Source organism: Triticum urartu, chromosome 3A (genome assembly GCF_056163025.1).
Source record: "Triticum urartu cultivar PI428250 chromosome 3A, HENAU_Tu73, whole genome shotgun sequence".
In the NCBI taxonomy this organism is placed as follows: domain Eukaryota; kingdom Viridiplantae; phylum Streptophyta; class Magnoliopsida; order Poales; family Poaceae; genus Triticum; species Triticum urartu.
In genome coordinates, this window is record NC_141875.1 from 692681524 (window position 1) to 692753612 (window position 72089).

Consider the following 72089-nt stretch of genomic DNA (forward strand, 5'->3'; position numbering starts at 1 on the left):
ACTTGCACCGAGCTACAAGAGCTTTGTGATGCACTTCAATATGAAGGGGATGGAAAAGACCATTCCTGAGGTATATTCAATGCTGAAATCAGCAGAGGTAGAAGTCAAAAAGGAACATCAAGTGTTGATGGTGAATAAAACCACTAAGTTCAAGAAAGGCAAGGGTAAGAAGAACTTCAAGAAGGACGACAAGGGAGTTGCCGCGCCCGGTAAGCAAGCTGCCGGGAAGAAGCCAAAGAATGGACCCAAGCCCGAGACTGAGTGTTTTTATTGCAAGGGAAGTGGTCACTGGAAGCGGAACTGCCCCAAATACTTAGCGGACAAGAAGGCCGGCAACACGAAAGGTATATGTGATATACATGTAATTGATGTGTACCTTACCAGTACTCGTAGTAGCTCTTGGGTATTTGATACCGGTGCGGTTGCTCACATTTGTAACTTGAAGCAGGAGCTGCGGAATAAACGGAGACTGGCGAAGGACGAGGTGACGATGCACGTCGGGAATGGTTCCAAGGTCGATGTGATCGCCGTCGGCACGCTACCTCTACATTTACCTACGGGATTAGTTTTTAAACCTCAATAATTGTTATTTAGTGCTAGCTTTGAGCATGAACATTGTATCAGGATCTAGTTTAATTTGAGATGGCTACTCATTTAAATCCGAGAATAATGGTTGTTCTATTTATATGAGAGATATGTTTATGGTCATGCTCCTATGGTGAATGGTTTATTCTTAATGAATCTCGAGCGTAATGCTACACATATTCATAGTGTGAATATCAAAAGATGTAAGGTTGATAATGATTGTCCCGCATACTTGTGGCATTGCCGCCTTGGTCACATAGGTGTCAAACGCATGAAGAAGCTCCATGAAGATGGACTTTTAGAGTCTCTTGATTACGAATCATTTGACACGTGCGAACCATGCCTCATGGGTAAAATGACCAAGACTCCGTTCTCAGGAACAATGGAGCGAGCAACCAACTTATTGGAAATCATACATACTGATGTGTGCGGTCCAATTAGTGTTGAGGCTCGCGGTGGCTATCGTTATGTTCTCACCCTCACTGATGACTTGAGTAGATATGGGTATGTCTACTTAATGAAACACAAGTCCGAGACCTTTGAAAAGTTCAAGGAATTTCAGAGTGAGGTTGAGAATCAACGTGACAGGAAAATCAAGTTCTTGCGATCAGATCGTGGGGGAGAATACCTGAGTCACGAATTTGGCACACACTTAAGAAAATGTGGAATAGTTTCATAACTTACGCCGCCTGGAACACCTCAGCGTAATGGTGTGTCCGAACGTCGTAATCGCACTCTATTAGATATGGTGCGATCTATGATGTCTCTTACCGATTTACCGCTGTCATTTTGGGGCTATGCTTTAGAGACTGCCGCATTCACTTTAAATAGGGCTCCGTCGAAATCCGTTGAGACGACACCGTATGAATTATGGTTTGGGAAGAAACCTAAGATGTCGTTTCTAAAAGTTTGGGGATGCGATGCTTATGTCAAGAAACATCAACCTGAAAAGCTCGAACCCAAATCGGAAAAATGCGTCTTCATAGGATACCCTAAAGAAACTGTTGGGTATACCTTCTACCTCAGATCCGAAGGCAAGATCTTTGTTTCCAAGAATGGGTCCTTTCTAGAGAAAGAGTTTCTCTCGAAAGAAATAAGTGGGAGGAAAGTAGAACTTGATGAAGTATTGCCTCTTGAACCGGTAAGTGGCGCAGCTCAAGAAAATGTTCCTGAGGTGCCTGCACCGACTAGAGAGGAAGTTGATGATGATGATCATGAAACTTCAGATCAAGTTGCTACTGAACTTCGTAGGTCCACAAGGACACGTTCCACACCAGAGTGGTACGACAACCCTGTCTTGGAAATCATGTTGTTAGACAACGGTGAACCTTCGAACTATGAAGAAGCGATGGCGGGCCCGGATTCCGACAAATGGCTAGAAGCCATGAAATCTGAGATAGGATCCATGTATGAAAATGAAGTATGGACTTTGACTGACTTGCCCGAAGATCGGCGAGCCATAGAAAATAAATGGATCTTTAAGAAGAAGACAGACGCGGATGGTAATGTGACCATCTATAAAGCTCGACTTGTCGCTAAGGGTTATCGACAAGTTCAAGGGGTTGACTACGATGAGACTTTCTCACCCGTAGGGAAGCTGAAGTCCGTCCGAATCATGTTAGCAATTGCCGCATTCTATGATTATGAGATATGGCAAATGGACGTCAAAACGACATTCCTTAATGGTTTCCTTAAGGAAGAATTGTATATGATGCAGCCGGAAGGTTTTGTCGATCCTAAGAATGCTGACAAGGTTAGCAAGCTCCAACGCTCGATTTATGGGCTGGTGCAAGCATCTCGGAGTTGGAACATTCGTTTTGATGAGATGATCAAAGCGTTTGGGTTTATGCAAACTTATGGAGAAGCCTGCATTTACAAGAAAGTGAGTGGGAGCTCTGTAGCATTTCTCATATTGTATGTGGATGACATACTGTTGATGGGAAATGATATAGAATTCTTGGAAAGCATAAAGGCCTACTTGAACAAGTGTTTTTCAATGAAGGACCTTGGAGAAGCTGCTTATATATTAGGCATCAAGATCTATAGAGATAGATCGAGACGCCTCATTGGTCTTTCACAGAGTACGTACCTTGACAAGATATTGAAGAAGTTCAAAATGGATCAGTCAAAGAAGGGGTTCTTGCCTGTATTGCAAGGTACGAGATTGAGCACGGCTCAATGCCCGACCACGGCAGAAGATAGAGAAAAGATGAGTGTCGTCCCCTATGCCTCGGCCATAGGGTCTACCATGTATGCTATGCTGTGTACCAGACCTGATGTAAACCTTGCCGTAAGTTTGGTAGGAAGGTACCAAAGTAATCCCGGCATGGAACACTGGACAGCGGTCAAGAATATCCTGAAGTACCTGAAAAGGACCAAGGAAATGTTTCTCGTTTATGGAGGTGACGAAGAGCTCGTCGTAAAGGGTTACGTCGATGCTAGCTTCGACACAGATCTGGATGACTCTAAGTCACAAACCGGATACGTGTATATTTTGAATGGCGGGGCAGTAAGCTGGTGCAGTTCCAAGCAAAGCGTTGTGGCGGGATCTACATGTGAAGCGGAGTACATGGCAGCCTCAGAGGCAGCACAAGAAGCATTCTGGGTGAAGGAGTTCATTACCGACCTAGGAGTCATACCCAATGCGTCAGGCCCGATGACTCTCTTCTGTGACAACACTGGAGCTATTGCCCTTGCCAAGGAGCCCAGGTTTCACAGGAAGACCAGGCATATCAAGCGTCGCTTCAACTCCATTCGTGAAAGTGTTCAAAATGGAGATATAGAGATTTGTAAAGTACATACGGACCTGAATGTAGCAGATCCGTTGACTAAACCTCTCCCTAGAGCAAAACATGATCAACACCAGAACTGCATGGGTGTTCGATTCATCACAATGTAACTAGAATATTGACTCTAGTGCAAGTGGGAGACTGTTGGAAATATGCCCTAGAGGCAATAATAAAATGGTTATTATTATATTTCTTTGTTCATGATAATTGTCTATTGTTCATGCTATAATTGTGTTATCCGGAAATCGTAATACATGTGTGAATACATAGACCACAACACGTCCCTAGTGAGCCTCTAGTTGACTAGCTCGTTGATCAAAAGATAGTCATGTTTTCCTGACTATGGACATTGGATGTCATTGATAACGGGATCACATCATTAGGAGAATGATGTGATGGACAAGACCCAATCCTAAGCATAGCTCAAAGATCGTGTAGTTCGTTTGCTGTAGCTTTTCTGAATGTCAAGTATCATTTCCTTAGACCATGAGATTGTGCAACTACCGGACACCGTAGGAGTGCCTTGGGTGTGCCAAACGTCACAACGTAACTGGGTGACTATAAAGGTACATTACAGGTATCTCCGAAAGTGTCTGTTGGGTTGGCACGAATCGAGACTGGGATTTGTCACTCCGTATGACGGAGAGGTATCTCTGGGCCCACTCAGTAATGCATCATCATAATGAGCTCAATGTGATCAAGTGGTTGATCACGGGATCATGCATTACGGTATGAGTAAAGTGACTTGCCGGTAACGAGACTGAACAAGGTATTGGGATACCGACGATCGAGTCTCGGGCAAGTAACGTACCGATTGACAAAGGGAATTGTATACAGATTGATTGAATCCTCGACATCGTGGTTCATACGATGAGATCATCGTGGAGCATGTGGGAGCCAACATGGGTATCCAGATCCCGCTGTTGGTTATTGACCGGAGAGTCGTCTCGGTCATGTCTGCATGTCTCCCGAACCCGTAGGGTCTACACACTTAAGGTTCGGTGACGCTAGGGTTGATAGGAAGACTTGTATGTGATTACCGAATGTTGTTCGGAGTCCGGGATGAGATCCCGGACGTCATGAGGAGTTCCAGAATGGTCTGGAGGTGAAGATGTATATGTAGGAAGTTGTCATACGGTCATCGGAAAGGTTCGGGGCATATCGGTATTGTACCGGGGCCACCGGGGGGTTCCGGGGGTCCACCGGGAGGGGCCACCTCTTCTGGAGGGCCTTATGGGCTGTATGGAGAAGGGAACCAGCCCAAGTGGGCTGGGGCGCCACACCCCCCTAGGGCCCATGTGGCTAGGGTTTGGGGGAAACCCTAAGGGGGGCGCCCCCTTGCTTGGGTGGCAAGCCGCCCTCCCCTTGGCCGCCGCCCCCTCTCTAGATGTCATCTAGAGGGGGCCGGCCCCCTTCCCCCTTCCCCTATATATAGAGGGGTGAGGGGAGGGCTACATAAAACATCCAAGGCGCAGCCCCTCCCCTCCCCAACACCTCTCCTCCTCCATAAGAGCTTGGCGAAGCCCTGCCGGAGTACTACAACTTCACCACCACCACGCCGTCGTGCTGCTGTTGGAGCCCTCTTCCTCAACCTCTCCCTCCTCCTTGCTGGATCAAGGCATGGGAGACGTCCTCGCTCCGTACGTGTGTTGAACGCGGAGGTGCCGTCCGTTCAGCGCTAGGATCTTCGGTGATTTGGATCACGACGAGTACGGCCCCATCAACCCGTTCTCTTGAACGCTTCCGTTCGTGATCTACAAGGGTATGTAGATGCACTCCTCTCTCCCTCGTTGGTAGGTGACTTCTTAGATTGATCTTGGTGATGCGTAGAAAATTTTAAAATTCTGCTACGTTCCCCAACACGAATCTCACTCTGGTTTACCTACAAGGTTCGATAGTCACTTGATCTGAAGTTTACATGATCATCATCATTAGCTTCCTCACTAATTGGTGTATTAGTCACAGGAACAGATTTCTGTGATGAACTACTTTTGAATAAGGGAGCAGGTACAGTTACCTCATCAAGTTCTACTTTCCTCCCACTCACTTCTTTCGAGAGAAACTCCTTCTCTAGAAAGGATCCATTCCCAATAATGAATATCTTGCCTTCAGATCTGTGATAGAAGGTGTACCCAACATTTTCTTTTTGGGTATCCTATGAAGACTCACTTCTCCGATTTGGGTTTGAGCTTATCAGGTTGAAACATTTTCATATAAGCATTGCAACCTCAAACTTTAAGAAACTACAGCTTAGGTTTCTTGCTAAACCACAGTTCATACGGTGTCGTCTCAACAGATTTAGATGGTGCCCTTTTTAACGTGAATGCAGCTATCTCTAATGCATAACCCCAAAATGATAGTGGTAAATCGGTAAGAGGCATCATAGATTGCACTATATCAAATAAAGTACGGTTATGACGTTCGGACACACCATTACGCTGTGGTGTTCCAGGTGGAATGAGTTTGTGAAACTATTCCACATTGTTTTAATTAAAGGCAAAACTCATAACTCAAATATTCATCTCTGCAATCAGATCGTAGAAACTTTATTTTCTTATTACGATGATCTTCCACTTCACTCTGAAATTCGTTGAACTTTTCAAAAGATTCGGACTTAAGTTTCTTCAAGTAGATATACCCATATCTGCTCAAATCATCTGTGAAGGTCAGAAAAATAACGATACCCGCCACGAGCCTCAACACTCAACGGACTGCATACATCAGTATGTATTATTTCCAACAAGTCTGTTGCTCGCTCCATTGTTCCAGAGAACGGAGTCTTAGTCATCATACCATGAGGTATGTTTCGCAAGCCTCAACTGATTCATAATCAAGTGATTCCAAAAGCCCATCAACATGGATTTTCTTCATGCGCTTTACACCAATATGACCTAAACGGCAGTGCCACAAATAAGTTGCACTATCATTATTAACTTTGCATCTTTTGGCTTCAATATTATGAATATGTGTATCACTACGATCGAGATCCAACAAACCATGTTCATTGGGTGTATGACCATAGAAGGTTTTATTCATGTAAACAGAACAACAATTATTCTCTAACTTACATGAATAACCGTATTGCAATAAACATGATCCAATCATATTCATGCTCAACGCAAACACCAAATAACATTTATTTTAGGTTTAACACTAATCCTAAAAGTATAGGGAGTGTGCGATGATGATCATATCAATCTTGGAACCATTTCCAATACACATCGTCACTTCACCCTTAACTAGTCTTTGTTCATTCTGCAACTCCTGTTTCGAGTTACTATTCTTAGCAACTGAACTAGTATCAAATACTGAGGGGTTGCTATAAACACTAGTAACGTACATATCAATAACATGTATATCAAATATACTTATGTTCACTTTGCCATCCTTCTTATCCACCAATTACTTGGGGTAGTTTCGCTTCTAGTGACCAGTCCCTTTGCAGTAGAAGCACTTAGTCTCAGGATTAGGTCCAGACTTGGGCTTCTTCACTTGAGCAGCAACTTGCTTGCCGTTCTTCTTGAAGTTCCCCTTCTTTCCTTTGCCCCTTTTCTTGAAACTAGTGGTCTTGTCAACCATCAACACTTGATGTTTTTCTTGTTTTCTACCTTCATTGATTTCAGTATCACGAAGAGCTTGGGAATCATTTCCATTATTCCTTGCATATTATAGTTCATCATTAAGTTCTAGTAACTTGGTGATGGTGACTAGAGAATTCTGTCAATCACTATTTTATCTGGAAGATTAACTCCCACTTGATTCAAGCGATTGTAGTACCCAGACAATCTGAGCACCTGCTCACTGCTTGAGCTATTCTCCTCCATCTTTTAGCTATAGAACTTGTTGGAGACTTCATATCTCTCAACTCGGGTATTTGCTTGAAATATTAACTTCAACTCCTGGAACATCTCATATGATCCATGATGTTCAAAACGTCTTTGAAGTCCCGATTCTAAGCTGTTAAGCATGGTGCACTAAACTATCAAGTAGTCATCATATTGAGCTAGCAAAACGTTCATAACATCTGCATCTGCTCCTGCAATAGGTCTGTGACCTAGCGGTGCATCAAGGACATAATTCTTCTATGCAGAAATGAGGATAAACCTCAGATCACGGATCCAATCCGCATCATTGCTACTAACATTTTTCAACTTAGTTTTTCTCAAGGAACATATCAAACATAAAACAAGGGAGCTAAACGCGAGCTATTGATCTACAACATAGATATGCTAATACTACCAGGACTAAGTTCATGATAAATTTAAGTTCAATTAATCATATTGCTTAAGAACTCCCACTTAGAAAGACATCCCTCTAATCTTCTAAGTGATCACGTGATCCAAATCAACTAAACCATAACCGATCATCACGTGAAATGGAGTAGTTTTCAATGGTGAACATCACTATGTTGATCATATCTACTATATGATTCACACCCGACCTTTCGGCCTCAGTGTTCCGAGGCCATATCTGCATATGCTAGGCTCGTCAAGTTTAACCTGAGTATTCTGCGTGTGCAAAACTAGCTTGTACCCATTGTAGATGGACGTAGAGCTTATCACACCCGATCATCACGTGGTGTCTGGGCACGACGAACTTTGGCAACGGTGCATACTCAGGGAGAACACTTTTTATCTTGAAATTTAGTGAAAGATCATTTTATAATGCTACCGTCATAACTAAGCAAAGATGTATAAAAGATAAACATCACATGCAATCAAAATATGTGACATGATATGGCCATCATCATCTTGTGCCTTTGATCTCCATCTCCAAAGCATCGTCATGATTTCCATCGTCACCGGCATGACACCATGATCTCCATCATCTTGATCTATATCAAGGTGTCGTCACATGGTCGTCTCGCCAACTATTGCTCTTGCAACTATTGGTATCGCATAGCGATAAAGTAAAGCAATTATTTGGCGCTTGCATCTTATGCAATAAAGAGACAACCATAAGGCTTCTGCCAGTTGCCGATAACTTCAACCAAACATGATCATCTTATACAACAACTTATATCTCATCACGTCTTGACCATATCACATCACACCATGCCCTGCAAAAACAAGTTAGACGTCCTCTACTTTGTTGTTGCAAGTTTTACGTGGATGCTACGGGCTTAGCAAGAACCATTCTTACCTACGCATCAAAACCACAATGATAGTTTGTCAAGTTGGTGCTGTTTTAACCTTCGCAAGGACCGGGCGTAGCCACACTCGGTTCAACTAAAGTTGCAGAAACTGACACCCGCCAGCCACCTGTGTGCAAAGCACGTCGGTAGAACCAGTCTCGCGTAAGCGTACGCGTAATGTCGGTCCGGGCCGCTTCATCCAACAATACCGCCGAACCAAAGTATGACATGCTGGTAAGAAGTATGACTTATATCACCCACAACTAACTTGTGTTCTACTCGTGCATATGACATCAATGCATAAAACCTGGCTCGGATGCCACTGTTGGGGAACGTAGTAATTTCAAAAAAATTCCTACGCACATGCAGGATCATGGTGATGCATAGGAACGAGAGGGGAGAGTGTTGTCTACGTACCCTCGTAGACCGTTCGCGGAAGCGTTATATCAACGCGGTTGATGTAGTCGTAGGTCTTCACGATCCGACCGATCCAAGTACCGAAAGCACGGCACCTCTGAGTTCTACACACGTTCTGCTCGGTGACGTCCTCGCCTTCTCGATCCAGCAAGAGGGGCGAACTAGTAGATGAGTTCCGGCAGCACGTCGGTGTGGTGACGGTGTTGGTGAAGAATAATCTTCGTAGGGCTTCGCCTAAGAACTACGAAAACTATGACAGAAGATAAACTAGAGGGGACGGGGTTGCTGGCACACGGCTTGGTGTTTCTTGACGTGTCTTTGGTGCTAGCCCTGCCCGTCTATTTATATGTTGAGCCCTGGGGTCGAAACTTCGAGCAAAAGCCTCCTCAAAGTCGGTTTTGCCCGAAAGGCAAGAGTCCCACTCGGACTCCAGGACCAAACGCCACAATCCTTGGCATCTGGCCCAGGGCCAGATGCCAGGGTCTCCGGCGTTTGGCCCCCTGGCCTCCGCAAAACTCCTTTTGCACCGACTTATAGCCCCATGGGCCTGACCCCTTAGCCAAACCATATCATCTAATATATGAATATTTACCTCCGGACCATTCCAGAGCTCCCCGTCATGTCCGTGAGCTCATCTGGGACTCCGAACAACATTCGGTCACCAACATACATAACTCATAGTACTATATCGTCAACGAACGTTAAGCGTGCGGACCCTACGGGTTCGAGAACTATGTAGACATGACCGAGACACCTCTCTGGTCAATAACCAATAGCGGGACCTGGATGCCCATATCGGCTCCTACATATTCTATGAAGATCTTTATCAGTCAGACTGCATAACAACATATGTTGTTCCCTTTGTCATCGGTATGTTACTTGCCCGAGATTCGATCGTTGGTATCTCAATACCTAGTTTAATCTCGTTACCGGCAAGTCTCTTTACTAGTTCCGTAATACATCATCCCGCAACTAACTCATTAGTTGCAATGCTTGCAAGGCTTATAGTGATGTGCATTAACGAGTGGGCCCAGAGATACCTCTCCGACAATCGGAGTGACAAATTCTAATCTCGAAATATGCCAACCCAACAAGTACCTTCGGAGACACCTGTAGAGCACCTTTATAATCACCCAGTTACGTTGTGACATTTGGAGGCACACAAAGTGTTTCTCCGGTAAATGGGAGTTGCATAATCTCATAGTCATAGGAACATGTATAAGTCATGAAGAAAGGAATAGCAACAAACTAAACGATTAAGTGCTATGCTAACGGAATGGGTCTAGTCAATCGCATCATTCTCCTAATGATGTGATCCCGTTAATCAAATGATAACTCATGTCTATGGTTAGGAAACATAACCATCTTTGATCAACGAGCTAGTCAAGTAGAGGCATACTAGTGACACTCTGTTTGTCTATGTATTCACACATGTATTATGTTTTCGGTTAATACAATTCTAGCATGAATAATAAACATTTATCATGATATAAGGAAATAAATAATAACTTTATTATTTCCTCTAGGGAATATTTCCTTCACTTATGTAGGTACAACCACGTGAAGAGATGTGGGCTCGACACACGTCCGAGTCCGTGACAGCCCACGATCCGACTTCTCAGATCGTGGCCCAGCTGTCAGAAACTCTTCGTTAGTGACTGGCAAAAATAAGTGCGTAGGTGTGAGCTCGGCTCGGCTCATTCCCACAACCTGCAGCGCGACGAGGCATGGCGGCGGAGGAGGAGTGCGCGAGGGCCTCTTCTATTCTCAAGCTCCAATAACAAGGTGGTTAATCACCTGCAGAGGCAGAGAGCAGCTCCAAGTCGACCCTTGTGGTCAGCAAGCCCCTGCAGAAAGGTTTCCTTTCAGTTACAATCAATCAATGAATAGTTGACAAGAAAAAGAAGCCATATTATAGGCTTTGATTTAAGTTTCAAGGTGCACCTATGTTTCCAAAGAGTAGAGACCATAAAAGTATTCTTTTTTATGGATTACAAAGAGCTGACAGTGTGTACAGTCCACCATATACTCTTGGATCACATTTTAATGTCATAAATATGATATTTGAAATATTTCAATATGATCAGGTAGAGAAGATGTAGGATTTGCTCCTCCATGGATAACCATATATATATACCACATTGTTCGGAGGTTATTTTCTCTCCTTTCCATGGGCCCCTCGATATCCAAACTTAACCAAATCCCACACTGACATCCAGCACTCAAACATGGCATTCTGTCTTGTAGCTTCTCCCAGCGCCATGTTGAGCTGGCAGCCCAGCTGGGGGTACTGTTGGCCCGTCCGTTGCCATTTCAGGGCGAACGAGGAGTAGCGGGTTCACGCGGTACTTATACGAGCGAGGAGGAGCTGAGAGAGATCAAAGCTTTTTCTTTGGCGGTGGCATTATGGTCATAAATAAGTTCAACTCCAGAATCCTGTATACATGGAGCTGGGTTTCCCTAGCTTCAGAAAATTGCACTATAGCCTAAGATGCCATCGTGGATTTTAGCATCCTTGAGTTGAGGCGTTCGGGCTGGTTTCTCGCTGAGAATTTGTGAAGCTCGAGTTTGAGGACATCAGAACAAGCCATATGTCACAAAATTTAAGGATTTCGACACCTAAAATTTATCCAGAAGCAATACATGCATAAGCAGTTAACCACATACAAAAGTTATCTCCAATTTCTATGAGGGCCAAATCCATGCCATAAACACAAAAAGATAAAACAATTTTCAGATACTCTATAGGTGAAGTATTAAAATTTGAGTAAATGGATAAAAACTATACAGAAAAGTATGACATGGATATGTGACTATACAGACAAATAGGACAAAGACAAGGGTCCAATATATGGATGAAGATCCATGGGGTCAAACGACTCAAACAACAATGAACATATTTTAGGTTACACTAATTCAACAAGGTCTACAACAAGCTAATTTAGCAAGGTCTACAACAACAAACTCTACTCATTAACCACACACATGCAGATCCATGGGGTCAAACGACTCAAACAACAATTTGTGAAAATGAAATGAGATCCAAGAGGTCAGAGGAAGACGAAGCAATCCATGGGATGACGCTGGCTCCGGTCGCACGCGTTCATATTATCAGCCAACACGGCCTATAAAGGGTGCGGCGCGAAGCTTCGATTCCTTATTGGTGTCATTGGACATGTCTAAGTCAAGATTACTAAGGCATTGATAGAGATGGAGAAAGTCATGGCAGTTGCGGTTGGATGTTGAAGCTTTGGTGGAAGGGTTGTTGGGGAACATAGTAATTTCAAAATTTTCCTACCCACACGCAAGATCATGGTGATGCATAGCAACGAGAGAGGAGAGTGTTGTCCACGTACTCTCGTAGACCGAAAGCGGAAGCGTTAGCACAACGCAGTTGATGTAGTCCTACGTCTTCATGATCCGACCGATCCACGTACCGAACGCACGGCAACTCCGAGTTCAGCACACGTTCACCTCGATGACGTCCCGCGAACTCCAATCCAGTAGAGCTTCACGGGAGAGTTCTGTCAGCACGACGGCGTGGTGACAATGATGATGTTCTACCGTCGCAGGGCTTCGCCTAAGCACCGCTACGATATGATCAAGGTGGATTATGGTGGAAGGGGGCACCGCACACGGCTAAGAGATCTAGAGATCAATTGTTGTGTCTTTGGGGTGCCCCCTGCCCCCGTATATAAAGGAGTGGAGGAGGGGAGGGCCGGCCCTCTCTAGGGCGCGCCCTAGGGGAGTCCTACTCCCACCGGGAGTAGGATTCCCCCTTTCCTAGTAGAACTAGGAGCCCTTCCAAGTAGCAGGAGTAGGAGGGAAGGGAAGGGAAGGGAAAAGGAGAAGGAAGGAAGGGGGCGCCCCCCCTCCCTAGTCCAATTCGGACTAGCCCATGGGGAGGGGTGTGGCCACCCTATGAGGCCTTTCTCTCCTTTCCCGTATGGTCAATTAAGGTCCAATACGAATTCTCGTAACTCCCCGGTACTCCTGAAAATACCCGAATCACTCGCAACCTTTCCGATGTCCGAATATAGTCGTCCAATATATCGATCTTTACGTCTTGACCATTTCGAGACTCCTTGTCATGTCCGCGATCTCATCCGGGATTCCGAACTCCCTCGGTACATCAAAACACATAAACTCATAATATAATCGTCATCGAACTTTAAGCGTGCGGACCCTACGGGTTCGAGAACTATGTAGACATGACCGAGACACGTCTTTGGTCAATAACCAATAGCGGAACCTGGATGCTCATATTGGCTGCTACATATTCTATGAATATCTTTATCGGTCAAACCGCATAACAACATACGTTGTTCCCTTTGTCATCGGTATTTTACTTGCCTGAGGTTCGATCGTCGGTATCGCAATACCTAGTTCAATATCGTTACCGGCAAGTCTATTTACTCGTTCCGTAATACATCATCCCGCAACTAACTCATTAGTTGCAATGCTTGCAAGGCTTAAGTGATGTGCATTACCGAGAGGGCCCAGAGATACTTCTCTCACAATCGGAGTGACAAATCCTAATCTCGAAATACGCCAACCCAGCAAGTACCTTCGGAGACACCTGTAGAGCACCTTTATAATCACCCAGTTACGTTGTGACGTTTGGTGGCACACAAAGTGTTCCTCCGGTAAACGGGAGTTGCATAATCTCATAGTCATTGGAACATGTATAAGTCATGAAGAAAGCAATAGCAACAAACTAAACGATCAAGTGCTAAGCTAACGGAATGGGTCAAGTCAATCACATCATTCGCCTAATGATGTGATCCCATTAATCAAATGACAACTCATGTCTATGGTTAGGAAACATAACCATCTTTGATCAACGAGCTAGTCAAGTAGAGGCATACTAGTGACACTCTGTTTGTCTATGTATTCACACATGTATTATGTTTCCGGTTAATACAATTCTAGCATGAATAATAAACATTTATCATGATAATAAATAATAACTTTATTATTGCCTCTAGGGCATATTTCCTTCAGTCTCCCACTTGCACTAGAGTTAATAATCTAGTTCACATCGCCATGTGTTTTAATACCAATAGTTCACATCACCATGTGATTAACACCCATAGTTCACATCGACATGTGACCAACACCCAAAGGGTTTACTAGAGTCAATAATCTAGTTCACATCGCTATGTGATTAACACCCAAAGAGTACTAAGGTGTGATCATGTTTTGCTTGTGAGAGAAGTTTAGTCAACGGGTCTGCCACATTCAGATCCGTATGTATTTTGCAAATTTCTATGTCAACAATGCTCTGCACGGAGCTACTCTAGCTAATTGCTCCCACTTTCAATATGTATCCAGATTGAGACTTTGAGTCATCTGGATCAGTGTCAAAACTTGCATCGACGTAACCCTTTATGACGAACCTTTTGTCACCTCCATAATCGAGAAACATATCCTTATTCCACTAAGGATAATTTTGACCAATGTCCAGTGATCTACTCCTAGATCACTATTGTACTCCCTTGCCAAACACAGGGCAGGGTATACAATAGGTCTGGTACACAACATGGCATACTTTATAGAACCTATGGCTGAGGCATAGGGAATGACTTTCATTCTCTCTCTATCTTCTACCGTGGTCGGGTTTTGAGTCTTACTCAGTTTCACACCTTGTAACACAGGCAAGAACTCTTTCTTTGACTGTTCCATTTTGAACTATTTCAAAATCTTGTCAAGGTATGTACTCATTGAAAAAACTTATCAAGCGTCTTGATCTATCTCTATAGATCTTGATGCTCAATATGTAAGCAGCTTCACCGAGGTCTTTCTTTGAAAAACTCCTTTCAAACATTCCTTTATGCTTTGCAGAATAATTCTATATTATCTCCGATCAACAATATGTCATTCACATATACTTATCAGAAATTCTGTAGTGCTCCCACTCACTTTCTTGTAAATACAGGCTTCACCGCTAGTCTGTATAAAACTATATGCATTGATCAACTTATCAAAGCGTATATTCCAACTCCGAGATGCTTGCACCAGTCCATAGATGGATCGCTAGAGCTTGCATATTTTGTTAGTACCTTTAGGATTGAGAAAACCTTCTGGTTGCATCATATACAACTCTTCTTTAATAAATCCATTAAAGAATGCAGTTTTGTTTATCCATTTGCCAGGCTTCATAAAACGCGGCAATTGCTAACATGATTCAGATAGACTTAAGCATAGATATGAGTGAGAAACTCTCATCGTAGTCAACACCTTGAACTTGTCGAAAACCTTTTTGCGACAACTCTAGCTTTGTAGATAGTAACACTACTATCAGTGTCCGTCTTCCTCTTGAAGATCCATTTAATCTCAATGGCTTGCCGATCATTGGGCAAGTCAATCAAAGTCCACACTTTGTTCTCATACATGGATCCCATCTCAGATTTTATGGCCTCAAGCCATTTCGCAGAATCTTGGCTCATCATCACTTCCTCATAGTTCATAGGCTCATCATGGTCAAGTAACATGACCTCCAGAACATGATTACCGTACCACTCTGGTGCGGATCTCACTCTGGTTTACCTACAAGGTTCGGTAGTCACTTGATCTGAAGTTTACATGATCATCATCATTAGCTTCCTCACTAATTGGTGTAGTAGTCACAGGAACAGATTTCTGTGATGAACTACTTTCCAATAAGGGAGCAGGTATAGTTACCTCATCAAGTTCTACTTTCCTCCCACTAACTTCTTTCGAGAGAAACTCCTTCTCTAGAAAGGATCCATTCTCAGCAATGAATATCTTGCCTTAGGATCTGTGATGGAAGGTGTACCCAACATTTTCTATTGGGTATCCTATGAAGATGCACTACTCCGATTTGGGTTTGAGCTTATCAGGTTGAAACTTTTTCACATAAGCATTGCAACCTCAAACTTTAAGAAACGACAGCTTAGGTTTCTTGCCAAACCATAGTTCATACGGTGTCGTCTCAACGGATTTAGATGGTGCCCTTTTTAATGTGAATGTAGCTGTCTCTAATGCACAACCCCAAAACGATAGTGGTAAATCGGTAAGAGACATCATAGAACGCACCATATCTAATAAAGTACGGTTACGATATTCGGACACACCATTACACTGTAATGGTGTTCCAGGTGGCGTGAGTAGTGAAACTTTTTCACATTGTTTTAACTGAAGGCCAAACTCGTAACTCAAATATTTTACTTCTGCGATCATATCGTAGATACTTTTATTTTTGTTACAATGATTCTCCACTTCACTCTGAAATTCTTTGAACTTTTCAAATGTTTCAGATTTGTGTTTCATCAAGTAGATATACTCATATCTGCTCAAATCATCTGTGAAGATTAGAAAATAATGATACCTGCCGCGAGCCTCAATATTCATCGAACCATATACATCAGTATGCATGATTTCCAACAAATCTGTTGCTCGGTCCATTGTTCCGTAGAAGGGAGTCTTAGTTATCTTGCCCATGAGGCATGGTTCACAAGCATCAACTGATTCATAATCAAGTGATTCCAAAAGCCCATCAGCATGGATTTTCTTCATGCGCTTTACACCAATATAACCTAACTGGCAGTGCCACAAATAAGTTACACTATCATTATTAACTTTGCATCTTTTGACTTCAATATTATAAAAATGTGTATCACCACGATCGAGATCCAACAAACCATTTTCATTGGGTGTATGACCATAGAAGGTTTTATTCATGTAAACAGAACAACAATTATTCTCTAACTTACATGAATAACCGTATTGCAATAAACATGATCAAATCATATTCATGCTCAACGCAAACATCAAATAACACTTATTTAGGTTCAACACTAATCCCGAAAGTATAGGGAGTGTGCGATGATGATCATATCAATCTTGGAACTACTTCCAACACACATCGTCACTTCACCCTTAACTAGTCTCTGTTCATTCTGCAACTCCCGTCTCGAGTTACTACTCTTAGCAACTGAACCAGTATCAAATACCGAGGGGTTGCTACGAACACTAGTAATATACACATCAATAATCTGTATATCAAATATACCTTTGTTCACTTTGCCATCCTTCTTATCCGCCAATTACTTGGGGTAGTTCCGCTTCCAGTGACCAGTCCCTTTGCAGTAGAAGCACTAAGTTTCAGGCTTACGTCCAGACTTGGGTTTTTTCACTTGAGCAGCAACTTGCTTGCTATTCTTCTTGAAGTTCCCCTTTCTTCCCTTTGTCCCTTTACTTGAAACTAGTGATTTTGTTTACCATCAACACTTGATGCTTTTCTTGATTTCTACCTTCGTCAATTTCAGCATCACGAAGAGCTTGGGAATCATTTTCGTTATCCCTTGTATATTATAGTTCATCACGAAGTTCTACTAACTTGGTGATGGTGACTAGAGAATTCTGTCAATCATTATTTTATCTGGAAGATTAACTCCCACTTGATTCAAGCGATTGTAGTATCCAGACAATATGAACACATGCTCACTGCTTGAGCTATTCTCCTCCATCTTTTAGCTATAGAACTTGTTGGAGACTTCATATCTCTCAACTTGGGTATTTGCTTGAAATATTAACTTCAACTCCTGTCCATATGATCCATGACGTTCAAAACGTCTTTGTAATCCCGATTCTAAGCTGTTAAGCATGGTGCACTAAACTATCAAGTAGTCGTCATATTGAGCTAGCCAAACGTTCATGACGTCTGCATTTGCTCCTGCAATAGGTCTGTCACCTAGCGGTGCATTAAGGACATAATTCTTCTGTGCAGCAATGAGGATAAACCTCAGATCACGGATCCAATCCGCATCATTGCTACTAACATCTTTCAACTTAGTTTTCTCTAGGAAAATATCAAAAATAAAACATGGGAGCTTAACGCGAGCTATTGATCTACAACATAGATATGCTAATACTACCAGGACTAAGTTCATGATAAATTTAAGTTCAATTAATCATATTACTTAAGAACTCCCACTTAGAAAGACATCCCTCTAATCTTCTAAGTGATCACGTGATCCAAATCAACTAAACCATAACCGATCATCACGTGAAATGGAGTAGTTTTCAATGGTGAACATCACTATGTTGATCATATCTACTATATGATTCACGCTCGACCTTTCGGTCTCAGCGTTCTGAGGCCATATCGGCATATGCTAGGCTCGTCAAGTTTAACCTGAGTATTCTGCGTGTGCAAAAACTGGCTTGCACCCGTTGTAGATGGACGCAGAGCTTATCACACCCGATCATCACGTGGTGTCTGGGCATGACGAACTTTGGCAACGGTGCATACTCAGGGAGAACACTTTTATCTTGAAATTTAGTGAGAGATCATCTTATAATGCTACCGTCAATCAAAGCAAGATAAGATGCATAAAAGATAAACATCACATGCAATCAATATAAGTGATATGATATGGCCATCATCATCTTGTGCTTGTGATCTCCATCTCCGAAGTACCTTCATGATCACCATCGTCACCGGCGCGACACCTTGATCTCCATCGTAGTATCGTTGTCGTCTCGCCAATCTTATGCTTCCAAGACTATCGCTACCGCTTAGTGATAAAGTAAAGCATTACAGGGCGATTGCATTGCATACAATAAAGCGACAACCATATGGCTCCTGCCAGTTGCCGATAACTTGGTTACAAAACATGATCATCTCATACAATAAAATTTAGCATCATGTCTTGACCATATCACATCACAACATGCCCTGCAAAAACAAGTTAGACGTCCTATACTTTGTTGTTGCAAGTTTTACGTGGCTGCTACGGGCTTAGCAAAAACCGTTCTTACCTACGCATCAAAACCACAACGATAGTTTGTCAAGTTGATGATGTTTTAACCTTCACAAGGACCGGGCGTAGCCACACTTGGTTCAACTAAAGTTGGAGAAACTGACACCCGCCAGCCACCTGTGTGCAAAGCACGTCGGTAGAATCAGTCTCGCGTAAGCGTACGCGTAATGTCTGTCCGGGCCACTTCATCCAACAATACCGCCGAACCAAAATATGACATGCTGGTAAGCAGTATGACTTATATCACCCACAACTCACTTGTGTTCTACTCGTGCATATAACATCAACGCATAAAACCTAGGCTCGGATACCACTGTTGGGGAACGTAGTAATTTCAAAATTTTCCTACGCACACGCAAGATCATGGTGATGCATAGCAATGAGAGAGGAGAGTGTTGTCCACGTACCCTCGTAGACCGAAAGCGGAAGCGTTAGCACAACGCGGTTGATGTAGTCGTACGTCTTCACGATCCGACCGATCCAAGTACCGAACGCACGGCACCTCCGAGTTCAGCACACGTTCAGCTCGATGACGTCCCGCGAACTCCAATCCAGTAGAGCTTCATGGGAGAGTTCCTTTAGCACGACGGCATGGTGATGATGATGATGTTCTACCGTTGCAGGGCTTCGCCTAAGCACCGCTACGATATGATCGAGGTGGATTATGGTGGAAGGGGGCACCGCACACGGCTAAGAGATCTAGAGATCAATTGTTGTGTCTTTGGGGTGCCCCTTGCCCCCGTATATAAAGGAGTGGAGGAGAGGAGGGCCGGCCCTCTCTATGGCGTACCCTAGGGGAGTCCTACTCCCACCGGGAGTAGGATTCCCCCTTTCCTAGAACTAGGAGCCCTTCCAAGTAGTAGGAGTAGGAGGGAAGGAAAGGGAAGGGAAAAGGAGAAGGAAGGATGGGGGCGCCCCCCTCCCTAGTCCAATTCGGACCAGCCCATGGGGAGGGGTGCGGCCACCCTTTGAGGCCTTTCTCTCCTTTCCCGTATGGCCCATTAAGGCCCAATACGAATTCCCGTAACTCCCCGGTACTCCCGAAAATACCCGAATCACTCGGAACCTTTCCCATGTCCGAATATAGTCGTCCAATATATCGATCTTTACGTATCGACCATTTTGAGACTCCTCGTCATGTCCCCGATCTCATCCGGGAGTCCGAACTCCTTCGGTACATCAAAACACATAAACTCATAATATAACCGTCATCGAACTTTAAGCGTGCGGACCCTACGGGTTCGAGAACTATGTAGACATGACCGAGACACGTCTCCGGTCAATAACCAATAGCAAAACCTGGATGCTCATATTGGCTCCTACATATTCTACGAAGATCTTTATCGGTCAAACCGCATAACAACATACGTGGTTCCCTTTGTCATCGGTATTTTACTTGCCCGAGATTCGATCGTCGGTATCGCAATACCTAGTTCAATCTCGTTACCGGCAAGTCTCTTTACTCGTTCCGTAATACATCATCCCGCAACTAACTCATTAGTTGCAATGCTTGCAAGGCTTAAGTGATGTGCATTACCGAGAGGGCCCAGGGATACCTCTCCGACGATCGGAGTGACAAATCCTAATCTCGAAATACGCCAACCCAATAGGTACCTTCGGAGACACCTGTAGAGCACCTTTATAATCACCCAGTTACGTTGTGACGTTTGGTGGCACACAAAGTGTTCCTCCGGTAAACGGGAGTTGCATAATCTCATAGTCATAGGAACATGTATAAGTCATGAAGAAAGGAATAGCAACAAACTAAACGATCAAGTGCTATGCTAACAGAATGGGTCAAGTCAATCACATCATTCTCCTAATGATGTGATCCCGTTAATCAAATGACAACTCATGTCTATGGTTAGGAAACATAACCATCTTTGATCAACGATCTTGTCAAGTAGAGGCATACTAGTGACACTCTGTTTGTCTATGTATTCACATATGTATTATGTTTCCGGTTAATACAATTCTAGCATGAATAATAAACATTTATCATGATATAAGGAAATAAATAATAACTTTATTATTGCCTCTAGGGCATATATCCTTCAAGGGTATTTTGAAAGCGATGAAGACTGTGTGCCAGGTGTTTGGTGACTTGCAACAGCGGCATCGGCAAGCGGGGGCGGCAGCACTGGAGGACTGCATTTTCAGTGGTGCTCCTCGAGTACCGAGTCCCGATTCCCAGGGTGAAAACCCAAGGTCCGGCTTTTATTGGTTGTACCTGGCAATGGCCTTGTTGAAGGAATTGTTTTCGGATGAAATATAAGGTTGTCTTCAAAAATCGTATACCTTCTATATTTGTCATATGTTTACCTGGCGTTACTAATTAGCCGCCGGGCCTAGACCTCCTTACTAGAAAATCTGGACAATGCCGGCCCTAGGCCTCCTTTCTAGAACAATTACATTTCTGTTCCAAATATACATAACATAAATTTATCGATTATTGAGCCCTCTATGAAATATGAGACTCATTTGGCTCAGGATAGTTTACTAAGTGTGGTATGCGAGAAACTTCTCGTACATGTTTTTATATGTCCCCTTTCATTTGTTTATATCTAACTATAAATTAGAAAATGACAGGTTGGATATTTTTGGATCTATATGTTTGAAAGAGGAACTCTCCCAAGATATTTAAATAAACACACATCTATAGACACACACACACACACATTTCATGAGAGTATCACAAATTAATCTGTGAAACCATGTGATTCTACGTTTTGCTTAGTTTCTAAAGTGTATGGGAGTAGTGTGTGAATACTTGTAATGTGAAATTCATTAAAAAGAAATAAACTAATGTAATTTTGAGTGTGTGCACAACTTCAAGTGAGACATTACAAATGCATCATGACAACGCTATTATAAGTATTTAACAACATTAATCATCATATTTAATTTATGAAAAGAATATTAAATTTCATTTCTGATTGATAAAGATGAGTTATAAATAAGTATAAAAGTTTAATATAAATATAATCCAGTTGAAAATATATTCTATTGTAACACCCACGATGCGGCTATATCTCCCACGTGTCGGAGCACGACTTAGAGGCATAACAAGATATGATAGTAATGATATCCCAACAATAATCATGTTCCAACAAGGAACAAACTCCATCTTCACCTGCAACTAGCAACACTATAAGAGGGGCTGAGCAAAGTGGTACATAGCCAAACAACGGTTTGCTAGGACAAGGTGGGTTAGAGGCTTGACATGGCAATATGGGAGGCATGATATAGCAAGTGGTAGGTTTTGCGGCATAGCAAAAGAACGAGAAACTAGCAAGCAAAGATAGAAGTGATTTCGAGGGTATGGTCATCTTGCCTGCAAATGTCTCCGAATTGATGAAAGCTTGATCCTCATAAGCGTACTCAATGGGCTCCTCGATCACGTACTCGTATCCCGGCTCTACCCAAGGCAAGAACATAAGCAAAGGAAACAACAATCAACCACGGTGCAATGCGCAAGCAACATGATGCAAAACATGGCATGATATGCGGGATGTGATATGCAATGCATATGCATGTTCCGGAAGGAAAAGATTGAACCAGGCCTCAACTTGGCAAACCAAGAGTGCCGCTGGAAAGATGAGTTGATTTCGGTTGAAATCGATATAAAGATCACCGGAAACGGATGCACTGTTTGCAAATGGCAAGCAAAACAATAATGGCACAAATCTGTGATTAACAGCACGATGTCATCTAGAATGCAACAAGAAACTAAGCTACTGCACTTCAACATAGCAACAAAGCACATGGCAGGGATCTACTCAAGATGCTTGACAAAAGATGAACACCGAGTTATGGCTAAATCACACAAGGGCAGGTTCAAACAAGCATGACAAAAGTGTAAAAGATATCAGCATCACAGACTTACTGAAAATACTAACATGTCAAGAATTAACATTAGGAAGCAATGTTTAGAGCAAGCTAACATCATGATACAGGAACAGGACATAGCAAACGAAGGCATGGCATGAATCTACTCAAAGCATATAACAAAAGTCCCTTACTGACCATAAGCCAAAATGGCACAGAAAATATGATGGCACCCATGTAAACATAGCAAGTTTCGTTAACAGATTCAGACTTAGCAGAAAACAGAGCATGGCATAATCAGAATTATGAAGGCATGTTTGCGAGCTCGATGCACTCAACACAAGGCATTTCATGACAAGCTAAGCATACTACCAGCAAGAAGACAATTTCATGAAGCTAACCAAAGCAAGAGCAAGCTCATAGCATGCATGGATCAACTACAACAACCTTGGCAAAATTGATTGACAAGTAAACAATCTGCCAGGAACATTTTATAGCAAAAGTAGAGCAAGATTGAGTCATACTAGGGCACTCCATAAATGCAAATAGGGACATGGATGGATGAGCACAACCATATGTCCAAATCATCCTTACTGAACATACTCAAAAGAAGCATGGATCTCTCTCTAGCAACATGAATACATGGCATAAAAATAACAGCAGAGAAATGACTTAGTGAAATTCTATGTTTCTGAAATCAGCAATATTACGAGAGCTACTTTGCATGCATGTGCTAGTCACCAAATTGATCAAAAAAATACATGGCATACACCCCTGTAAAGATGGCATGGCATAGCCCAAAACACATGTAGAGCTCATGCCCATATACAGAACACAATAAATGTAGCAAAAATGACAAATGCTCATACTCTGCTAAGAAAAAGGAACTAACATTTTATAGCACTCTTGCATCAACTATTTGGGCATCAAGATGGACTCAAACAAGCATAGCACAATGGAAAAAAATGAAGAGCACATCGAGATGAACATTTCGATATATCATGCATGCAAAATGGAGCTACGGATGAGAAGTTATGATGCGATGAACATGGCCTAAAAAACACAGATCTAGGGACTTAGAGAAAAATCAACCTCCGGGAAACTGGATGACGTTGTGCGGGATGGACGGATCCGGGCGCGAGATGAGGCGTGTTTGGTTGGTGGAGCGGGTGGATCTCGTCCACCCGACGGGATCTGGCGCGGGACGGGCTCCAGCGAGGTCGGCGCGGACTCCGGTGACAAGGGGCGGCGGCGGAGGCGGCGCCCGATGACGCGGGGGGCGGCGCAGCTGGCGCGGGCGGCGGCGCGGGGCGGAGCAAGGTTGGGCGGCGGCGGCCGAACGGCGAGGCAGTGCGGCGGGCGGGGAAAGCCGGCGGCGAGGCGCGGCATGGAGCCGGGTGGTGGAGAGCGGGCCCGGCGCGGCTCGGTTCTGCCTCGGGCGGGCCGGATCTGGGCCCCGGGTGGCTGACGCGGTGGGAGGCGGCTGGAGAGGCGCGGGGCGCCACGTGGCGGCGGATGAGTGGGTGCGGGAGGTGGCGAAGCTGAGGTGGCGCGAACCCATTGGTCGGGGCGACGTGTCCGGCGGACATGTCCGGCGTGGATGGACATGTCCGGTGGCGCGAGGAGGAAGAAGACTAGGGTTAGACCGCGAATTTGGACGGAGAATGCCTTTTTATAGGTAGGAGGAGGTAGGACTGTCCAAATGTAGTGCGGTTTTCGACACGCGATCATGATCGAACGGCCGAGAGTATGGATGGGGTTTGGATGGGTTATTGGCCACTTTGGAGGGGTGTTGGGCTGCAACACAAACGAGGCCTTTACGGTTCCTCGGTTAACCGTTGGAGTATCAAATGGACTTCAAATGGCACAAAACTTGACAGGCGGTCTACCGGTGGTGCACCAAGGCCGCTTGGCAAATCTCGGTCCATTCCGAGAAAGTTTAACACCCGCTCACGAAAAGAAACAAAAGGGGGCGCCGGAGGACATAGGAGTGTCGGATTGCAAAATGGACAATGGAAAAAAAGCTCGGATGCATGAGATGAACACGTATGCAAATGCGATGCACATGATGACATGATATGATATGCATGACAATAACAAAATGCAAAACGAAGACAAAACCCAACCACGAAGGGAATCTCCTATCGCAACTCCGGAAAAAGCAAGAGTTGGAGTACAAATATGGAAAGTTGTATCCGGGGCGTTACAAGATTCTTTCAGTGCAAGATAATAAATGTACCGATGAACAAGATTATTTATACACATCCTTTAACTAGTTCTGTCGATAATGTTGTTGATAGTTTAAAAATCATGTATTTACTTATATGACTATCCTTATTATGACTCCGTATTTGTGTTGGTTTTAATAGCTGCAGACCTGTTATTTCTTTTTCTTTTCTTTTCATGACATCATGTATTATGTATGTACTAAGGTTCAGAAAATAGCTCTTCATGCACTCAGACATGCCACTGATTACATCAGTATGATGAGTAGGCGAGAGGTTCAGAAGCAGGAGAATCAAAGTGGATGAAAGTAGAGGGAGGAACTGTTATGTATTACCTCCGTTCCAAGTTAGGTGTGTTAGATTTGGGTAGAGGGAGTAGTTGGGCATTGCCGGGCCGTGTGGTAGTTTATTTTGTCGGTGAGTGTGCATGATACATTGTTAATGTCATGTCTCATTGTTCCATCTAAGGTAGTGCTGTCGATGGATGCCAGCATCTCTTTGTTGTACGCACTTGAAATCCATTTGCACATGGAGGAAGGGGGAAAACTAAATCAGTAGCTTTTGGAGGATGAATTAGCATGCACTCTCTACATTGTTATTTGCAGCAGTGCTTCCTAGTACTTGCATGTCATCCAAACATAGCTGCTCCCTAAATATCACTAAATCTGATCTTTTTAGAGAGAGATTGCAGTATGAATAACACTAAATATCACTAATTACCATTGAATTTGTATTCAAAAGAAGTTTTCAATTATATAATCTTTGTGACACGAATCGGGACTAAATGTGCCAGTGGGCCCCCAGCCTGACACAAGCCAGCCACAATAATTGGAACCATCTGAAAATTTATTTTGGACAAATCAATGCATGTTTTATTCGATTTGGATATATTTCAATTTCAATAATAGTACACATAGCTTTGTGGCTCAAATTTTAGCGTGAACACCAGTCTAGCCTAATGATGTGATCCTTAAATCCATTTTATTTGACCCAGGTTAAAGTCATATCTACGCGTTTTTATATAATTTCCAAGAACAGGCATAAAGTTGAAGCAAAAGCAAAATAATGTCGAGCTGGGTTTTCATCATCTACATGAAGTATGAGAGAACTGCTGCCTACCACTCCATTACATGAATGAGCTTGTTAAATATGGGCTTCTCAGTATTTTATAAGAATAGTTTTAAACCAATAAAAAATAAACGAACAAAATAATTTAGCTCATCCTTGAAATTTCCCAACTTCTTGTCCATATTTTCTCCATGGTTGCAAAGAAACTCACAAGCCCAGCACAATGCTCCCACCATAGCTCACATGGCCGGATCGCCACCACCACTCTGCGCCGCTGCGAGGCACGGCCGCCGGAGGACAGCACCGCCCCACAGCTCGCACCGCCCACACCTTAGACAACCCTAAATAGTGGCCTTCACCGACGGCCACGCCGCACCAAGGCACACCACCACACCAGACCCCGCCAGTGCCCGCAGCCCCCGGAGGCGGCCGGCCCGCGCCGCCACAGCCCATGTCGCCCGCGGAGCGGCGGCCGGAGGAGACGCCCCACCCTAGATCGGATCTGGCCGGCCCTCACCACCACCCCGAGCACACCTCACCGCCGCAGCACACCGCCAGCCGTCCCACACCACAAGCACAACCTACCACGCCACCAAGTAAACCCAGCCACCGACGAGCTGCTCGGATGCTGCGCCGTCCGGTCTAGCAACACGCCTCCATGCAGGGATCCCGGCCCGCGCCGAACTCCACAGCGCCAGGGAGATATAAGCCCTGCCACCGCCGGTACCTGCCTGGCTTAGCCTACCGGCGCAGAGGGGATGGAGGGGAGGAGGAGGCGTAGAGGCCGCCACGGGCGGGTGCGTCCACCTCGGTCGCTCGCGTGAGCGACACGAGGGGAAGGGGGTGTTTGTTCTGTTGAATCTCTCATATATTCATGTGTACAGTGTAGGTTTTGCTATTCCTCTGGCAACCGGGAAATTTTATGTGTCAGTTGATTCATGTGTACGTGTTGCGTCGAGCCGAAGACGGGCACGTCGCGCCGGCAAGGTACCACCTAGAGTACGTGAAGCCGGCAATGAGCCCACAATGTGGCTGTGACATCGCCAGACAAAGGTTAGTAAAAAGCTTCACTATCCAGGTGCTATAGCGGGGCTACGCGCGGCAGTGCCTGCTAGGCTTGGGTGGCGGCAGATGGAGGTTCCAACTTAGTTTTTCTAAAACACCAATACCTATTTCTACAGAAGGGACGCTTGTAAGCGTCTATCTTCTATAAATAAACACCGGTGCTTAAAGAACCACCGATTTATTTCTCTAAGTATCTTCTTTAAGCGTCTTGCATTGTACAAGGTCTAAGGCTCCGAAGATGTATGCTAGCTGAGCTTAATAATGCGTATTCAAACCCTAAAGGTGTGCACTGTTTTTACAATATATGCCGGTAAATATTTGATCAAAATTCTAACTCTCACGTCATCAACTTGTTATATAATCCGAGTGAATCGTACAGACATTAAAATGACACAACGTGACTACATGGCTACATGCCAGTAGTAGCAGGGAGATAGAAGGCTGCGTAAGGATAAACGGTCTTCAGCTCAGCAGTCTCGTGCACCTTGGTCACCTCCATGGATTTAACACATAGCATGAATATGCCGATCATGGTCCACAGAAACAGGGCATCGCCCTCCTCTGCGACCCCGATGATCTTCACCCGTGGCATAGAAGTAAAACGAGGATCTGTTTTGGGGGACGGCGCCGTAAGCAGACCAGGGAGAATCTCTCTCAGGTCAACTGTCTTGCGCAGCATCCAAGTCTCAGCGTCCAGCTCCAGCGCCCACAGCTTCAGCTCGCAGCCCATAACTCCGGCTAGGCCGAGCACGCCGCCATCAACCTTGAGGAGACGCTCGTTACCGCGTGTTGGTCGCTGCAACGTGGCCAGGCTCCGTTCGTCCGTGTCAAAGGCAAGGATGCCACGGTCGGTGAGCGGCTGGTACAAGATGTTGCCGACAATGATGCAAGGCTCCGAACGGACTTGCCATGCCAGCGGCAGCTCCGCCGGCGTGCTCCACTGGTTGCTGAGCGAGGAGAAGACACTGGCGATCATGCAGTTCGTCTGCGAGTTCTTGAACACGACGGCCACGCGGAAGGGACTGGCATGGCACCCCATGCCTTGGCCTTTGCCCTCTTCGCCTGTGGCGCAGTCGCAGAGCAGCGCGGCACCGACCTGATTGTTGTCGTCGGGCGCCTCCTCCATGCCAAGTGCTTTCGCTCGAACGAGATGGCGCTCGCCGGTCATAGGGTGCCAGACTAGGAACCGATGATCCCACCCGTCGCTAAGGAGGACGCGGCCGTGGCGGCAGTCCACGATCTGCCAGTCAGTCCTCCGATCACCGAATCCAAGGGCGAAGCTTGCTGGGTTGCCGGCGTGCACGAACCTGTGCGGGAGTTCGTCTGAGTTGTGGAAGAAGCCTAGCGTGGCCGGAGGCCCGCGGTGCTTGCGGTGTAGCTCGCGGAGGAAATCAGGGTCGTTCACGTAGAGCTCGTCCTGGGCAGCCTGCCGGACGAGCTCCACCTGGAGATCCTCAACCGCCTCCCGCCGCTTCCGCATCTACTATATCTAAATAGAAGCTCCCCATTATATGATTTTCCTGCCCTTACAATCAGCCACGTCATCTGAAATTCATTCAACCGTTTGATTGACCACGTGTGGCCAGATTTGCATTCAACCTCCAGACCTCCAGTACTCCATCCCCTTGGACGGGGCTTGCCTGCTCCCGTTCGGTACTCCCATCCCCGCACACCATTTTCTATCCAACGGTTGCCACATATCCTCCTCCTGACGTTCCTTTTTTCAGCTAAAGAAAAAGAAAATAGATCTCGTATTTCCGTGTCCACTGTATCTCTTCTTTCCCCGCACGTATCTGCTTCTCTTCCTCACTCCCTTCAACATCAGAGACGACACGGGATCGAGTCCGGAGGGCGGAGGCAGAGATGTACGAGCAACCCCGTCTTCTCAATCGATCTCCTCCCGTGCGACCGTGTCGTCCGCTTCTCTTCTCTTCCTGTGGCCGCCCCGTCTCCTTTTCCTTTCGTCGCCTGAGTCGTGGCCCAGACCGGGAGGTTGCCTAGCAAGTGGGACGTCGGCGTTGAGAAACTTCAGTCCGCTGGTTCGTCAGCACCGGCGCGGTGGCGCAACCCACGTCCAAACGCCGGGCCTCTCCCGCCGCAAGACCACCTCCGCCGAGAGGAAGCCGTCGGACTCGTCCGTGCCGTTGTGCGCGTGCCTACAAGGCGCCACGCTGCTACTCTACCTCGGCCTCGACCTCCCCGAGGCGTCGCCATCGTATGATGCCATTTAATTGCTCTCCAGACAAGTTGAAAAATCAAGATAGCCCTCAAGTTATCTCAGTTGCAATCTCATCCAATATTGTGATTTGTAGTAGTACATAGAGTGTTAAACAACCTATATGAAGTATGAACCAAGCTGCGGTTAGGCTTACTTTGCATCAGGAAAAATTACTGAACCAAACCCCTTACTAAAATCATTCGGAATTGTATCCTCATGCCGATGGGCGATGGGAAGCCTGACAACCTGTAGGTAGGGAAAAGGTAGACTTGCATATCTCAACGGTGCAATAATCAGTGTAGATGGGTGGATTAAGGACTCGCAAGTTGTCCTCAGATGTCAGATGAAAGCTTTTATAAGTACAGATATCGCTAATACCGTTCCTTTTCTAATGGCAGCGAGGTCTTGCAAGCGACGTATAACTGCAAAGCGTGCTTTAAATGGAACCTGGATTAAGCTTTTGGATATTGATGCTATCTCACAACTAGGCGATGAGCGGCATATCTCAAATCGTACTCTCAGAGCCCCAACAACTGCGTCGACCTGAATCACGCCGCGCTCCTCCATGTTGGCGTGCAGCGACAGCGATGCGCCGAAGCTGGCATGGCATCTAACTCCAGCATGGGCGAAGGTCGGCGCCGGGTCGACCTTCCGTTCGCCGTGGTCGTCCTCGTCCACCTCTTCCGCCAGCCGGTCACCACCGCCCAGCCTGACGACGTCCATGCGGCTATGCTCGATGCCGCGACCTCGTGCTACAGACAGGTGGCTGTGGCAGCCTAGTTCACTGCCGTAGTGTCGTCTCTGATGTGGAAGGAGTTAATGCATGGAAGTACCACATTTGGGGCAGCTGTAATGAGTCAGTATCACTATTCAGATTTTTTGCAAGTCAGTACCACGTTTGAGGCTAGTCGTTGCAATACGGGCTAAGCCGCGTATAACTCTGTATTGACGCTATATCTGACAACCCGACCCCACCAGTCAGTTGACCAGCCGCCGAACCGGCTCGGTCGGTCTACCTGGTCGAACCCAACTCACTCACTCCCCACAAACCCTAGCCCTCGCCCCGCTCGAGCTCTCACCCGCCGATTCGCCACCGACCGCCACGCATTCCTCCGCCGCCACCGCGCCATGGTCCACGAGGATGAGAGCAGCGACGACTACTCCAGCCTGCAGTATATGAACTCCTCCGACGACGACAGCATGTTGTACCGGGTTAGTGGTTTAGCTAGGGTTAGGGTTAGTGTTCCTGCTTTGGGGATTCGATCTTTGATTTGGGGGGGTTTGGTTCATTTTGCTACTATAGATCCCTGCCAGCATTGAAGACCAAGACTACATGGGCATTGAGACTGAAACCATTGTTCCCTGCCAGCACCATGGGCTGCCATGTGAGAGGCGTGTAGCCTTTGAGGGATTTGACACGGGCAGGAGGTTCTTAGCCTGTCCTCTGATAGTAAGATTCTGCACTTTCTATGTTCTGTTTATTAAAATGAGTTGGTAGTAGCCCCACAGTATTTTTAATTAGTAGTAGTTTGGTCCAAGTTAGATTATCTTCTTGTGATTGCCATTCTTTATCCAATTACTAGTACTGATGCACTGATGCTGGTCATTGGAGTAGGCATATGTTAATTTAATATGTGGCCAAGAGCTTAGTTTCGAGTGCACAGCATTGTTTAAGCTTTATGAGTGCTTTATAGTTGATGTACTTTTTGTTATGATTAAATAATGTGGCTATGTGATTTGGTTGCCGTGCACATGCTGTGTTGTTCTTCAGTTAGTTAGTTCTGTTGTTCTTTACTTAAGATCATATTCTTTAGTTGTAATATTTAGTGTAGTTGTGATGTTCTTTACAATCAAATCTTTTAACAAATATAGGTGCTGAATATATTGCAGGAAGGTCAGAACTGTGGCTCTGTTGAATGGGTTGACCCAGAGTGGCCTCCTACAATGCAGAATGCATTGTTGAAGCTATGGGAAATGTATCAAGATAGTAAGAGTGATAGGAGGAAGGATAACCTGGAGAGTTCACTCACTATTCACAATTTGACAGAAGAAAAAAATAAACTGGAGGCCAACTATGACAAATTAGTTGAAGATGTTCATCAACTTTTGAATGCCCAAGAGGATAGGGTGCTGGATTTTAGATATTTGCAGTCTAAGATGGAGAGTGCAGAGGAGAGGAAAGCTGAGGTGACCAACTCGGTTGTCTCAGATATGAAGACTGAGATGGAGAAGAAAGATGCAGAGATATTCAAGCTGCAAGGGAAGTATGAAGTCCTGATGAACCTGACAAAAGCCCAAGGCACTGTCATCAGGAACATGAAGTTCAACCATTTGAAAGAGAAGGAAGTGCATAGTGCAGCCATGAGGAACTTGCAGTTCCAGGTTGAAGAACTAACTAAGTCTATGGAGAAGCTCAAGCAAGAGAATCTGAAGCTGATGCAGGTTGATGAAGTCACTAAGTCTCAGGAAGAGCTCACCCAAGAGAATCTGAAGCTGAAGGATCACATTGGTGATCTGAAAAAGGGACATGACAAGCTCACTAAAGACAGGGCTCAGCTCAAGCTTCAGATTGCTGATATGTTGAAGGCAGAGGAGAAGAACAAGCAGAAGATGAAGGGGATCCAGACCATCTTGGATGAATGAACAAGATGAAGAGGCTGCTTAGCTGAAATTTTGTGAAGTAGTATCAATGGATCTGTTCTGTATGTGTGTATGGTTCTGTAAGAATCTATTAAGTATGTTGAACTCCAGTTTGAATTATGGGTCTGTTAGAAGTTATGAACTATGTTGAACTCCAGTATGTTGCTGTAAGAATCTATTATGGTTATGTTCTGTGTGGAGCTATTAGTTGGAATTATCTTGCTTTCATATATGCTTCATAGAATGGTGAAGTTAAGAAGTTTTGTCATCTTTGTTTCATGGATGTAGATAGATAGATAGATAGGTAAATAGATAGATAGAATGGAAAAGCTATATTGGGTTCCGTCGATGTTGACAACCCCTACAGTCTAAATTTTGGCTATGTTGGGTTCCGTCGACGTCGACAATCCCTAAAGACTACACTTTGGCTATTTTGGGTTCCGTCGACGTCGACAACCCCTAAAGACTAAAACTTTGGCTATGTTGGGTTCCGTCGACGTCCACAACCCCTAAAGACTATACTTTGGCTATATTGGGTTCCGTCGACGTCGACAACCCCTACAGTCTAAATTTTGGCTATGTTGGGTTCTGTCGACGTCGACAATCCCTAAAGACTACACTTTGGCTATTTTGGGTTCCGTCGACGTCGACAACCCCTAAAGACTAAAACTTTGGCTATGTTGGGTTCCGTCGACGTCGACAACCCCTAAAGACTACACTTTGGCCATATTGGGTTCCGTCGACGTCGACAACCCCTAAAGATTAAAACTTTGGCTATGTTGGGTTCCGTCGACGTCGACAACCCCTAAAGACTAAAACTTTGGCTATGTTGGGTTCCGTCGACGTCGACAACCCCTAAAGACTAAAACTTTGGCTATGTTGGGTTCTGTCGACGTCGACAACCCTAAAGACTAAAACTTTGGCTATATTGGGTTCCGTCGACGTCGACAACCCCTACAGTCTAAATTTTGGCTATGTTGGGTTCTGTCGACGTCGACAATCCCTAAAGACTACACTTTGGCTATTTTGGGTTCCGTCGACGTCGACAACCCCTAAAGACTAAAACTTTGGCTATGTTGGGTTCCGTCGACGTCGACAACCCCTAAAGACTACACTTTGGCCATATTGGGTTCCGTCGACGTCGACAACCCCTAAAGATTAAAACTTTGGCTATGTTGGGTTCCGTCGACGTCGACAACCCCTAAAGACTAAAACTTTGGCTATGTTGGGTTCCGTCGACGTCGACAACCCCTAAAGACTAAAACTTTGGCTATGTTGGGTTCTGTCGACGTCGACAACCCTAAAGACTAAAACTTTGGCTATGTTGGGTTCCGTCGACGTCGACAACCCCTAAAGACTACACTTTGGCTATATTGGGTTCCGTCAATGTGGACAACCCCTAAAGACTAAAACTTTGGCTATTTTGGGTTCCGTCAACGTCGACAACCCCTAAAGACTAAAACTTTGGCTATGTTGGGTTCCGTCGACGTCGACAACCCCTAAAGACTAAAACTTTGGCTATGTTGGGTTCCGTCGACGTCGATAACCCCTAAAGACTAAAACATTGGCTATGTTGGGTTCCGTCGACGTCGACAACCCCTAAAGACTAAAACTTTGGCTATTTTGGGTTCCGTCGACGTCGACCATCCCTAAAGACTAAAACTTTGGCTATATTGGGTTCCGTCGATGTTGACAACCCCTAAAGTCTAAAACTTTGGCTATTTTGGGTTCCGTCGACGTCGACAACCCCTAAAGACTAAATTTTGGCTATGTTGGGTTCCGTCGATGTCGACAACCCCTAAAGACTACACTTTGGCTATTTTGGGTTCCGTTGACGTCGACAACCCCTAAAGACTAAAATTTTGGCTATGTTGGGTTCTGTCGATGTCGACAACCCCTAAAGACTAAAATTTTGGCTATGTTGGGTTCCGTCGACGTCGACAACCCCTAAAGACTAAATTTTGGCTATGTTGGGTTCCGTCGACGTCGACAACCCCTAAAGAATAAAACTTTGGCTATTTTAGGTTCCGTCGATGTCGACAACCCCTAAAGACTAAAACTTTGGCTATATTGGGGCATAACTGACATAGTTTAGATTCATGAATAATAACAGATAGAGTACTCTAACAGATAGCATACATAACTTGCCCCTCATCTCTTGGGGCATCACTGATATAGTTTAGAAACATGACTCATACATAATAGAAAGAGTACTCCTCCAGAAAGCATGTCAACCCAAAATGATAACTGTTTTGAAACATAAATAATTTGCCCCCTCATATCTTGGTCATAACTGACATAGTTTAGAAACATGAGACATGACAGTTAGGTATTTCCACTTGCAGTAAAAAAGGCCATCCATCCAGTATGACTTGTAGGGCCAGTAGAAGTGGAAGCACCAGAAGTGGAAGCCCCAGCAGCAGAACTCCCAGCAGCAGCTCTTGGTGCAGAGAATGGCCTTGAATGCCTTGCAGCACCATGCCTTGCATAAGGATGTGCTCTTCCTGGTGTTGCCTGTGCTCTTGCTGGTGCTCTTGCTGGTGCAGCCTGTGCAGCCTGTGCTCTTGCTGGTGCTCTTCCTGGTGCAGCCTGTGCTCTTGCTGGTGCTGCATGTGCTTCATCAACATTCCTTGATCTTCTAGATGCCTTGCAAAAATGAAGGAAACATGAAGAGAAGGAAACATACAATAAATACAATACATATATAGTACTAGTTAACAAGGTGCTTACCACATGCTTATTTTTTTCTCAAAGCCAACTCTAGTTTCAATTGTTTGCTGTAGCTGGTATATCTATGGCCTTGAAGCCCACAGTTACTGCATGTTATAGTGGCCATTCTTGAACTCTCTTTTGGCTTTGGAACCTCAAATCTTCCCTTTATCCTCTTCTCTTTCCTTCTTCCCTTCTTCACATGAAATTTAGGTGGCTCTATGTCTGGTCCTGTTGTCTTTGTCCAATCATGTTTACCAGGAACATGATATATCATTGGTTCATATGCTGCTAGGTAAAATGGTTTTTTGAAGAATTTGCACACATAGTCCTCTGGAAACCTTTTTGCCTTGTTAATTGCTGATATTGCATGGTTGCATGGTGTGCCACTCAGGTCCCACTTTCTGCAACCACATGTATGAAGTTCCAAGTTGACAACATGTGTTTGCTGCCTACTGGTTACTTGCCATAGATTAACACCAGCTTGAATGGGTTTACAGAATCTGGCCCTTTCCTTGTCCACCTCTAACTTCTCAGCATAATGGGGTGTGATCTCCCACAGAGCTGCCTTTCCACTCTCTCTGTTCCTATGCCACCTCACCATCTGCTTATTCTTAATACCATCAATCATAGTCCTAATGGGTTTTTTCCTAAAATCAAGGATGTACTTGTTGAACACCTCAGATAGGTTGTTAACAACCAAGTCTGTCTTACAGTTTGTATCAAAAGCATGCCTAGCCCAGAATCTTGCAGGTATTCCACTCAGCCACTTCCAAGCTTCCTCACTCTCATTTTTTAGATCATTCATTGCAATGTCAAACTTGTGTTGGTTATAAGCATAACTAGCATTATCCATGCATTTCTTAAGATCTTCTCCCCTAAACCCAGCATTCTAGAAGTTTGCATACAAGTGCCTAAGGCAAAATCTTTGGTGGCAGTTTGGCAATACTTGATTAATTGCATTTAGTAGGCCCTGTTGACATAGCATATCATACTAAGCTACTGACATCATAGTATAAGGACCAAATTTGCATAAAGATAAACAAGGGGATGCATTCATACCTTCTGTCTATCAGACATGATAGTATAAGTTCCAAATTGTCCAACTTCTCCTCCTAGACATATCTTAAGTTGGTGCAGAAACCAACACCAATTTGCTGTATCCTCTTGTCCAACAATACCAAATGCCAGTGGGAAAATGTTGTTGTTGCCATCTCTACCAGTGGCAGCAAGTATTTGAGCTCCAGTGGTGAGCTTAATAAAGCAGCCATCAACACCTATATTGCATTTGTAAGATCAAATTCAGTAACTATATGAGACTATCAAACTATTCTATATATGTCATCTACAAGAATGAATACACAATTCTATATATGTCATATAAAAGCAATGAGCAAGTTCATTCACTATATAACACTACTAAACATACTTAAGCTGTACATGTCACTAACCTACTAAATAAATCACTAAAATAAAGCATATAAAACATGTCACTAACCTATGAATGGTCTGCATCCACTAAGAAAGCCCTCCCTTACTCCATTGATGCAGAAGAACATAGCATGAAACCTTGGTCCTGGATGTGGTATTTTTGTAGTAGGTTTTGGAGTTACAGTTGTAACTATAACTCTACTCCCAGGGTTTGTATCCATGATTGTTTGAGCATAGTCCCTCAGCCTTGTATACTGTTTCTTGTGCTCTCCTAAAACAGCCTCTACAGCAAGGTTTTTGGCCCTATAGGCCATGTGCTTGGGCACATCAACACCATACTTCTCATTGCAGTTGTCAATCAGAGTCAAAATACTTGTGTTTGGATCAGACCTGAACAGTGACTCATATGTCTGTGCAAGCCACTTTGCACTAACCCTTGATGTCTCTGTACTGCTAGGGCAAGTGTGCTGCAGCCTCATTTTTTTAATTGAAAATGTCTTCTCCCCTTTGATAACTGCTGCAACAATGAAGAACTGACAATGCTCTTGTTTGCAGCAAACAATTATCCTTTTGTCTGAGTTTCTATGATACCTGAAATTTCTGGCCTGTGTAATGTGCAAGCTCAATAGAGCATCTCTGAATTGTTGCTGATTTTTGAAACACATGTGCATACATAACTGTTGATGTGGTTGCTCCAGTTTTTCATTATACCATATCCTTGCTGGCCTTTTCAATGCCCTACTCTTCCTTCCTTTTGGTAGGACAAATGCTAGTGGCTCAAATTGATCATCTTCACTATCCAATAGCAACCCAGTATCTTCTTCATCCGATGATGGTCTGAAATCTGGTTTCAATTCCTCAACACATTAGAATGTGTCCTACTGGTGGGTCGTCTCCTAACTGGCAGCTTTTGCCTCTTTTTACCAGCTGTTTTCATGGGTGGTTCCTTCTCCTTCTTAGAACCTTCCTCCTCATCCTCCTCAATCTCAAACAACTCCTCAACCTCAGTGTCACCCTCATAGTGTAGTTATTCCTTATCTGAATGTTCATCTGTTTCTTCATCTGAATCTTCATCCTCTTCTAGTTCTTCATCTGCTAGCCTCTTTCCCTCTATTATCTCTGTGTCTTCAGCAATCCTGTACTTCTTCATGCAGAAAGGGTTGTTGTCACCGTCATATGCCCCTTGAGAGTCATCACTACTCTTATATCCCTCCTCTTCCTCTTCTTCCATCACAGATTTGAGCTTTCTTAAGCTGACATTTCTGCTCTCTTGTGTGCACATACCAGTAGGTTGTACTAGTGCACTACTGTTGCTTCTTTGACTCTCATAAACAACACCATTATCATTAACAACAAGCACAGGAGGATCTCTCAGATCATACACAACAGGTTCTTGATATAAAACTCTGGCTAATTTTTCCTCACTAACATGAGATGCAGTACTGACAAATGATGTGGCCCTGACTAACAAGTTCAGAACTAAACTGTCCTCATTCTGCTTCTTAATTTCCTGCAACTTGATGTTTGTGTCTATCAAATCTAGGCCATTCTCTCTCTGCACTCCTATGCCTGTATTACCCATGTGGTACAATTCATCACTGAAGTTAAATCCTTGTGTTCGCATCAGTGCATACAAATTCAAATATGTGACATCTGAGTTGCATATCTTCCTATCCAAATTATGCTGAGCATCGAAATGAATCCTAACATCCCAAACAGCATCATCCAAACTGCAATGGACAACAAAATTGCACATTTTCAGTTCAGTAAACCTAACCCTAGCCCGAATCATGGCACAGAGAGTAGAGAGGGAGAGGAGAGAGCACTTACAGTAGGCCACCCAATCCATGACTCCAGTGATGGCTCGTGGTAGGGTTGGCCACCCAGATCTCAGCCAGCCGCAGCCGCTGCTCCATGGACAGTGGCGCCTCCATGCCCTCGTCGTCGTCGCTGTAGTAACCTGACGAACTGGACTCCCCACCCTCGACTTCGATTCCTCTGTGCGCATCGCTCCCGAATCCAGGGAGGTCTCCGTACCCGCCCACAACGCCATCGCTGCTCCGGCCACCGCCACCGCCGCCGCCGCCGCCCAGACTAGCCATCGCGAGGAGAGGGAGAGGGAGAGGGAGAGGAGAGAACTGCTAGGGTTCGACCGAGCCAAGACCGACCAAGCCGGGTCCGACCGAGCCAGCCGAGCGACGCACCGGTTCGGCGGCTGGTCAACTGACTGGTGGGGTCGGATTGTCAGATACAGCGTCAATACAGAGTTATACGCGGCTTAGCCCGTATTGCAACAACTAGCCTCAAACGTGGTACTGACTTACAAAAAATCTGAATAGTAATACTGACTCGTTACAACTGCCCCAAGTGTGGTACTTCCCTACAATTAACTCATGTGGAAGGGAATGAGGAAGAGAAGCAGATACGTGCTGGGAAAGAGGAGATACGTTGGACACAGAAATACGAGATCTATTTTCATTTTCTTTCGCTGAAGAAAGGAACGTCAGGAGGAGGATCTGTGGTAACCGTTGGATAGAAAATGGTGTGCGGGGAGCACAGATAGGAGCACCGAACGGGAGCAGGCAAGCCCCGTCCGTCCCATCCCCTTTGTCCGCTCCACCATCCTCCGCCTTCCTCGCTCCTCGCCTCCCAAAACAATAACGCTACCAACACAGCCGCCAGATCGTGTAGTGCCTTCCCGTTCCCCTTCCACTTCTCCTACTCCTACTTTAATTCCCACCCACTGGCCTCCCTGTTCCTGTTCTTGATTCGCCTAATAAATCTGCCAGAGGTGTGAGATGCGCGCCCCTCCCGTGCTCGGCAGTCCATGCCAAATCGGCAGCCGCTCCGCCGATTCGAGATGCAGACCAGAAGGATAGGGCATCTAGCAGCTGTGAGGGAGAGAGAGGGCAAAGGTGCGTCACTGCGGCTGTGTCGACTATGAGTGAGAGGAAGGCAAGGGAGCATGGCGGCGGCTGTGTCGATTGGAGAGACATGAGAGTGTGTTGCGGCCATCTCCGTGTCAAAGATGATGGACACATAATGCTGAGTGATAAAATTCTTCTGGTATTTATCTCTAATTCCTTCCAACTGTTTCAACCACCAGTTCGTGTCCTACGAACAATTGCCGCCTCATACTCCCGGTACCCCTATTTGGTCCTTCAGGTCACTCCCGTGCTGCATACCGTCTCCCTCCGCGCATCTTCCAACCACGTGTGTACCTACAGACCTGGTCAACGTAATCACCCTCCTTCTCTCAACCTAGCCATGCGTGCTGATCGGATCATGCCAAGGAGACTCAAGTCCCTAGCAATTTTTGTTTTATTGGTACGTATACGTTCTATTTGAGTAATCTTATCTCTGGATGACAGGGGACGCTATGAGCAAAGTAGCATAAAGCCTTATTATAGGCTTTATCATTCCAAGTGCTATCCATGTGATTCGCCATCCTTTGATGAAAACAGAAATAAAATTATTATGTTCCACCTGATGCTCTGTGCAATTCAGTGAGCTTAGATGACAGTGCAGTTGATAATAAGTAGTAGTTGATCCAATTGTCAATTGCTACTCTATGAAATTAGTTATGTTTCGGTGCCAATGTAATAGTGAACATAATCTGCTATGTAATTTGATACATTTGAAGGATATGAAGACTCATCTGATGGGTTTGTGTTGTAATGTTGATATGGCCATGTGAGTCACGGTCTCATGGGGGAGATGCTGGAGCTCAGTCACAGAGAGATCTGCATCGAGGTAGACATATACAGTATGTGTATATCAAGTGGATTTTCCGTAGAGGAGCATGCCCAGGTAGCACGTATGCTAGGAAGTATCATTTGTAATGGACGCTAACAAGTATTGCCTTACTACAGAAGCGCCAACTTGAATTGTTACTTTTGAGATACCGTGCTAAAAGCTATAAATTTCCGCAGCAACGCGCGGGGTATCATCTAGTGTTATATTGTTTGACACGATCTCTTGTCCTATAAATTCCATCCCAAGTTGACCACGTTACAAGTTTTCTCAAAATTATAGCAATTTTGCTAAAACACATCCAGATGTGGCATAAGTATTACACATATAAGTCTTATGTCATTTTTTTAAAACCCCGCCCATATATTAATTAATTTAGAATGTTCATACAATCATTCATTACAGCATCTGCCACACAGGCCGGAGCACTATTAATAAGAACACCGTCGGACTTATTATTAAATCTAAACTTAGCTAACTCGTGCGCCACCATATTAGCTTCCCTGCTAATTTTGGAAATCTTTACATTCGCCAGTATCTTTGAAATACTTAATGCTTACTTCTTGAGGTCAACCATGAGAGATCTGTCAAAACTGTTTTTTCCTAGAACACCAACCACAAAAGAACAATCAATTTCTAATATAATGGGTTTGTGAAGGGTGATACCGCTATATAATCTGGATATTGCCGCTCTAAGTTCCGCTTCTTCAATGCAATAGCAGGCTCCAATGTAATCCCAAGAGGAAGTTACTACTTCTCCAACATGGTTTCTGACAACCACCCCCACACTCGCGGCGTTGATTGCCTCCACATAGCTTGCATCGACGTTAATCTTGAAAAGCTCCTCGTTGGGAGGTTGCCAACTAGCCAGCTTCCTCTCCACAATATTAGTAACCCGAAGGCCCTCCTCCAATTCCTTACCTTTTTTACTTGTCCCTCCCCGCGCTTTTGTGTGACAAGACAAAAAGGAAGCCCAATAATTTTGTACAAAATTCACAGAGGCTGAGATGGATTCTTTACCTTTAGGAAAAATCAAATCATTCCTCAAATGCCAAACTCTTCACAACATGAATATAGTTTGCTCACGCGTTGCCGGATTTAATTGATCTAGTAAAATAAGAAACCAATTTGGCCCTATATTTTTAAAAAGCACTTCGTCCGGCAAATTCTACACCTTTCTCAGAGCCAAACGAAGAGCACACGCCTTTGGGCAACTCACCAATGCATGAAAAGTGCATTCATCTTCAACGCCACAAATTGTACACGTTCTCAGAATAGCTTGATGATGTTTAATCCAGTTAACTTGAACCGCCAAACTATTAGAAGCCACCCGCCAAGCAAATATTCTAATCTTCTGAGGGATATTAGCTTTCCAAATAATATTCCAGATCTTCCTTTCTCCATTAACTGCTACACAAGAATTCCCTAGATTAACCTTCGAGTCCATTAGATTTTGTGCAAGTCTGTACGCACTCTTGACCGAAAACATGCCACTTTTCTCATGATGCCATGCAATAAGATCTCCCTCACCCAAGTTTAGAGTTCGCAACTTCAAAATTTCCTCTGCATCATGAGGGTAAAATATGTGCCTGATCAGATGCTCATCCCAGCTCTAGTATCTGTCCTAATTAACTCGGACACCCATTTGATCCTTGTTCTGTTTTTCTTGGCAGTAATCTTCAGGCCAGACTCCCTAGGAATCCAATTATCTCTCCATATGCTTATACTGGCCCCATCAACAACTCTCCAGATTACACCCTTTTTCAATAAATCGAGACCATGCATAATACCTTGCCACGGCAGCGATGTCGATTGGGGGAAGACAGTATCAATAATATCCATGCGGATAATATTTTGCCTTCATCACCTTAGCACACAATGAGTCCGGAAAACCCAATAAACGCCACACTTGTTTGGCTAGAAGTGCTTGATTAAATAGCCTAAGATCCCGAAAGCCCATACCACCTTCACATTTTGGTCTTGTCAACTTGTCCCAAGCCAACCAATGAGTTCTCCTTCTATTCTCCTCATCACCCCACCAAAAATTCCGGATAATTTGAGATAACTCACTACAGAGGGAGACAGGAAATTTAAAAATACCCACGGCATAGACCGGAATGGCCTGCATAACAGATTTGATCTGGATTTCCTTGACCCCGCTGGAAGCATATTTATCAACCTAGTCTGCTCCCCTCTTAATAACTTTATCTTTTGAAGACTGAAATTTGCCCGCCTTCATACGCCCTTCTGGCACTGCTAAACCCAGATATTTATCATCAAAACCTTCACTCGTGATCTGGAGGATAACCGACATGGACACCTGATCTTCTAGGGAGAATTTTTTCCCAAATAAAATGGAACATTTTTCTGGGCTTAACAATTGTCCTGTACCCTCCTCATAAGCTCTCAAAATACCTTTGACGGCCAAAACTTGCTCCACAGAGCCCTTAAAAAACGGAAGGCCTTCGTCAGCAAATAAAAGATGAGAGATACCTAGGGCATATCTATTCAACCGGAACTCTTGAATCACCCCTCTTGTCGAAGTATCATTAAAAAGCAAAGAAAGCGCTTCAGCCACAAAGTGAAATAAGTACGGTGATAAAGGATCTCCTTGCCTAAGCCCACGCGAAGGATGAAAAGACTCCAACAACTGCCTATTTAATTGCATAGAGAATTTTACTGATGTAACACACTTAATCCACTTTATCCAAGTTGGCGCAAAACCATACGCTCCAAGTATACTTTCCAGAAACTTCCAGTCCACACGGTCATAAGCTTTAGCAAGATCCAACTTATATGCACAGTATTCGCCACAACTATCCTTCAATGTATTTAGCGAATGCATACATTCAAAAGCTGTGAGAGCATTATCTGGAATTAATCTTCCAGGAATAAAGGCACTTTGGGTAGGAGAAATCATACCATCCAAGATGGGTCTCATTCTGTTTACGAGACATTCAGAAATAATTTTATATATGACGTTGCATAGGATAATCGGCCGAAAATCCTTCATGGACTAGGGATTCTTCACTTTAGGTATAAGAACAATGGTAGTATCATTAATCCCTTCGGGCATACTTCCTGAAAGGAAAAATTGCTGGACGACACGAACAATATCTTCTTTTAACAATCCCCAGTTCCTCTAGAAGAATCTGGCTAGGAACCCATGAGGTCCTGGCGCCTTCAAAGGTCCAATTTGGAAAAGTGCGTCACTAATTTCTTGCTCAGAAAATTGTTTGCATAGCTCATCATTCATTTCACCATTCACCAACGGTTTCACAAGTGGTATAATACAAGACATATCAACCATATGATCACAAGAGTAAAGGTTCTTTAAAAACGAGTTAGCAATACCTTTGATTTCATCCATATCATGAGACAGAGATCCATCGCTTCTTCTAATAGCAGAAATATTATTCTTCTTCGCTCGCCAAGTGGCTTTCCTATGAATTTTTTTGTATTCCTATCCCCCCATCTCATTTTGTCCAAACAAGATCTCTGCTTCCACATAATTTCATCTTTAATTAGGAGCTCATCCATCTCTGGAAGAATTTTCTTCCTTTCCTCTATAGCCTTATGATCATTTCTTTTAAAAAGAAGATTTAACCTTTTACGAGCATTTTCAAGCTTTTTAGGCAGATAGCCTATGTGAACCTTACTCCAACCATGAAGAGAATTCATCAACTTGTCCAGATTATTTGCCACGTCTCCCAGATCATTGACGTGCATACTGTTGTTCCAACATGATTCAATCTGCATTCTCAACTCCGCTTCCTCCCTCTCCCAATACGCTTCATATTTCAACTGTTTAATAAACGAACCTGAGCGAGAGGCCCCAACAATTCAAGACAAATAGGGCAATGATCAGATATGGAGCTGATGATATGAGAAACCTTGCAGTCAGCAAAGATAGAAGACCATAAAGGACAGGCGGCCGCATGATCAAGCCGAACTTTCACATTTTTATTACCTTCCTGTTTATTGTTGTAAGTCCAAGGAACACCATTGAACCCCAAATCAAATAAATCGCAATCGGATAGAACTTGGCGAAAATTAGCCATAAGTTTGTGAGCTCGCTGGTCTGAGAAAAATGCTCATTTTGCCACATTGCCTCATTAAAATCACCAACCATAAACCACGGTCCAGCCCCTAGTGGTTTTATTCGTCTTAACAAATCCCACATCACATACCTTTGGCTCTCCTTTGGTTCCCCATAGATGAATGTGCTTCTCCATTTACTTCCAGCATCATTGCAAACATACATGTCAATGAAGTGTTCACCATATTTGTTCAACTCCAATGTGTACAGATCATCCCAAAATACCGCTGTCCACCACCTTTGCCTGGCACAGAAACAGTGAAAACATTTTTCATACCCAAACGATAACGCAAACTCTCCACATACTCTTATTCTGCCTTGTTTCGGAAAGAAAGATAACATTGGGTCGGTGTGTCATTGTGAGACACACAAGCTCTTGCACTGTCTGAGGGCGACCCAACCCTTGACAGTTCCAACTAGTCATTTTCATGGATCCTGACATGCGTCATCCGTCATGCCCGTCAGTTAACCGGCAGCCCTAGGGCCGGTAGCTTCCTTGGCTATGTTCTCAACATCTCTCTCCTCCCGTACAGATTCTCTCCCTTTTCCCTCAACCAACTCCTCACCCCCATCTACTTCCTCTGTTACATGCACAGTAGACCCATCTAAGCCTACTACAGTTTCAACTCTCTCAACACACACTCTTTTACATGAAACATTCATATCCATATCACCCCTACCCTCTAAGCTATCCGTACTAGTGGTGTTAATGGTGAGAATAAGGTCTTGATCATCTTGACAAAGCCTCTTGCTTCCTGCCGTACTTTCAAGCATGGCAGCGAAGGCCGCCTTGCGACTAGAGAGCTCGCTGCCGCTGTTCGGTGGGGTGGGCACACCAAAAATTGCATGTTTAACACACGCAGACTGTAACATAGCCTTGTCATCCCGTTCTTGTCGATAAAGCCTCTTCCACCTCTAAACTCTAGTAGCAGTCAGAGTACGCGGTTGTACTCCAACAACAGCAACACCCTCCCGTGCGTCCTGGACATGATCACCCTCAGCATCTCCCAATGGCTGCTTAGGATGTAAAGCATCAGGTAGCCCCTTCAAATCTTTTGGCATATTGGCATGAGCTGCAACACACGCCGGGCCACTAGGGGCCAATGTATGTGAAGTAACTGCTGCTTCCATATCCATCATGTGCACAACAACATTTTTAGGTAACCCAGGAGCGACCAGGATGATGAAGATGTCACCCCCAAGTTTAGTACTAGAATTCTGATGGGTTGGTTACACCACAAGAAACCTAACCATTTGAGCTATGACCAGTTCGTGCTCCCACCATAGACATGAATTATGAGATAACTGCTGCCTACCACTGCACTATACAAACGAGCTTGTCAAATGTGGGATTCCTCAGTATTTTATAAGAACAATTTTAAATAAGGTATTTCTTTGAACAAAACAAAAGTATTTGCTCACCCCCAAAATTATTGAAAATCCGCAAAATTTTGACGATTTTTTTCCTTGGTTGCAAAGCAGCTCACAGGCCCAGCACAAGGCTCCCAATAAGATGGTGAAACGCCATGCATAGTCCACCTAGGCCGAAGGACATTGAGGCATGCTATCTGTTTAAAAATAAAAGATTGAGAGGAATCGTATGCTTTATAGATCATAGAATCTAGGGTAAATATACCCCCTATACAGACACTAAACGTGTCACTTACAAGGCTTTGCGACTTTTCAAGACAGGTGCAACGGCGCTTCTCCACATAATTTCTTCTTTAATTAGGAGCTCGTCCATCTCTGGAAGAATTTTCTTCCTTTCCTCTATAGCCTTATGATCATTTCTTTTAAAAAGCACGTCTAACCTTTTACGAGCATTTTCAAGCTTTTTAGGCAGATAGCCTATGTGAACCTTACTCCAACCATGAAGAGAATTCATCAACTTGGCCAGATTGTTTGCCACGTCTCCTAGATCATTGACGTGGATACTGTTGTTCCAACATGATTCAATCTGCACTTTCAACTCCGCTTCCTCCCTCTCCCAGTACGCTTCATATTTCAACTGTTTAATAAACGAACCTGAGCGAGAGGCCCCAACAATTCAAGACAAATAGGGCAATGATCAGATACGGAGCTGATGATATGAGAAACCTTGCGGTCAGCAAAGATAGAAGACCATAAAGGACAGGCGGCCGCACGATCAAGCCAAACTTTCACATTTTTATTACCTTCCTGTTTATTGTTGTAAGTCCAAGGAACACCATTGAACCCCAAATCAAATAAATCGCAATAGGATAGAACTTGGCGAAAATTAGCCATAAGTTTGTGAGCTCGCTGGTCTGAGAAAAATGCTCATTTTGCCACATTGCCTCATTAAAATCACCTACCATAAACCACGGTCCAGCCCCAAGTGGTTTTATTCGTCTTAACAAATCCCACATCACATACCTGTGGCTCTCCTTTGGTTCCCCATAGACGAATGTGCTTCTCCATTTACTTCCAGCATCATTACAAACATACATGTCAATGAAGTGTTCACCATATTTGTTCAACTCCAATGTGTACAGATCATCCCAAAATACCACTAGTCCACCACCTTTGACTGGCACAGAAATAGTGAAAACATTTTTCATACCCAAACGATAGCGCAAACTCTCCACATATTCTTTATTCTGCCTTGTTTCGGAAAGAAAGATAACATTGGGTCGGTGTTGAAGGAAATATGCCCTAGAGGCAATAATAACGTTATTATTTATTTCCTTATATCATGATAAATGTTTTTTATTCATGCTAGAATTGTATTAACCGAAAACATAATACATGTGTGAATACATAGACAAACAGAGTGTCACTAGTCTGCCTCTACTTGACTAGCTCTTTGATCAAAGATGGTTATATTTTCTAACCATATACATGAGTTCTCATTTGATTAACGGGATCACATCATTAGGAGAATGATGTGATTGACTTGACCCATTTTGTTAGCTTAGCACTTGATCGTTTAGTATGTTGCTATTGCTTTCTTCATGACTTATACATGTTCCTATGACTATGAGATTATGCAACTCCCGTTTACCGGAAGAACACTTTGTGTGCTACCAAATGTCACAACGTAACTAGGTGATTATAAAGGTGCTCTACAGGTGTCTTCGAAGGTACTTGTTGGGTTGGCGTATTTCGAGATAAGGATTTGTCACTCCGATTGCCAGAGAGGTATCTCTGGGCCCTCTCGGTAATGCACATCACTTAAGCCTTGCAAGCATTGCAACTAATGAGTTAGTTGTGGGATGATGTATTACGGAACAAGTAAAGAGACTTGCCGGTAACGAGATTGAACTAGGTATTGAGATACCGACGATCGAATCTCGGCAAGTAACATACCGATGACAAAGGGAACAACGTATGTTGTTATGCGGTCTGACCGATAAAGATCTTCGTAGAATACGTGGGAGCCAATATGAACATCCAGGTTCCTCTATTGGTTATTGACCGGAGACGTGTCTCGGTCATGTCCACATAGTTCTCGAACCCGTAGGGTCCGCACGCTTAACGTTTCGATGACAGTTATATTATGAGTTTATATGTTTTGATGTACTGAAGGTTGTTCGGAGTCCCGGATGTGATCACGGACATGACGAGAGTCCTGAAATGGTCGAGACACGAATATTGATATATTGGAAGCCTATGTTTGGATATCGGAAGTGTTCCAGATGAAATCAGGATTTTACCGGAGTACCGGGAGGTTACCGGAACCCCCCGGGAACTTAATGGGCCTTAGTGGGCCTTGGTGGAAAGAGAGGAGAGGCGGCCAGGGCATGGGCCGCGCCCCCTCCCCCCTAGTCCGAATAGGACAAGGAGAGGGGGCGCCCCCCCCTTCCTTCTTCTCCTCCACCTCTTTCCCCTCTCTCTCCTAGTCCAACAAGGAAAAGGGGGGGAGTCCTACTCCCGGTAGGAGTAAGACTCCTCCTGGCGCGCCCCTCTCTAGGACGGCCGCACTCCCTTGCTCCTTTATATACGGGGGCAGGGGGCACCCCACAGACACAATAATTAATCGTTTGATCTTTTAGCCGTGTGCGGTGCCCCCCGCCACCATAGTCCACCTCCATAATACTGTAGCGGTGCTTAGGCGAAGCCCTGCGTCGGTAGAACATCATCATCGTCACCATGCCGTCGTGCTGACGAAACTCTCCCTCAACACTCGGCTGGATCGGAGTTCGAGGGACGTCATCGGGCTGAACGTGTGCTGAACTCGGAGGTGTCGTACGTTCGGTACTTGATCGGTCGAATCATGAAGACGTACGACTACATCAACCACGTTGTGCTAAGCTTTCGCTTTCGGTCTACAAGGATACGTGGACAACACTCTCCCCTCTCGTTGCTATGCATCACCAGAAAAGTTTGAAATTACTACGTTCCCCAACAGTGGCATCCGAGCCAGGTTTTATGCGTTGATGTAATATGCACGAGTAGAACACAAGTGAGTTGTGGGCGATATAAGTCATACTGCTTACCAGCATGTCACACATTGGTTCGGCGGTATTGTTGGATGAAGCGGCCCTGACCGACATTACGCGTACGCTTATGCGAGACTGGTTTTACCGCCGTGCTATGCACACAGGTGACTAGCGGGTGTCAGTTTCTCCAACTTTAGTTGAACCGAGTGTGGCTACGCCCGGTCCTTAAGAAGGTTAAAACAACACTGACTTGACAAACAATCACTGTGGTTTTGATGCGTAGGTAAGAATGGTTCTTGCTCAGCCCGTAGCAGCCACGTAAAACTTGCAACAACAAAGTAGAGGACGTCTAACTTGTTTTTGCAGGGCATGTTGTGATGTGATATGGTCAAGACGTGATGAGATATAAGTTGTTGTATAAGATGATCATGTTTTGTTGAAGTTATCGGCAACTCGCAGAAGCCTTATGGTTGTCTCTTTATTGCATAAGATGCAAGCGCCAAGTAATTGCTTTACTTAATCACTATGCGATAGCAATAGTTGCAAGAAAAATAGTTGGCGAGACGACCATGTGACGACACATTGATATAGATCAAGATGATGGAGATCATGGTGTCATGCCGGTAACGATGGAAATCATGACGATGCTTTGGAGATGGAGATCAAAGGCACAAGATGATGATGGCCATATCATGTCACATATTTTGATTGCATGTGATGTTTATCTTTTATACGTCTTATTTTGCTTAGTTCGATGGTAGCTTTATAAGATGATCTCTCACTAATTATCAAGGTACAAGTGTTCTCCCTGAGTATGCACCGTTGTGAAAGTTCTTCATGCTGAGACACCACATGATGATCGGGTGTGATAGGCTCTACGTTCAAATACAATGGGTGCAAAAAAGTTGCACACGCGGAATACTCAGGTTAAACTTGACGAGCCTAGAATATAACAGATATGGCCTCGGAACACTGAGACCGAAAGGTCGAGCGTGAATCATATAGTAGATATGATCAACATAGTGATGTTCACCATTGAAACTACTCCATCTCATGTGATGATCGGACATGGTTTAGTTGATATGGATCACGTGATCACTTAGAGGATTAGAGGGATGTCTATCTAAGTGGGAGTTCTTAAGTAATATGATTAATTGAACTTAAATTTATCATGAACTTAGTCCTGGTAGTATTAGCATATCTATGTTGTAGATCAATAGCTCGTGTTTAGCTCCCATGTTTTATTTTTGACATGTTCCTAGAGAAAACTAAGTTGAAAGACGTTAGTAGCAATGATGCGGATTGGATTCGTGATCTGAGGTTTATCATCATTGCTGCGCAGAAAAATTATGTCCTTGATGCACCACTAGGTGACAAACCTATTGCAGGAGCAGATGCAGATGTTATGAATGTTTGGCTAGCTCAATATGATGACTACTTGATAGTTTAGTGCACCATGCTTAAACGTCTTAGACTCGGGACTTCAAAGACGTCTTTAACGTCATGGACCATATGAGATGTTCTAGGAGTTGAAGTTAATATTTCAAGCAAATACCCGAGTTGAGAGATATGAAGTCTCCAACAAGTTCTGTAGCTAAAAGATGGAGGAGAATAGCTCAAGCAGTGAGCATGTGCTCAGATTGTCTGGGTACTACAATCGCTTGAATCAAGTGGGAGTTAATCTTCCAGATAAAATAGTGATTGACAAAATTCTCTAGTCACCATCACCAAGTTAGTAGAACTTCGTGATGAACTATAATATGCAAGGGATAACGGAAACGATTCCCAAGCTCTTCGTGATGCTGAAATCGACGAAGGTAGAAATCAAGAAAAGCATCAAGTGTTGATGGTAAACAAAACCACTAGTTTCAAGTAAAGGGACAAAGGGAAGAAAGGGGAACTTCAAGAAGAACGGCAAGAAAGTTGCTGCTCAAGTGAAAAAACCCAAGTCTAGACCTAAGCCTGAAACTGAGTGCTTCTACTGCAAAGGGGCTGGTCACTGGAAGCGGAACTACCCCAAGTAATTGGCGGATAAGAAGGATGGCAAAGTGAACATAGGTATATTTGATATACATGTTATTGATGTGTACTTTACTAGTGTTTATAGCAACCCCTCGGTATTTGATACTAGTTCAGTTGCTAAGAATAGTAACTCGAAACGGGAGTTGCAGAATGAACAGAGACTAGTTAAGGGTGAAGTGATGATGTGTATTGGAAATGGTTCCAAGATTGATATGATCATCATCGCACACTCCCTATACTTTCGGGATTAGTGTTAAACCTAAAATAAATGTTATTTAGTGTTTGCATTGAGCATGAATATGAGTGGATCATGTTTATTGCAATACAGTTATTCATGTAAGTTAGATAATAATTGTTGTTCTGTTTACATGAATAAAACCTTCTATGGTCATACACCCAATGAAAATGGTTTGTTGGATCTCGATCGTGGTGCTACACATTTTCATAATATTGAAGCCAAAAGATGCAAAGTTAATAATGATAGCGCAACTTATTTATGGCACTGCCGTTTAGGTCATATTGGTGTAAAGCGCATGAAGAAAATCCATGCTGATGGGCTTTTGGAATCACTTGATTATGAATCAGTTGATGCTTGCGAACCATGCCTCATGGTCAAGATGACTAAGACTCCGTTCTCCGAAACAATGGAGCAAGCAACAGATTTGTTGGAAATCATACATACAGATGTGTTTGGCCAGATAAATATTAAGGCTCGCGGCGGGTATCATTATTTTCTGATCTTCATAGATGATTTGAGCAGATATGAGTATATCTACTTGATGAAACACAAGTCTGAAACATTTGAAAAGTTCAAAGAATTTCAGACTGAAGTGGAGAATCATCGTAACAAAAATAAAAGTTTCTACGATATGATCACAGAAGTAAAATATTTGAGTTACGAGTTTGGTCTTCAATTAAAACAATGTGGAATAGTTTCACTACTCACGCCACCTGGAACACCACAGTGTAATGGTGTGTCCGAACGTCGTAACCGTACTTTATTAGATATGGTGCGATCTATGATGTCTCTTACCAATTTACCACTATCGTTTTGGGGTTATGCATTAGAGACAGCTGCATTCACATTAAATAGGGCACCATCTAAATCCGTTGAGACGACACAGTATGAACTATGGTTTGGAAAGAAACCTAAGCTGTAGTTTCTTAAAGTTTGGGGTTGCGATGCTTATGTGAAAAGGTTTCATCCTGATAAGCTCAAACCCAAATCGGAAAAGTGCGTCTTCATAGGATACCCAAAAGTTATTGTTGGGTACACATTCTATCACAGATTCGAAGGCAAGATATTCGTTGCTAAAAATGGATCCTTTCTAGAGAAGGAGTTTCTCTCGAAAGAAGTGACTGGGAGCAAAGTAGAACTTGAAAAGGAAATTGTACCTTCTCCCGAATTGGAAAGTAGTTCATCACTGAAATCAGTTCCAGTGATGCTTACGCCAATTAGTGAGGAAGTTAATGATGATGATCATGAAAGCTTCGGATCAAGTTACTACCGAACCTCGTAGGTCAACCAGAGTATGTTCCGCACCAGATTGGTATGGTAATCCTATTCTGGAGTTCATGTTACTTGACCATGACAAACCTACGAACTATGAGGAAGCGATGATGAGCCCAGATTCCGCGAAATGGCTTGAGGCCATGAAATCTGAGATGGGATCATGTATGAGAACAAAGTGTGGACTTTGGTTGACTTGCCCGATGATTGGTGATGCGTCTCCAACATATCTATAATTTTTGATTGTTCCATGCTATTATATTATCAACCTTGGATGTTTTATATGCATTTATATGCTATTTTATATGATTTTTGGGACTAACCTATTAACCTAGAGCCTAGTGCCAGTTTTCTGTTTTTCCTTGTTTTAGAGTATCGCAGAAAAGGAAAATCAAACGGAGTCCAATTTTAACTTCATGGAACTTATTTTTGGAAGGAAAGCAACCCGGGAGACTTGGAGTCCACGTAAGGGAAGCAACAAGGAAGCCACGAGGCAGGGGGGGCGCGCCCACCCCCCTGGGCGCGCCCTCCACCCTCGTGGGACCCTCGTGGCTCCCCTGACGTACTTCTTTCTCCTATATATCTCCATATACCCTAAAAACATCAGAGAGCACAATAGATCGGGAGTTCCGCCGCCAGAAGCCTCTGTAGCCACCGACAGCCAATCTAGACCCATTCTGGCACCCTGATGGAGGGGGCAATCCCTCTCCGGTGGCCATCTTCATCATCCCGGTGCTCTCCATGACGAGGAGGGAGTAGTTCTCCCTCGGGGCTGAGGGTATGTACCAGTAGCTATGTGTTTGATCTCTCTCTCTCTCTCGTGTTCTTGAGGTGATACGATCTTGATGTATCACGAGCGTTGCTATTATAGTTGGATCTTATGATGTTTTCTCCCCCTCTACTCTCTTGTAATGGATTGAGTTTCCCCTTTGAAGTTATCTTATCGGATTGAGTCTTTAAAGATTTGAGAACACTTGATGTATGTCTTGCCGTGCGTATCTATGGTGACAATGGTATATCGCGTGATTCACTTGATGTATGTTTTGGTGATCAACTTGCGGGTTCCGCCCATGAACCTATGCATAGGGGTTGGCACACATTTTCGTCGTGATTCTCCGGTAGAAACTTTGGGGCACTCTTTGAGGTTCTATGTGTTGGTTGAATAGATGAATCTGAGATTGTGTGATGCATATCGTATAATCATACCCACGGATACTTGAGGTGACACTGGAGTATCTAGGTGACATTAGGGCTTTGGTTGATTTGTGTCTTAAGGTGTTATTATAGTACGAACTCTAGGGCTGTTTGTGACACTTATAGGAATAGCCCAACGGATTGATTGGAAAGAATAACTTTGAGGTGGTTTCGTACCCTACCATAATCTCTTCGTTCGTTCTCCGCTATTAGTGACTTTGGAGTGACTCTTTGTTGCATGTTGATGGATAGTTATGTGATCCAATTATGTTATTATTTTTGAGAGGACTTGCACTAGTGAAAGTATGAACCATAGGCCTTGCTTCCTAGCATTGCAATACCGTTTACGCTCACGTTTATCATTAGTTACCTTGCTGTTTTTATAATTTCAGATTACAAAAACTATTATCTACTATCCATATTGCACTTGTATCACCATCTCTTCGCCGAACTAGTGCACCTATACAATTTACCATTGTATTGGGTGTGTTGGGGACACAAGAGACTCTTTGTTATTTGGTTGCAGGGTTGCTTGAGAGAGATCATCTTCATCCTACGCCTCCTATAGATTGATAAACCTTAGGTCATCCACTTGACGGAAATTTTCTACTGTCCTACAAACCTCTGCACTTGGAGGCCCAACAACGTCTACAAGAAGAAGGTTGTGTAGTAGACATCAAGCTATTTTCTAGCGCCGTTGCCGGGGAGGTGAGTGCTTGAAGGTATATCTTTAGATATTGCAATCGAGTCTTTTAGTTTCTTGTTTTATCACTAGTTTAGTTTATAAAAGAAAACTATAACAAAAAAATGGAATTGAGTTTGTCTCATACGCTTCATCTTTTTAATGTCTTTCTGCGTATGATGGAAAGGAAAATTGTGCTCAAGTGCTAAAAGAAGAATGCCTTAGAATGTTTGGCACTAAATATTTGAATGATGAGCATGATTGCAATGTTGTTAGTATGAATTCCTTGAATATCCATGATGCTAATGATATGCAAAGCCACAAGCTTGGGGAAGCTATGTTTGATGAAGATGATATTTTTTGTCCCCGAAGTTTTGACGAGGCAATTTATTATGATGAAAGCATGCCTCCTATTTATGATGATTATATTGATGAAAGTGGATTTGGGGAGGTCATGACTTTATTTTGTGATGAATCCACTATTTCGGAAGAGGTTCCAATTGATTATGAGAACAAAGTTGCTATCTATGATGATTATTGTGATGACTTGTATGCTATAAAGAATAATTATATCCACAAAACTTTTCATCATGATTTTAGTTTTCAATTGGATTATGCCTCACATGATAATTATTTTGTTGAGTTTGCTCCCACTATTATTCATGAGAAGAATTTTGCTTATGTGGAGAGTAGTAAATTTTCTATGCTTGTAGATCATGAAAAGAATGATTTAGGTGCTGGTTATATTGTTGAATTCATTTATGATGCTACTGAAAATTATTATGAGGGAGGAACATATGCTTGTAGGAGTTGCAATAATATCAAGTTTCCTCTCTATGTGCTTAAAGTTTTGAGTTTATGCTTGTTTTACCTTCCTATGCAAGTTGATTCTTGTTCCCACAAGTTGTTTGCTCACAAAACCCCTATGCATAGGAAGTGGGTTAGACTTAAATGTGCTAGTCATATTCTTCATGATGCTCTCTTTATGTTTCAATTCTTATCCTTTATGTGAACATCATTGAAATCATCATGCCTAGCTAGGGGTGTCAAACGATAGCGCTTGTCGGGAGGCAACCCAACTTTATTTTTGTTCCTTGAATTTTGCTCCTGTTTAGTAATAAATAATTCATCTAGCCTTTTTTTAGATGTGGTTTTATTCTTTTAATTAGTGTTTGTGCCAAGTAGAACCTTTGGGAAGACTTGGGGAAAGTCTTTGCGATCATGCTGTAAAAAACAGAAACTTTAGCGCTCACGAGAATTGCTGCCATTTTTTATTGGGGAGTGATATTTAGTTAATTCTTTTTGCATATGATTAATAGATAAATTACTCAGGTACAGAAATTTATTTTAGAATTTTTGGGGTTACATAAGTTTGCGTTAGTTACAGATTACTACAGACTGTTCTGTTTTTGACAGATTCTGTTTTTCGTGTGTTGTTTGCTTATTTTGATGAATCTATGGCTAGTAAAATAGTTTATAAACCATAGGTAAGTTGGAATACAGTAGGTTTAAGACCAATATAAATAAAGAATGAGTTCATTACAGTACCTTGAAGTGGTGTTTTGTTTTGTTTCGCTAACGGAGCTCACGAGTTTTCTATTAAGTTTTGTGTTGTGAAGTTTTCAAGTTTTGGGTGAAGATTCGATGGACTATGGAATAGGGAGTGGAAATAACCTAAGCTTGGGGATGCCCAAGGCACCCCAAGGTAATATTCAAGGACAACCAAGAGCCTAAGCTTGGGGGTGCCCCGGAAGGCATCCCCTCTTTCGTCTTCATTCATCGGTAACTTTACTTGGAGCCATATTTTTATTCGCCACATGATATGTGTTTTGCTTGGAGCGTCATTTTTTATTTTATTTTGTTTTGCTTGCTGTTTGAATAAAGTATCAAGATCTGAAATTATTAAATGTTAGAGAGTCTTCACATAGCTAAATAATTATTTAACTACTCATTGATCTTCACTTATAACTTTCGGAGTAGTTTGTTGTTGCTCTAGTGTTTCACTTATATCTTTTTAGAGAACGGTGGTGGTTTTATTTTATAGAAATTAATGAACTCTCATGCTTCACTTATATTATTTTGAGAGTCTTTAGAACAGCATGGTAGTTTGCTTTGGTTATGAAACTAGTCCTAATATGATGGGCATCCAAGAAGGATATAATAAAAACTTTCATATAAAGTGCATTGAATACTATGAGAAGTTTGATACTTGATGATTGTTTTGAGATATAAAGATGGTGATATTAGAGTCATGCTAGTTGAGTAGTTGTGAATTTGAGAGATACTTGTGTTAAAGTTTGTGATTCCCGTAGCATGCACGTATGGTGAACCGTTATGTGAAGAAGTCGGAGCATGATTTATTTATTGATTGTCTTCCTTATGAGTGGTGGTCGGGGACGAGCGATGGTCTTTTCCTACCAATCTATCCCTCTAGGAGCATGCGCGCAGTACTTTGTTTCGATAACTAATAGATTTTTGCAATAAGTATATGAGTTCTTTATGACTAATGTTGAGTCCATGGATTATACGCACTCTCACCCTTCCACCATTGCTAGCCTCTCTAGTACCGCGCAACTTTCGCCGGTACCATAAACCCACCATATATCTTCCTCAAAACAGCCACCATACCTACTATCAGTGTCAAAACCGGCGGATCTCGGGTAGGGGGTCCCGAACTGTGCGTCTAGGCTGGATGGTAGCAGGAGGCAGGGGACACAATGTTTTACCCAGGTTTAGGCCCTCTTGATGGAGGTAAAACCCTACGTCCTGCTTGATTGATATTGATGATATGGGTAGTACAAGAGTAGATCTACCACGAGATCAGAGAGGCTAAACCCTAGAAGCTAGCCTATGGTATGATTGTTGTTCGTGCTACGGACTAAAACCCTCCGGTTTATATAGACACCGGAGAGGGCTAGGGTTACACAGAGTCGGTTACAATGGTAGGAGATCTACATATCTGTATCGCCAAGCTTGCCTTCCACGCCAAGGAAAGTCCCTTCCGGACACGGGACGAAGTCTTCGATCTTGTATCTTCATAGTCCAGGAGTCCGGCCGAAGGCATAGTCCGGCTATCCGGACATCCCCTAATCCAGGACTCCCTCAGTAGCCCTGGAATCAGGCTTCAATGATGATGAGTCCGGCACGCAAATTGTCCTCAGCATTGCAAGGCGGGTTCTGCTCCAAATTCCGTGTACCTGTTGAATAGTGTCCGGTTTCTTGTAAATGTAGTGCTCCTTGGCTTCTACGCCCCATAATGGTCGTCTTCCATGTGTCAAATGAATACGAAAAATTAGGGTGTTTTTTTATATTTACACCCCTAGCCGCGTGAATGAGCCGCCTATTAAAGGGGACGAGGATTTAGATCCAAACCACACCTTCTCCCCTCCGCGAGTATTCATCAGAGCATATCCGACAGAGGTCCATTCCATCATGGCCGGCTGCCACAGCTCCTCCTCTCACCCTTCCAGCCCTCAGCCTGGAGATTGGAAGAGGTGCTCCATCCCGCACAGCGAGCTAGTGACGCTCCAGGCCAAGGGATTTCTCCCCCGGCCTATATGGTCCCGGTTCGAGCTGGACTTGCCACCTATAATGGCGGAGAGCAAGCGGAAAGCGCCCCCAATCCCTCCAAAGGAGAGCGGGTATGCCTTGTCCCTTACTTAATAAGAGGGCTCGGATTTCCAATTCATCCGTTTCTCCGGGGGCTCCTGGAGTTCTATGGCCTCCAGCTGCACAACCTCACGCCTGCCTCCATATTGCATATCATGGGCTTCGTAGCCCTTTGCGAGCTGTTTTTGGGCTGCGAGGCTCAGTTCACGCTGTGGAAAAGGGTATTCTACCTCGTGCCCCGTTCTAAGAAGGGGTCAATATATCAAGTGGGCAGAGCCGAAGTGTGGCGCATCACCGGGACCGGATATCTATCCGGAACCCCAAAGAAGGCGTCCGAGGACTGGCCTTCGGAATGGTTTTATATAGAGGGCGTCCCGCTGTCGGGTCCTGTTCGGATCGGCCTCCCTGAGTTCGACAGTGCTCCCCTAAAGAAGCGCCTAAGCTGGCGTCCACGGAGCCCTCAGAGGGAAAGTGACAGGGACGTTCTTTACCTGATGGGCCGGATAAGATTGTTAGCTCATTCTGGACTGACCATGATCGGGGTCATGGCCACATGCATCATGCGAGGGGTGCAGCTACTTCAGTATAGAGGCCGCCCCATGTGGGACTTCAACGGGGAGGACGACGCCACCTGCCACGGTCGTAAGGGGCCGGATTCGGCTGTCGCTTTAATAAAGACCTTGTCCGCTTTGTACAAGGGAGAAGAGGAGGAATTTCCCCGCGTCAACCCACAGGGTTGATTTTCTATGTACAATCCCCCAAGTTGGGTAAGTGGAAACTTTTACTTGCCCATCCATTTTATATTCCCATTGTTAAATATTCAGTCTAATGACTTCAATGCATGAACTGCGCCAGGCTGTTAAAGAAATAAACAGCCCTCCTCCACAACCCAAGGATCCGGGACGGTCCCTCGACCCGGCCTCTCAAGAGGATCCGGACTTATCTGTGGAGCTGATTGATGGGGTGTTTCATCAATTGAGCAAGGACAACGCCTTGGTAGCCATTACGGCCGATTACCCAGGGCTACTCCCAGCCTCACAGGTAACTGAGACCGAAGTCCCAACACTTTGAACAGGGATCTATCCTCGCGTGTTTGCGATTGCCGTATGACAACCGTGTTTTGCAGGGGAGGTCCCTGAGACGGGAGGCCGAGCCTGCGGTGACTAGCCAACGAGGGGTGGTAAGGCCCCGCGGGCTGAAAAGAAGTTAGGTCCGGACTGAGACGCCGACGCAAAGGTATAGCGCGCCATCTTATTCCCAGGTGTTATTCCTTCGAGGCATATTAACGCTCGTGCTCTCTTCAGGACGAAGAGACCTCGCCGAACTATATCCGGAGAGGCTGCCAATCGCGCCTCCACCAGCCAGGCTCCAAAGCCTGGTTCGGAGGCTGAGGCGAACACGATGCGCGTAGCGGACGCTCCTCTGACAGAGGATGCGGACAGGTTGTCTGCCACCAATTCTGAGGTGGAGAGTGCCATGAACCACAGGCGTCGCCGGACAGTTCTTCGCGACGCTTGTTTCTCCCAAGATGCATTGGATGCCTTCAATTCGGGAGATGCGTACCTTCGTGCCACTCAAAATGGTCTAGCCAGAGCCATGGAGCAATATGTAAAAGACATACGGTTAAGAAAATTTTGGTAATTATATATATATACCAGTAGCCCCCGAGCAATATGTAAAGGATCATCTGTTATGCAGGTTCTTACAGAAAAGAATACCCTGTTGTCCCAGGAGCTGGAAGAGTGCAAAGCCCAACTTGAGGCCGCACTAGCCGCGGCAGGGGAGCCCAAGGAGACCCCCTCTGGTAATATACGCTTCGAAAGATAAGTATTTTGCAAAGTGTGGCGTGGGTGCAAATCTGACAAATGAAATTGCACATGGCGCCGGATTAAATCCGGAAGAGCAACAGCTCCGATGCCAGCTGAAGGCTGGTGAGAGTGTGCTGACAAAGGTGAGGCGGGAGAAGAACGATCTCCAAGATGCCAACACCAAGCTGGGCGTTGAACTGACGGATGTTCGTGCCCAGCTGTTGGACTCCGTGAAGGAGAATCAGCGGCTTCGACGCGGCATATATAGTAATTTCTTAAACGAACTTTGAAAAAAGAGTTCGGCGAGGAAGTCGACTAACAGAGGAATGTCTGTAGGTATGCTAACAGGTCGTCCTGCAAAGGAAATGCCCGGTTCTACGGGTGACCTTCTTCCCAAGCTCTCACAACTGCACGAGCGAGTTCGGCAGATGATGCAAAGCGTCGCCCAGGCCTTGTGGCCATCCGTCTCCATGCCCGAAGGCCTTGGAGAGCTTGTAGAGAAGCTGAAGGGAGCGCAGCAGCGCTTCCGATTGTGGAAGATGTTGGCCTGCCATCAAGGCGCCAGGGAGGCCTGGGCCATGGTGAAAAGACGCGGTACACGAAGGCTGACCCAAACCACATGGCCGAGGTCGAACCCGTGGTGCCCGATGGGAAGGAGATCCCTGTGAGCTTAGACAAGTGTAATTATAATTGACAAGTGTAATGCCTTGTAGCCGGATTGTAGATCGTTTGTCATGGCCGACCTTTTCGCTTCAACCTCGGGACCTGACGGTCCGGAGTGTGTCCGAATATCCATGCGGTTATATAAGAACCGGGGTATGCATGGAGACCAGGCGTAGGGGTCATTAGTGCTTGAACAGACAAGTGCCCAACTAGTTATGTTATATTACATGGTTAGTAAGATACATCTTCCAGGGAGAATAGTTCCGTTAGGGGTTCCTTTCCCTGGGAGGCATGCCCTAAAGTGCATGTCCATTCTGCGAAAAGAGGCGCAGGAAAAACATCTGGGGGCATATAGATAAAATAAAAAAGATCATCTTTAGTTCACCGACCTAATATTCCCTTAAGAACGCTAGCTTTCAGCTTCACCCAGTCTAAGGTACACATCCGGCTGACCCGGCAGTAACAATCATAAAGGTGCTCCCTTTACCACCTAGCCGAACAATCGGGAACGTAGGGGTAAGCACAGGAGCCAGGCAACCCAGCTTGGCCAAAACTTAAGTCATATCGATGCATATCATGGCGAATAAAAGGTACATGCGAAAGTGTGACACATGTGTTGGGCATGAAGCCCGTATAAATAAGCTTCTGTTTAAAGAAGCCCCCAGGTTTAATGAGCGCGGATAGCGCGTCATTTTATGAGCCTTTAAAGGCTATAAGAGAGAGAGAGAGAGAGAGAGAGAGAGAAGAGAAGGAGAGAAATGTAAGACAGAAAGTATGTAAAAAATGGATAGAGGAAGGAGATGAACACAGAGTCCGGCGCTAGGCATAGAATCTTCGGAGACGGGCTGCGTTCCATGGGTTCAGCTCGAGTCGGTTATCCGATGCATCTCGCAGGCGGTACGCTCCACCAGTCAGGACTTGGTCAATTATGAAGGGACCTTCCCACTTGCGCTTGAGTTTGTCCTTTTTCTTGTCCGGCAGGTGTAGAACTAATTCGCCAACGTTGTAATTTTTGGCCCGTACTTCTCTGCTTTGGTATCTTCGAGCCTGCTGTTGATAGAATGCGGAACGGGCTTTTGCCACGTCTCGCTCTTCCTCCAAGACGTCCAAACTGTCCTGCCGATCGAGCTCGGCTTCTCTTTCTTCGTACATGCGCACTCGAGGTGAGTCAAGAATTATGTCGCAGGGCAAAACTGCCTCTACGCCGTACACTAGGAAGAATGGTGTGTATCCGGTGGTGCGACTCGGTGTGGTCCGCAGGCCCCAGAGTACGGAGTCGAGCTCCTCTACCCAGTGCATATTAGATTCCTTAAGGGACCGCACTAATCTGCGTTTGATGCCGCTCATGATAAGACCATTTGCACATTCGACCTGGCCGTTAGTTTGTGGGTGATAGACGGAAGCATAATCGAGCTTGATGCCCATGTTTTTGCACCAGAGTTTTACCTCATCGGCCGTAAAGTTCGTGCCGTTATCAGTGATGATGCTGTGGGGGACGCCGTAACGGTGTACAACCCCGGATATAAAGTCTATCACCGGTCCGGATTCGGCCGTCTTAACAGGCTTGGCTTCTATCCATTTGGTGAACTTATCCACCATGACCAGTAAGTATTTTTTCTTGTGGGTTCTGCCTTTAAGAGGTCCAACCATGTCGAGCCCCCAGACCGCGAAGGGCCAAGTGATGGGGATAGTTTGGAGGGCGGTGGGTGGCATATGGCTTTGGTTTGCAAAAAGCTAGCAACCGACGCGTCGTTGGACTAAGTCCTGGGCGTCTGCCCGGGCCGTCGGCCAATAAAAGCCTGTACGAAAGGCCTTGCTTACAAGGGACCGAGCTGCAGCGTGATGACCGCCGAGTCCGGCATGAATTTCAGCCAGGAGGTTCCGTCCTTCCTCTTCGGAGATGCACCTTTGAAGGACTCCGGTAGTGCTTTTCTTATAAAGCTCTCCCTAATGGACTTTATAGGCTTTAGATCGCCGCACTATGCCGCGTGCCTCATTTTGGTCCTCAGGGAGTTCCTGCCTGGTAAGGTAGGCAAGGAATGGTTCTATCCACGGGGCGATGACAGCCATTATTACGTGGGCTGAAGGTGTTATTTCATTGGCAAAGCCTCCAATTATGTTAGAGTGTTCGGTGTCGGGCAGTGCGGTTGGGTCCGGGCTGTTATTGCCAGGTTCCCGTTCCCATACTACGGATGGCTAGAACAGCCTTTCCAAGAAGATGTTGGGGGGGACTACATCGCGTTTTGCGCCGATGCGTGCCAGGACACCTGCCGCCTGATTATTTTCCTGGGCTATATGGTGAAATTCGAGCCCTTCGAACCGAGCTGACATTTTTAGGTCGACGTTGCGATAAGCTGCCATTTTTGGATCCTTGGCATCAAAGTCTCCATTTATTTGGGATATTGAGAGGTTCCAGTCCCCGCGCACCTCTAGGCGTTGAATGCCCATGGATACTGCCATCCGGAGACCATGTAAAAGGGCTTCATATTCGGCTGCGTTGTTGGAGTCTGTGTACATTATCTGGAGTATGTATTGAACTGTGTCTCCTGTGGGGGACGTCAAAACGACGCCAGCCCCTAGACCGGCCAACATTTTGGAGCCGTCGAAGTGCATGGCCCAGTTTGAATATGTGCCGTACTCTTTAGGGAGTTCGGCCTCCGTCCATTCTGCGACTAAGTCGGCCAAAACTTGCAACTTGATAGCTCGCCGTGGCTTGTAAGTTATGTCAAACGGGAGGAGCTCAATGGCCCATTTTGCAATCCGGCCCGTCACGTCGCGGTTGTTTATAATATCGTTAAGTGGCACTTCCTAGGCTACTGTTATTGAACACTCTTGAAAGTAGTGTCGCAGCTTCCGGGATGCCATAAATACCACATATGCAATCTTTTGATAATGCGGGTATCGTGACTTGCACGGAGTAAGGACAGTGGACACATAATAGACCGGCTTTTGAAGGGGGAATTTGTGTCCGTCCGTTTCTCGTTCGACAACGAGCACTGAGCTTACGACCTGATGGGTTGCTGCAATGTATAATAGCATTGGTTCGCCAATATTTGGCGCGGCCAGGACTGGGTTTGTTGCCAAGATGGCTTTTATTTCGTTGAGTCCGGCCGTGGCTGCATCCGTCCACTCGAAGTGTTCGGTGCGCCGAAGGAGGCGGTAAAGGGGTAGGGCGTTTTCTCCTAAGCGGGAGATAAAGCGGCTTAGAGCCGCCACGCATCCGGTTAATTTTTGTATTTGTTTGAGGTCCTTCAGGATATCCAATTGTGACAGAGCTCGGATCTTGACTGGATTTGCTTCAATTCCTCTACCGGATACAATGAAGCCCAAGAGCTTTCCGGCTGGAACGCCGAAAACACATTTTTCTGGGTTGAGTTTGATGTCGTATGTTCGGAGGTTATCGAATGTTAGCCTCAAGTCGTCTACTAGAGATTCGACGTGTCTTGTTTTAACGACCACATCATCTACGTATGCCTCCACTGTTTTGCCAATCGGGTTTGCCAGACATGTCTGAATCATGCGCTGATATGTTGCGCCGGCATTTTTGAGCCCGAAGGGCATCATGTTGAAGCAGAATGGGCCGTATGGTGTGATGAATGCCGTTGCGGCTTGGTCTGACTTTGCCATCTTTATTTGATGGTAGCCGGAGTATGCATCAAGGAAACACAACGAATCGTGTCCTGAGGTAGCATTGATAATTTGATCGATGCGGGGGAGAGGGAAGGGATCCTTTGGGTAAGCCTTGTTAAGGTCTTTGAAATCAACACACATGCGCCAGGATTTGTCCTTCTTTGGTACCATCACCAGGTTTGCTAGCCAGTCCGGATGTTTTATATCTTTGATGAATCCGGCCTCCAATAGCTTGGCTAGTTCCTCTCCCATGGCCTGTCTCTTAGGTTCGGAAAAACGCCGAAGAGCCTCTTTGACTGGCTTGAATCCTTTTAGGATATTTAAGCTGTGTTCGGCCAGCCTGCGTGGGATTGCTGGCATGTCTGAAGGGTGCTAGGCGAAAATGTCCCAGTTCTCTCGTAGGAACTCTCGCAGTGCGGCATCTACATCAGGGTTTGACTGTGCCCCGATGGAAGCTGTTTTATTGGGGTCCGTTGGATGGACCTGGAATTTGACTATTTCGTCTGCCGGTTTAAAGTAGGTGGACTTGGATCTTTTATCAAGTATGAGATCGTCCCTATTCACCGTGGAGCGCAGCGCCGTCAGTTCCTCAGCCGCTAGGGCTTCGGATAGCGCCTCGAGGGACAGTGCGGCTGTCATGTTTTCGGCGCGGAGTGCTATGTCCGGTTCACTAACGAGAATGATGATTCCTTTAGGCCCGGGCATCTTGAGCTTCATGTACCCGTAATGGGGTATTGCTTGGAAGACTGTAAACGCTTCCCACCCTAGCAGAGCGTGATATCCTCTACTGAATAGGGCCACCTAGAACGTGACCTCTTCGGACCTGTAATTATCCGGCATGCTGAACACCACATCTAGTGTGATTTTTCCTGTACAGCATGCTTCCCGATTGGGGATTATTCCTCTAAAGGTTGTGCTGCTTTGCTCAATGCGGTTCCAGTCTCTTTCCGTTTTTGAAGGGTTTCCTCATAAATGAGGTTCAATCCGCTGCCTCCATCCATGAGTACCTTGGTAAGACGAAAGCCGTCCACTATTGGACTAAGGACCAATGCGGCTGGTGCTCGGGCTGTTCGGAATTTAGGTTCATCACTGGCATTAAAAGTAATAGCCGTGTCACTCCATGGGTTTATTGTTGCTACTTGGTAGACTTCGGCAAGGCCGCGGAGTGTTCTTTTTCGCATATTATTTGATGTGAAAGTCTCGAAGACTGTTAATATCGTACTGGTTTCTCTGGGGTGGCTTTCTGTGGCTTCTGGAATTAGAAGATCTTCGCCAATTTTTGCCACCTGCCGGAGTATCCAACATGCTCTAAGGCTGTGAGTTGGTGTGGCGCCCTCTCCACTGTGAATTTTACAGGGTCCATCAAGCCATCCTTCCAGTACGGTTCCGTGCCCTGTAGAGGGCTTTTGGTTTTTTGGTATTGAACCCGGGTGTCTGACGATGATGCACCCTTTTATTTCAGACCGGGTTTGTATTCAAGGCCGGATTGTCCCAAAATTTTATTTCGGTTTTCCAGGCGCTTTCCATCGCACAGTACTTTCGTACTATGGACGCCAAGTCAGCGAAGCGTGTAATATCACGGCGACTAATGGCGTTGAGGATTCCCTTGTCCGTGCAATTATTGTGGAAGAATGAAATTGCGTCTTCCTCGCGGCAGTCCTTTATCCTGTTCATAACCAGGAGGAATCTGGCCCAGTAATGATGTACTGTTTCTTCGGGCTCTTGCCTAATTTGGGATAGATCGCTTATGTATGGGTGGGTGGGTGGAATCAAATCCGAAACCTCACCCAATCTGGGAACCAGGGGCCAAGGAGTTTCCGAACTCGGATGTTTGGATTCTTTGATGCTGCCCAATGAATCTAGCCCGTCGCCTGACTTTAAGTTCAGGTCTTGAGTGATGTCCTCCCCTCCGCGGGTATCAGGCTTGGAGGGATCGGGAATCCGGACATAGCTAGTCCTTAAGATAGATGAAGGGTCGCCGCACTGTCCCTCTACCACGGCAACATGATGGGTGACCTGGGTAGAGTTAATCTCTCTTAGATCGGGTTTAGGCCCAATCTGGTCGTAATCAGTAGCAACTCCCAGGGCGGCGATGCAATCCAAGAGCTCATTTAGGGAAGAGAGCTCCATTGGATCTAGCTGCTCGGCGAATTCCGAGATGACGTGAAGATTGCTTTCGATGACCCGAGAGGTCATCGTCGGCGCAGCAGCCGAATAGGCAGTCATAAGGAAACCGCCTAGCCGGAGAGTTTGGCCGACAGCCAAAGCTCCCTTAGCAACGGTGCCGTCTTTAAAGACGGGATGAGGCATCCTTCCTGATGGCGACGGCACAGAGGAACTCTCAATGAAAGCACCAATGTCGGTGTCAAAAACGGCGGATCTCGGGTAGGGGGTCCCGAACTGTGCGTCTAGGCTGGATGGTAACAGGAGGCAGGGGACATGATGTTTTACCCAGGTTCGGGCCCTCTTGATGGAGGTAAAACCCTACTTCCTGCTTGATTGATATTGATGATATGGGTAGTACAAGAGTAGATCTACCACGAGATCAGAGAGGCTAAACCCTAGAAGCTAGCCTATGGTATGATTGTTGTTCGTGCTACGGACTAAAACCCTCCGGTTTATATAGACACCGGAGAGGGCTAGGGTTACACAGAGTCGGTTACAATGGTAGGAGATCTACATATCCGTATCGCCAAGCTTGCCTTCCACACCAAGGAAAGTCCTTTCCGGACACGGGACGAAGTCTTCGATCTTGTATCTTCATAGTCCAGGAGTCCGGCCGAAGGTATAGTCCGGCTATCCGGACACCCCCTAATCCAGGACTCCCTCACCTACCTATTATGGAATTTCCATAGCCATTCCGAGATATATTGCCATGCAACTTTCTACCGTTCCGTTTATTTATGACATGCTCCATCATTGTCATATTGCTTTGCATGATCATGTAGTTGACATCGTATATGTGGCAAAGCCACCGTTCATAATTCTTTCATACATGTCACTCATGAGTCATTGCACATCCCGGTACACCGCCGGAGACATTCATATAGAGTCATATCTTGTTCTAAGTATCGAGTTGTAATTCTTTAGTTGTAAGTAAATAAAAGTGTGATGATCATCATTATTAGAGCATTGTCCCAAGTGAGGAAAGGATGATGGAGACTATGATTCCCCCACAAGTCGGGATGAGACTCCGGACGAAAATAAATAAGTAAAAGAGGCCAAAGAAGCCCAAAAAAAAGAGAAAAGAGGCCATAAAAAAGAGAAGGCCCAAATAAAAAATAAAAAATGAGAGAAAAAGAGAGAAGGGGCAATGCTACTATCCTTTTACCACACTTGTGCTTCAAAGTAGCACCATGATCTTTGAGGGAGTCCTGGATTAGGGGGTCTCCGGACAGCCGGACTATATCCTTTGGCCGGACTGTTGGACTATGAATATACGAGATTGAAGACTTCGTCCCGTGTCCGGATGGGACTCTACTTGGCGTGGAACGCAAGCTAGGAAATAAGGATATGCATGCCCCCTCCTTTGTAACCGACCTCGTGTAACCCTAGCCTCTTCCGGTGTCTATATAAACCAGAGGGATTTAGTCCGTAGGACAACATACAATCATACCATAGGCTAGCTTCTAGGGTTTAGCCTCTCCGATATCATGGTAGATCAACTCTTGTACTACTCACATTATCAAGAATAAATCAAGCAGGACGTAGGGTTTTACCTCCATCAAGAGGGCCCGAACCTGGGTAAAACATCGTGTCCCCTGCCTCCTGTTACCATCCGCCTTAGACGCACAGTTCGGGACCCCCTACCCGAGATCCGCCGGTTTTGACACCGACAATCTTCATGATAGAGAGTCTCCTATGTTGTTACTTTCATATACTAGTGGGAATCTTTCATTATAGAACTTGGCTTGTATATTCCAATGATGGGCATCCTCAAAATGCCCTAGGTCTTCGTGAGCAAGCGAGTTGGATGCACACCCACTAGTTTCTTTGGTTGAGCTTTCATACATTTATAGCTCTAGTGCACCCGTTGCATGGCAATCCCTACTCACTCACATTGATATCTATTGATGGGCATCTCCATAGCCCATTGATACGCCTAGTTGATGTGAGACTATCTTCTCCTTTTTTTCTTCTCCACAACCACCATTCTATTCCACCTATAGTGCTATGTCCATGGCTCACGCTCATGTATTGCGTGAAGATTGAAAAAGTTTGAGAACATCAAAAGTATGAAACAATTGCTTCGCTTGTCATCGAGGTTGTGCATGACTTAAATATTTTGTGTGGTGAAGATAGAGCATAGCCAGACTATATGATTTTGTAGGGATAGCTTTCTTTGGCCATGTTATTTTGAGAAGACATGATTGCTTTGTTAGTATGCTTGAAGTATTATTATTCTTATGTCAATATTAAACTTTTGTCTTGAATCTTATGGATCTGAATATTCTTGCCATAGTAAAGAGAATTACATGGATAAATATGTTAGGTAGCATTCCACATCAAAAATTCTGTTTTTATCATTTACCTACTCGAGGACGAGCAGGAATTAAGCTTGGGGATGCTGATACGTTGATACGTCTCCATCGTATCTACTTTTCCAAACACTTTTGCCCTTGTTTTGGACTCTAACTTGTATGATTTGAATGGAACTAACCCGAACTAACGTTGTTTTCAGCAGAATTGCCATGGTGTTGTTTTATGTGCAGAAAACAAAGATTCTCGGAATGACCTGAAACTCCACGGAACATCTTAGAAAAAATAATAAAAAATCCTCGCCAAAGATGAAGACCAGGGGGCCCACACCCTTCTCACGAGGGTGCGGGGCGCCCCCCCCCCCCTAGGGCGCGCCCCCCTACCTCGTGGGCCCCCTGGAAACCCTCTGACGCCAACTCGAACTCTATATATTTGCTTTCGGAGAGAAAAAAATAAGAGAGAAGAAATCATCGCATTTTACGATACGGAGTCGCCGCCAAGCCCTAAAACCTCTCGGGAGGGCTGATTTGGAGTCCGTTCGGGGCTCCGGAGAGGGGGATTCGTCACCGTCGTCATCATCAACCATCCTTCATCACCAATTTCATGATGCTCACCGCCGTGCGTGAGTAATTCCATTGTAGGCTTGCTGGATAGTGATGGGTTGGATGAGATTTATCATGTAATCGAGTTAGTTTTGTTAGGGTTTGATCCCTAGTATCCATTATGTTCTGAGATTGATGTTGCTATGACTTTGCTATGCTTAATGCTTGTCACTAGGGCCCGAGTGCCATGATTTCAGATCTGAACCTATTATGTTTTCCTGAATATATGTGAGTTCTTGATCCTATCTTGAAAGTCTATAGTCACCTACTATGTGTTATGACCCGGCAACCCTAAAGTGACAATAATCGGGACCATTCCCGGTGATGACCATAGTTTGAGGAGTCCATGTAATCACTTTGTGCTAATGCTTTGTTCCGGTTCTCTATTAAAAGGAGGCCTTAATATCCCTTAGTTTCCAATAGGACCCCGCTGCCACAGGAGGGTAGGACAAAAGATGTCATGCAAGTTCTTTTCCATAAGCACGTATGACTATATATGGAATACATGCCTACATTACATTGATGAATTGGAGCTAGTTCTGTGTCACCCTATGTTATGACTGTTACATGATGAACTGCATCCGGCATAATTATCCATCACTGATCCGGTGCCTACGAGTTTTCCATATACTGGTTTAGCTTATTTACTTTCCCGCTGCTACTGTTACAATCACTACAAAATACCAAAAACATTACTTTTGCTGTCTTTACTTTTGTTGCCGCTACCACCACTATCATATTACTTTGCTACTAAACACTTTGCTGCAGATACTAAGTTTCCAGGTGTGGCTGAATTGACAACTCAGCTGCTAATACTTGAGAATATTCTTTGGCTCCCCTTGTGTCGAGTCAATAAATTTGGGTTGAATACTCTACCCTCGAAAGCTGTTGCGATCCCCTATACTTGTGGGTTATCAAGACCAATTTCTGGCGCCGTTGCCGGGGAGCATAGCTCTATTCTTTGAGTCACTTGGGATTTATATCTGCTGGACACTATGAAGAACTTGAGAGATCCAAAAACCTAGATCTATCCCTCAACTACGAGGGGAGGTAAGGAACTGCCATCTAACTCTGCACTTGATTCACCTTCTATTATGAGTAAGTTTGCGACACCTACACCTGCTTCTGCTATTTGTTCTGATATGTCGCATGTTATTGATGATGCCACTTCTGCTATGCATGATACTTATGATGAAACTGCTTCTATGTCTGATACTACTATGCCCCTTAGTGAATTTCTTGATGAACAAATTGCTAGGGCTACAGAAAAAGAAATTATTGAATCTGAATACGATGATGAAAGTGATGATGAAAATATGCCAGTTATCCCTGAGGGCTATCTTTTTGATCGAGATGCTTCTTTAGCTATTTTAGCTTGCAGAGATAGATATGAGCTTAAGAGGTTATTAATTAAATGGAACAAAGAATCACTTAGAGATCAAATGAAACCCGACCCTGCTTTTGCTACTTCACCTATTTGTGTTCCTGATAAGGATTATGAATTCTCTGTTGATCCTGATATAATTACTTTGGTTGAATCTGATCCGTTTTATGGCTATGAATCTGAAACTGTTGTGGCACATCTTACTAAGTTAAATGATATAGCTGCCCTGTTCACTAATGATGAGAGATCGCGTTACTTCTATATACTCAAAATATTTCCGTTCTCATTAAAGGGTGATGCTAAGACATGGTTTAATTCTCTTGATCCTGGTTGTCTGCGTAGTCCCCAGGATATGATTTATTACTTCTCTGCTAAATATTTCCCTGCTCATAAGAAACAAGTTGCTTTGAGGGAAATATACAACTTCGTGCAAATTAAAGAAGAGAGTCTCCCACAAGCTTGGGGGGGGGGGGGGGCTTCTCAAGTTACTTAATGCTTTGCCTGATCATCCTCTTAAGAAACCCGAAATACTTGAAATCTTTTATAATGGACTAACCGATGCCTCCAGAGATTACCTAGATAGTTGTGCTGGTTCTCTTTTCAGGGAAACAACATCGGATGAAGCTAAAATTCTATTGAATAATATGTTGACAAATGAAAATAATTGGGAACCTCCTGAGCCAGCTACTGAGCCAACTCCTGCTCCAATTACGGAGCCTATTCTTGAACCAACTCTGAAGAAGAGAGGTGTTCTACTTCTCAGTCCCGAAGATATGCAAGAGGCAAAGAAATCTATGAAAGAAAAAGGTATTAAAGTTGAAGACGTTAAGAATTTACCTCCTATTGAAGAAATACATGGTCTTAATATACCGCCTGTTGAAGAAACATATGATCTTAATTATTTATTTACTGAAGAACCTCCTGACCTCGATATCCCGACACAGGTAGTAAAGGTAAATTCTCTCTATAGATATGATAAAGCTAAAGTCCCTCCTACTCAAATTGCTAGTCAGTGCTTGGATGAGTTTGATAACTTTATGTTTAAGCAAGACGACTTCAATGCTTATTTTGGTAGACAATTAAAAGAAAATGCTTATATGATTAGACGCTTGGGTGATTATATGGCTGATATTAAAGGTGAACTTAAACTTGTTAGCAAACATGCTTCTATGGTTACCACTCAAGTAGAACAAGTACTTAAGGCTCAAAAAGAAGTGCTTAATGAAATGAATAGTAAGAAAAATGATTAGAGTGGCTACTAGAACTGGTAGAATGACTCCTGAAGGCCACCCTAAGAGAATCGAGCAAGATTCTCAAAGAAATAATATTGATGTTCCTAGTTCTTCTAGAAAGAAGAAGAAAAAAAATGATAGAACTGTGCAAACTTCTAGTGAACCTATTGCTGAACCACCTGATAATCCAAATGATATTTCTATGTCTGATGCTGAAACACAATCTGGTAATGAACATGAACCTAGTAAAAATATCAATGATGATGTTCGTGATGATGCTCAACCTAGTAATGATAATGATGTAGAAATTGAACCTGCTGTTGATCTTGATAAACCACAATCAAAGAATCAACGTTATGATAAAAGAGACTTTGTTGCTAGGAAACATGGTAAAGAAAGGGAACCTTGGGTTTAGAAAGCCATCCTTTTCCTCCAAAACCATCCAAGAAAAAGGATGATGAGGATTTTGAGAGCTTTGCTGAAATGATTAGGCCTATCTTTTTGCGTATGAGATTAACTGATGTGCTCAAAACAAATCCTTATGCTAAATATATGAAGGATATCATTACTAATAAAAGAAAGATATCGGAAGCTGAAATTTCCAGCATGCTTGCTAATTATACTTTTAAGGGTGGAATACCAAAGAAACTTGGAGATCCCGGAGTACCTACTATACCTTGCTCCATTAAAAGAAATTATATTAAAACTGCTTTATGTGATCTTGGAGCCGGTGTTAGTGTTATGCCTCTCTCTTTTTATCGTAGACTTGACTTGAATAAGCTGACACCTACTGAAATATCTTTGCAAATGGCTGATAAATCAACTGCTATACCTATCGGTATCTGTGAGGATGTGCCTGTTGTGGTTGCAAACATTACTATTTTAATGGACTTTGTTATACTTGATATTCCCGAGGATGATAGTATGTCTATTATTCTTGGAAGACCTTTTCTTAATACTGCAGGGGCTGTTATTGATTGCAACAAAGGCAATGTCACTTTTCATGTTAATGGTAATGAGCATACGGTACACTTTCCGAGGAAACAACCTCAAGTTCATAGTATCAACTCTATTGGAAAAATTCCATCGATTATATTTGGAGGTTTCGAATTTCCTCTTCCTACT

At 44.4% G+C, this 72089-nt stretch overlaps 2 protein-coding genes across 2 annotated transcripts; both read right to left on the reverse strand.

Moving 5' to 3' along the window:
* Positions 1 to 27244: 27244 nt before the first annotated feature.
* Positions 27245 to 36376, reverse strand: LOC147981711 (uncharacterized). Its single transcript, XM_087516064.1, has 3 exons — positions 35965 to 36376; positions 35524 to 35743; positions 27245 to 27332 (listed from the first exon to the last, which is right to left on the reverse strand). Exons 1-3 carry the CDS (start codon positions 36374 to 36376, stop codon positions 27245 to 27247), a joined length of 720 nt encoding a protein of 239 aa, XP_087372190.1.
* LOC147981712 (uncharacterized) lies at positions 34045 to 35322 on the reverse strand. The gene is made up of 3 exons (XM_087545765.1): positions 34517 to 35322; positions 34157 to 34403; positions 34045 to 34050 (listed from the first exon to the last, which is right to left on the reverse strand). The coding sequence occupies exons 1-3, from the start codon at positions 35320 to 35322 to the stop codon at positions 34045 to 34047; spliced, it is 1059 nt and encodes a 352-aa protein (XP_087401891.1).
* Positions 36377 to 72089: the final 35713 nt, after the last annotated feature.

Bases quoted from the DNA above. Each gene is read 5' to 3' on its own strand.
- LOC147981711 (XM_087516064.1), bottom strand. From the start codon at position 36,376: ATGAGGCTGCAGCACACTTGCCCTAGCAGTACAGAGACATCAAGGGTT. The intron at 35,744-35,964 runs GTTAGTGACATG...AATGCAATATAG, and splicing joins TGGATGCAGACCATTCATAG to GTGTTGATGGCTGCTTTATT. The intron at 27,333-35,523 runs AATGCATCCCCT...GCAGCCTTCTAT, and splicing joins TCTGATAGACAGAAGGTATG to CTCCCTGCTACTACTGGCAT.
- LOC147981712 (XM_087545765.1), bottom strand. From the start codon at position 35,322: ATGGATAATGCTAGTTATGCTTATAACCAACACAAGTTTGACATTGCA. The intron at 34,404-34,516 runs GTTGGCTTTGAG...CATTTTTGCAAG, and splicing joins AGCAAACAATTGAAACTAGA to GCATCTAGAAGATCAAGGAA.